At 35.0% G+C, this 72,089-nt stretch overlaps 1 protein-coding gene across 1 annotated transcript; it reads right to left on the bottom strand.

The window, feature by feature from the left end:
• Positions 1-40,732: 40,732 nt before the first annotated feature.
• Positions 40,733-61,585, bottom strand: LOC148945527 (uncharacterized). The gene is made up of 4 exons (XM_089099109.1): positions 61,442-61,585; positions 56,138-58,063; positions 47,083-47,278; positions 40,733-41,111 (listed from the first exon to the last, which is right to left on the bottom strand). Exons 1-4 carry the CDS (start codon positions 61,476-61,478, stop codon positions 40,940-40,942), a joined length of 2,331 nt encoding a protein of 776 aa, XP_088955235.1. The 5' UTR covers positions 61,479-61,585; the 3' UTR covers positions 40,733-40,939.
• Positions 61,586-72,089: the final 10,504 nt, after the last annotated feature.

Genomic DNA, 72,089 nt, shown 5'->3' with positions numbered 1-72,089 from the left:
GCATTAAAGTCACCACCAACAACATGATTACTATGCTTGCTTAACCCATCGGGCACAGCTAATACATCAGATACTGACTGAATTGACGGGGCACAATATATTGGCTAAACAACAACTTTATGACTTGGCAAATAAATAGACAGATTTACACATTCATTAGATGAATCATCAACACTAATATCTGCAGGAAAATATTTTAACTAAAACAGCTGCAAAAAAAACCTCTTATCGTAATCAATTTTTGAAAAACAACCATAGTCTCTTGGAATGCACAAAAGTTTTCCCAACTTTTTAACATAGGGTTCATGCAACAGAACAACATCTGGCTTTCTTTTTGTAAGGGTTTGTTGTAATTGCACCGCTGCATGGAAAGAATGCTGCAAGTTAATCTGGATGAAAGACAATGATTTATTCACATCGATTTACACTGCCTGATTGCAACATTGTTCTTCATAAAGAATTCAGTCTTTCAGTTTTGCTATAATCTTTTGTGCAGCTGGGCACTTTTTAATTTCGTATAACGCATGCAGGCTTCCATTGGTCTTCCATGGTGCTTCCGGGCTTCCATGGTGACAGGCATTGCACGATGGCGGACCAGAAAACGATGTATGGCTATCATCAAATGAATGGTTATGCATACAAAAAGAGCAATTCTGCATACCTCTGTACTCAGCTTTTCGGTGGTCATAATGGCAGCATTTAACCACACTTTATGACGAACACATAGTCATCACAGCGCTTCATCAAGAAACCGAGCTTTTGATGACCGTATAGCAGGATGGACTTTCGGAGTTTTGGGGTAACTTCAAGTACGACGTTAAAAATGTTTCTATCTTCCCTCAATATTGTGACAACTTTCAGTAGCTCACCTTAATCAACCATGTCTTTAACATAATCTTTACTTCGCAAGAACTCTGTGCCGAACGAATCGGCATCTTCACACTCTGTGATGTCATACATGATTGTTCCCGGCATCTTTTTCTTCACTTGCACAGCTTTATACTTTGTCACGTCTACTTTCTTGTTAAATGCAGAAAGTGCCTCTTCTATATCTGACTCTGAACCCAGTTAAAGCATAATTTTTCCCTTCTTCGCTGGTACTGTCTTTTTCACAGCAAAGTTTTCGCTGTCTTCATCAACAGTCCGAAAAAAACTTTTGCTCAGCTTTCCTAAATCATTCCGATCCAGGTGTTTATCACTATTTTTGTTAGATTCCACGGGTTCCAGAATGACCGAATAAACACTTGGGCCACGTACTGCCGATGCAAACGAACGGGGCGAGACCGCAGTTGACTGTGCAACCCCAAACACAGAAATCGACGTTTTGTTCAGGTCACCAATGCGTTCTTGCACTTTTGAAATTGTTTGCAGATGGCGATTCTCGTGACGAAGTAGTTCTGAGTTCTCTTCAATAAAATTCTGATTTAGGACGAAAATCCAGTCGCATGTTTCTTTGACATTGTCTTTCCCGCCAGGGACTTTTTTACATGTCCGAAAACTTCTTTCAGAAGTCCTTATAACACAGCGACACATTTTTGTTGTTCGACAAGACATAGAGTTTCGTCATCATTTTGACTAGGCGCATCAATGCGAGTTACCTATTGTTACTTTGATGTTTTCATTTACTGATTTACGGGGCAACTTTGATTTACAGGGCAAAGGCTGTAAGTTATGCAAGTTACCTATTGTTGCTTTGTTTACTTTGATACTGTGTTTACTTTGATACTTTGTTTACTTTGATACTGTGTTTACTTGTTACTGTGTTTACTTTGTACTGTATTAACTTTGATATTGTATTTACTTTGATACTGTGTTTACTTTGATAGTCTGAATAGTCCACTTATGCACAATTAGAGAAGAACTCCTAGAGTTCAGTTTTACTAAGTAACGCCGTAAGTTTTTGCTCTCCTTCCCTTGATTTCTTAGTAATCACCTTATTGTCTCTGGTGTCCATCGGGGTCCTGCCCCTCCCCTGTGAGAGTCCATGGAACTTACTCGGAAATAGAAAACACAAAAGACAAGCATACACTTATCTTTGATACAATCTTCCAAGCGTTGGAAATAAGGAAGGACTAAAGTCTTAATAAATGTTCCAGGAGCACAATGTAGTCTCTGGATATGTTCCTGAAAGTTTCATTCAACTAATTAGCGACTCTTTAAAATAGTGAAAAGCCCATGATCTGGATACATAACGAAAGTCTTACACATGACTCACTCAGCTAATTATTAAGATAATACACCTAGAATTTAACTGGTCGTAATTCAGAAGTTACATGCAGTGGGCCATGGCAATTACTGAAAAATTTCTCTTTCCCCGTTTTCACAAAATCTTACCTCGTTTGGCTTCAGTACAGTGATGACGAGGCAACGATTGGAGCCATAGCAACCAAAGTAACTGTTAGAGATTAGGATCAAGCCATCACCCTTAGAAGCCAATTAAGACAGTTACAAATCCCGAAAATCCAAATTACAAACTGATTAAACTTAAAACGAAGAAAATGAAACTTGCGCTATGGGATAGGTTAGGAAAATTTGAAGAAAAACCAGAAAATACTTCTTTAAAAATATATTAGAAAACCCAAATAATTTGCACGTTTGCTCATTTTCTAAGCGTACTAATAATTGGTGGTACTAAATCTAAGGCTACTTATATTCCAAATGCTGCTTCATTTGGGGGTGATTTTGGTGCAAAAAAAAAATATTCGGTTAAAGGAGAACTTTATCTTGAATTGAAGGGGGATAAACAGTGGTTTGACATTGGTTAATTAGGGTCTTCGCATTGCTTAAATGTAAAGATGGCCGGCTGATGTGAAAGAAACATTATAAAACAAAAAGAGTAGTACTTATTTCTTATTTTATGTTTTTTGAATATAATGGCTGTTAATATAACAAGGCAACCCCCCTAGTGGACCGATATATGGTCCTAATAATAATGTGTATCTTCGTTGTATTGATCCTTTGGTATGTAATCTTCCTTGTTAATACCGGTTTGCTACGTTCTTGACTCGTTGAAATGTAGTATCATTTGAATGATTCATTCCGGTATTAGACAAAAAATTATTTGAACTGATTAAAAAATATAAATAACAATGGAAGCAAATATTATAATCTGACTAATAGAAATAAGTTGCATATCATAAAATGAGAATATTTTTGTTTAAGTTTTCTATTATTTTTATAAATATCTAAAGGCTAAATCTAAGACCATCAGAGAAGGGTGTGGGGTGTATCGTCAAAAAATGACCATAGAATTTGGAAAGCGGATGCTCCTTCATTATTCAGAACACACTCCAGCAGTGGAAGTTCGATTATTCCTAATGAAACATAGCAAAATATTATGAAAATATAATACTTTAGCTTTAGAAAATTTATTAGAAAATAAATTTAATACTTTAGAAAATATAATTTTATATAAATAATAATATAATTTTGGCTATATATTTGCGCATAAGGGAGGTGTGGGGTTAAAGTAACCTAACTTAACCTAACCTTACCCCCACCCCTCCTAATGTGCCAATATTTAGCCCAAATTGTACAAGTCCAATGCATTCTGTCACCTTGTCTGTCATTTTTTATTCTGTCCCGTACAGGAGTGCCGGAAAGAGCATAAAATTTGGGCCCTAATGATAGCAGGCCTACTTTTTTGCTGTATGCTTTCTTTAGAGGAGCCATCCAGCTGCTCATTCATTTCTTATTGGTTTACATAAGGTCAATGAATTTTAAACGTGCTTGTGATTGGTGCACTATCTTGAAGCTGACCACCCATAGACTATTTCACATTTTTACGCTGAAAAAAAACTTACGTTATGGAATGACAATGTGAAGGCACTCAAATCTTGGTCAATAGGTCAGATAATTACACCGGATGTAATGTCAAAAACCTACCTCAGCCTGTAACTTCCTATTTTCAAAATTAGCCAATGGCAGATTAAAAGGGCTGTTTTTAAAAGATTCTAATTCCATTTTTCAAAAAATACTATCCAGCTTTGTTGAGTTTACACGAAACTGTTGAAACGTTACCTTGACGACCATTAGTTATGATGAAGCGAGTCCCCGACGACCAAACAAAATACAAGATAAGATTTATTCTTCGTTAGATACACATACAATATTACTAGCTATCTTTATGATGCAGCCGTCTTCTCAAAGTTTTAAATTAAAAAAAAAGTAAGGAGCAACATTGAAACTTGAAACAAACAGAAATTATTACGTATATGAGGGGGTACGCCCCATCGTCAATACCTCGCTCTTTACGCTAAAACTTGAATTTCGTTCCAATTCTATAAAAATGACCCCTGAATAACAAAAAAAAGTAAAGGTAAAGACTACGGCATTGGACTTTACATTCCCAACCGGTGGTGCTGATATCCGTTTCTTGGCCCTTCAGCCAGGAAGTGCAATGGGGGTTGGGGGGCCAACCATCCTATGCTTGCGTACACCCTTCCTGTTTACCTTCCCCAGATTTCTCCAGGTACCTATTTAGAGCTGGGTCGACTCAGGCTGAGCTTACAGATTCACGCCACTGATCCCCGTCCCAAGCCAAATAATTGGGTACACTAGGATTCGAACCCTCTCCCTCTCGGACAAAGGGTCCTAAATCCAGTTCACCAATCCACTCCTGAATAACAAAGGCCGTTTAATTAGAATAAATAGCTCTTTAAAAAGCGCTAAGAAAACTTTAGCACAAAGATAAAGGTATTGACGATGGGGCGGATCCGCACATATATGTAACAATTTCTGCTCGTTTTAAGTTTTAATGTTGCTCCTTACTTTCAGCTGAAAAAACTTGTTTTTTTATTTAATTTCTGATTGTCTTTTAAAATAATACTTGGAATCCAGCACCCCCTTCATGAACACTTATCTTCCCCCATGACAAATTTCTCCATGGAAAGATCCTCCCACGTAACACCCTCCCCACGACCCCCTACCACCAGAAACAATCCCCCTAAAAACGTCTATATTTCCCAATAACCAATACTATATGCAGACAATGGGCAAAGTTCATAACTTGCAGCCCTTTCCCGGGGACTGTGGGGTATTAAGTCATCCTCAAAGGCATAGTTGATAGATTTTTCGACTGTGCTGAACAAAATATCTATATAAAATTTTGATCGGATGACTTTGGGGAAAACACGAGCGTGGGAGGGGGCCTTGTTACCCTCCAATTTTTTTGGACACTTAAAAAGGGCTCTAAATCTTTCAATTTCCATTTGAATGAGCCCTCTTGCAATATTTTAGAACCACTAGGTCGATGCAATCACCCCTGAAAAAAAACCCGCATCCGTGATGTTTCTTCAGGCAAAAAAATACAAAATTCTACACTTTTGCAGACAGAAGTTTGACACCTCTACTGTAGGGTTTTCTCATAAGCTGAATCTGATAATGTGATTTTCGTTAATATTATATGATTTATAGGGTGCGTTTCCCCCTTTTTTCAAAAATAAGGCAAATTTTCTCAGGCTCGTAACTTTTTATAGGTAAGACTAAACCTGATGAAATTGTATATTGGATATCATCATAAAACTTTCATTCTTTTGATGTATCTATTTGTATCAAAATCCCGTTTTTTTTTTAGAGTTTCAGTTCCTATTGAGCCGGGTTGCTCCTTACTTACAGTTCGGTACCACGGACAGTTTGAAAAGCTTGTCCATGAATAAAACAAAATTTTAGTGTAAACAGCGAGGCGTTGAGGAGGTGACAGCCCCTTTCATATACGGAATAATTTCTGTTCGTTTTAACTTTTAATGTCGTTCCTTACTTTAAGTTAAAAAAAAACTTATTTTTAAAAATTTAATTTCTGAACGTGTTTGAATTAATGCAGGTTTGGTTTTGGCTCACCGTACATGAATAATTAAAACGAAATTTGTATATTAATTTCACTTTTTTTTGGCTAAATGGGTTTCTCGAAATTTTGTTCTGACGTAACTTACAAATTAACTTACGTAACGAACTTCTATATTCGTATGTTTTTATTACGTATATTAGGGAGTTTGTCCCCTTGTCAATACCTCGCTCTTTACGCCAAAGTTCAAATTTTGTTCGAATCACAAACCCCTGAACCACAAGGGCCGGTTAATTAGAATAGATAGCTCTTTTGATAGTACTAAAAAAAAACTTTAGCGTAAAGGGTGAAGTATTGACTAGAGGGCGATCCCCCTCATATACGTAATAATTTCTGTTGGTTTCATGGTTTAATGTTGCTCCTTACTTTCAGTCGAAAAAACTTGTTTTTTTATTTAATTTCCGATCGTTTTTCAAATAATGTTGGGAAATCTGGCGCCCCCTTCATAGAATGATATCTTCCCCCAAGGAAACTTCCTTCATGGAAAGATCCTACATCGTAACCCTCTCCTCTGACCCCCCCCCCCCCCCGCCTGCCAGAAAAAATCCCTCCTGAAACGTCTTTTCATTTACCATTAGCCAATACTATATGTAAACAATGGGCAAAGTTCATAACTTGCAGCCTTTCCCCCGGGAAATGTGGGGGATTATGTCATCCTCAAAGACATATTTATTAAACTTTCGACTATGCTGAACAAAATGGATATCTAAAAGTTTTAATTGGGTAACCTTTTGAAAAAATGAGCGTGGGAGGGGGCCAAGTTGCCCTCCAATTTTTTGACCACTTAAAAAGGGCACTAAAAATTTTCGTTTCCGTTCACGATATTCTAGGACTACTGGATCAATACGATCACCCCTGGGAAAAAAAAAACAAAAACAAACAAATAAACACGCATCCGTGATCTTTAATCTGGCAAAAAATACAAAAATACACATTTTTGCAGATAGGAGCTTGAAATTCTATACACGGGTTTTATGATACGCTGAATCTAATTGAGTGATTTTCATTAAAGTTCAATGACTTTTAGGGGTTGTTTCACCCTTTTTTCGAAAATACGCCAAATTTTCTGAGGCGCGTAACTTTTGATGGGTATAACTAAACTTAATGAAACTTATATATTTGAAAGCAGCATAACAATCTGATGCTATTGATGTATCTATGGGTATCAAAATTCAAGGTTTTAGAGTTTCGGTTACTATTAAGCCGGGTCGCTCCTTACTAGTAGGGGAGAGATACGGGAAAAAATGGTCGAACCAGGAAAAAATTGGTACAAAAATTATTTTTGCACCACTGTGTTCAGAAAAGAGAGCTCTACAACATATCAAAAATCTAAATCTCCATCCCGTTGCGAAATTCCCTTTTTTCACGTTTTTTGCGCCTATTTTACAGATATTTCCAGAATCCGAGAATGAGGAACCGTGAAAAGAAAAGTAGTTTATTGATGGTTTCCCTTTTAAGAAACGATTGTTTTTGTGCTCTTTTATTAGACATAAACATCACTTTTAATAATTTAAGTATTTTTTATTTTTATTTTTTTTTTTGTATGAAGTAAAAAAAAAAAAAAAATCAAGCGAGACACGATCACGGGGTATTTTTCGAAGAGGAGCACGAATTTTCGGTTCATTTTTCCCCATCTGAACAAATAGCCTACCGGCGTTCCGAATCCATTTCTTTTCCTACCGAGGTTTATTGGTGACGACATTTTCAACCAGCTGGAAAGTCCCTTCTGATATTCCCTTTCTGTTACACCATGCCTTGATCTTACACTCTTTTCGAAGTTGCTTCAGTCTGCTGAGCCTTGTAGAGCCACCTATCTGCAAAAAAACTCCTCAGATGGAAATTATTTTGGAGTCCGAGCAGAGATTTAACATAGGTGCGTTTTTGTTTGTTTGTCTTGCCGATGCTTTTGTAACGTAACTACCAGGAAGCGGAAAGGAATCGGAGGAAGGAAATATAGAAAGGAAAGAAGACTCTACGCTTGTCCTACCTCTCTTTTCTGACACATATTTTATCAGCGCCATCTGTCTGAAGAAAACTTAAGTACAGCAAACAAGTCACTAGAGTGCAGCACGGTCGACGCCGCTAGGTGGAACGAAAAAGCTATTTCTCTAGTGGAAGCGAGAGTACTACCGGCTATCGCCGGTCCCTTTCGCGGATGTGACTGTCAGATTTCCCTGGTCAAGAATCCTTAAAGCACCCATGATACTCGACGCCGGCCCTCAATAAGACTGACAGTTCATTTATTTTAGAAACCTATCTGAACTGGGGAGGGTTTAGCTACAGATTTTTCGGTTCAGAATCAGGGTTTTCGTAGTAACATTCACCGACAGCTCACTTATTCCCAGTTCTCTTTTTTAGATGGCTGAGACCGCAGTTTTATGTCCCCTTTGTGAACGTTCAATAGACACCTCAGAATCGTCGGTACTGGCAGAAAAAGGAGCTACGGCGATCAATGAAGCTAGCAAAACGAGAGGTACCAGCATCTCTGTCGAGGCAGGGAACCAAGTCCATGTTGCTTGCAGAAAGACGTTCACAAACAAAATATACCTGTCGAAAATTGAGAATGAGAGACGACGAACCTTGCAAGAAAAGACGGAAGCAGAAAAAGTGGTACTCCGATCACGGACTCTAAGTTTCAACTTCCAAGAGTGTTGCTTTTTACAAGGTTCGGACTAAAGACCTTGAAGAGAGCATAAAAGCAGTGTGCAAAAGCTGTGATGATGATTTGTCAAATAACGTTTTTTGACAAATATGTGCAGTGTCAGACCTGCACGCCGTTGATGCTATTTATCAAGCAACCTGTTCTTCTCTGCTGTAGTTAAATAAGAGCCTTCCAGCCACATTTTTGACGCAAGAACTTTTTGGAATACTCGATGATACTGAGCCAGATTAAAAACGTCCAAAAAGGGGGAGGCCAGGTCACGATGAAAGATATCAGGCGTTTTTGAAGCTGGCTACTTTTTTCGAAGAAAATGACGAAGAACAGTATACAGTCAGTGAACTTGTTGTTAAAATGGGAGAGCTTTTGAATGGGACAGAACTTAAACCCTACTCTAACAAGTACTTGAAGAGCAAGCTTCTGGAATATTTCAGTGACCAGCTAGTATTTGCAGACGGTAAGGCTGACGTGGTGACATTCAAAGAAAAAGCATCAGCGATACTCCAGAATTTTTATTACTTGGACAAAACCGATAACGAAGAGAGTGAGAAAATCAAGCTTATTAGAGCAGCAGCAAAGATTATCAAAAGTAATATCAAAGAACTGCCGGCACAGAAGGAATCATATATGACCGCAAAGCAGATTTCTTCTGGAGAACAGCTGGAAGGCTCTCTACCTGAGAGCCTAATGGTGTTCTTAGATGACATATTCGTTGGAACCGATATTTCCTTCAAAGTGCTTGCCATTGGCAAGTCCATCGTTCAAGCAGCTCACCCGCGTGTCCTCATTTGTCCACTGCAACTAGGCTTAGCAGTGCAACTGGATCACCCTTTCAAGTCCAGATTTCTTATTGACACTTTACACTGCCATGGATTCTGCTCCTCCTATGCTGAAGTCCAGAAATTTAAACGCTGTGCATCAGTCCATGATGAATCTAGCCTTGCAGGAGTTAACTCCACACATGCTGTGCAGCATGTAGCTGATAATGCAGATCACGATGTTTGCACGATGGACGGAAGAAACACTTTCCATGGGATGGCTCTGCTAGCAACAGTCACGCTCCTCTCATTAACAGCCGATCGCCCATTCCGAGAGTTGAAGTTTCAATAGATGAAGTGGCCCAAAAAGGAAAAATTCCAATCTACCCTTACCGCTTAAGTGAGACAGTGCTTTCAAATTATCAAATGCTCATGTCGTATTGACGGCTGTGATAGTGAAAAGTGTACCTGTAAGAAAAATGGACTTGAGTGTACTATAGCCTGCCGTACCTGTAAGGGAAGCTCGTGCAACAATTCGAAGTTTCAAGAAGAAGAACTTAGTGAAGAAGAATAACAGTTAACTGTGATGATGAAAAATCTAGTTCCTACATTTTTATGATGTGCAATTTTTATATATTTGAAAAATAAGATAAAAGCTTTTCTCTGAACACATTAAGTTAGAACCTACCTTGTCTCATGGTGTTTGGCGCTGAGGTGTTTCGTCATTCCTGTTTATTGTTGTTTAGTCTTTTTTTTTCTAAGCCTTTTGTTTACATAGCCAAATAGACTACAAGAACGACAAACTTATTCCGTAGTAGACCTTGATAAACGCTGGTAAGAGTTTTTTTCCCCAAAGACACAGTTTTTTTCCCCATTTTTTTTTTTTTGCTGATAAATATTTTTCTTTTGGTCGGGTAACGAAATGAGTATCAGAAATGAATTCAGAGCCAAAAGCTGATCTAAAAATATGTGTAAAACATTATAGTTTACGTTTTTAATTTTTTCCCGGTTTTTGAGAAAATAAATAAAAAAAAACATTAAAAAAAAATTTCGCATCGAGCTAGAGATTTAGATTTTTGATATGTTGTTAAGCATTTTTTTTCCGGTTCGGATGGTGAAGAAACCATTTCTGTACCAATTTTTTCCTGGTCAAAACTTATTTTTCTCCTACTATACTTACAGTTACCACGATTACCACGAACTGTTTGATAGCAACCGCACTATTGTTCTCAATCTGCTGTAAAATTCGGTTTCTCTGTGTACACTTGGAGATAATTAGCTAAGCCTGTGTAAGATAAACTACTATGCAGGAGTATTTTAATTAAATATTTAATAAATAGAGCTGGTTAGGTTAAGCTAGGTATTTAATATAATACATTCTGGACAGCCTGCTTTCCATAATTCTCTGTTGTAGTTTCATAATATTTAGGTATTTTTCATTATGATTAACCTAACTTCACTTCTTGAGTGTGGTAGCTATATTACGCAAGTGCCGAAAACTTATTATGGTAGTACCATATTTTACAGATGAAGGACGGCGTATTTTCAAATTTTCACTTATTGGCCATCTTTATAATGTTAAGTGGAAATCAGGTCGTCCCCAAATAAAGTAGAAAAAAGTCACAACGAAGAGTTTAAAGGAATTCCTAACTTTAAAGGCGGGTACAAAAAGCGTACAGCGTTGAACTTGGGGGAACGTGTGCAGCTGTGTTGGCCTCAGACAGCTTCGTACTGCAGAGGAGGATCTATAGCGAAATCGTGGGGGGCATAATGTGACGACGGCGCCAATAATTGACCAAATTGACAAATTCGTTTAAAAAAAATAGTGAAAAAAGAAAAAAAAGCTACAAGGAATTAGGGCCAGAAAAAATCTTAAGGGGCAGGGGTCTCCCCAAGCCCCCTAGATCTACCAATGTTGTAGTGCAATGAGTCGTTCGTACCAACAGAAGCTGCAGTAGAAGCAGTAGTAGTAAGTATATATGGAATTTGCTTGAAGCTATAGGAATCTCCATGTTATTTGCTTGAAGCTATAGGAATCTCCATGTTATTTGCCGAGACAATGGATTTGCTTGCCTTATGTTTTTTGGGGTCTTTCCAAGATATGTGCTATTTGCTTATGTCCCGTTGGTACCATTCCAAACGAGCGGGGATTCTTAACCTGTTCCTAAACATTTCAAAAAAGATAGCAGTATGAACGGGGATTCCCCACACAAGTTTGTTTCAACTCCAAGTTTTTCAACCAGACTGGTTTTTTCGAGCTGACACCTGTTTTTTAGGATTTGCGAGTAATTCGATGTGTTGTCAATTTAAAATAGTTAAGAAATAAAAAATTTAACAAGAAATGGCTGAAAAGTGTTTTGGGGGGAGATGGGTTGATTGTGTACCGTATAATACACAATTGATGTTTGAACAAGGTTGTCAGTTTGAAATAGAGTGTAACAAGGGTTTGTTAACTCAGGCAATTTGTTATAAATTTGGGACAACATAAATCTATGAAAATCGTTAATGATGATAGAATGATGTTGTGAGGTGACCTAGCTTTACCTCTCCGATGTGTTCTGTATAATACAAAAATGGTTTCAAACTTTTACCTTGAGCATCGATGCTGTTAGCAGAATTTCAAAAAGGATCGTTTATGATTGCTAGCGTATCTGATGAAATAATTTAGGTCGTATGATCAATTTAATTTTTTTTTAATTCAGTAGTTTTTCAGCAAGGACACTCGATATCCTAAAAGTGTTTGATTCAAACTTTTATCTTGAGAATCGATGTTGTTAGCAGAATTTCAAAAAAGGATCGTTTATGAGTGCTGGCGTATCTGATGAAATAATTTAGGTCGTATGATAAATTTAATTTTTTTTTTTTCAGTAGTTTTTCAGTAAGGACACTCGATATCCTAAAAGTGTCTGATTAAAACTTTTACCTTGAGAATCGATGTTGTTAGCAGAATTTCAAAAAGGATCGTTTATGAGTGCTGGCGGTTGCACGAGGGTTCAGTAGCACGGGGGTTCAGTTGTATGGAGTTTCGGTTATACAAGAGTTCAGTTACATGGGGAGTTCAGTTGCACGGGGGTTTAGTTAAATGAGGTTGAGTTGCACGGGGGTTGAGTTGCACGAGGGGTTCAGTTGCACGGGGGTTCCGTTACATGCGGGTTCAGTTACAAAGGGTTTAGTTAAATGTGGTTGAGTTGCACGGGGGGTTGGGCTGCACGAGGGTTCAGTTAAAGGGGGTTCAGTTGCACGGGGGTTTGAGTCATTTTTACGGGGTTTGAGAGACTCTGTTGTTTTATTGTGTATGATTTTTCTTTACTTGGTGGCCATTCAAAAAGCGAGAATTTCTGTTAAATAAATAATTCTTACACATTTTAAAATAGCTTTACAGGGTTTGAGAGACTCTGTTGTTTTATTCTTTGTGATTTTTTCTTTACTTGATGGCCATTAAAAAAGCGAGGATTTCTGTTAAATAAATAATTCTTATACATTTTAAAACAGCTTTACATGGTTTGAGAGACTCTGTTGTTTTATTCTGTGTGATTTTTTCTTTACTTGGTGGTCATTAAAAAAGTGACGATTTCTGTTAAATAAATAATGCTTATACATTCTAAAATAGCTTTACTGGGTTTGAGAGACTCTGTTGTTGTATTCTTTTTAATTTTTTATTTATTTGGATTCCACTAAAAAATCGAAGATCTATTTTAAATAAATTATTTCTTATAAATTTTAATTGAGATTTACGGGGTTTGAGAGACTCTTTTGTTTTATTCTGTGTGATTTTTTCTTTACTTGGTGGTCATTCAAAAAGCGAGGATTTCTGTTAAATAAATAATTCTTATACCTTTTAAAATAGCTTTACGGCGTTTGAGAGTCTCTGTTGTTTTATTCAGTGTGATTTTTTCTTTACTTAGTGGCCATTCAAAAAGCGAGGACTTCTGTTAAATAAATAATTCTTATACATTTTCAAATAGCTTTACGGGGTTTGAGAGACTCTGTTGTTTTATTCTGTGTGATTTTTTCTTTACTTGGTGACCATTCAAAAAGCAAGGATTTATGTTAAATAAATAATTCATATACATTTTAAAATAGCTTTACTGGGTTTGAGAGACTCTGTTGTTTTATTATGTGTGATTTTTTCTTTACTTGGAGGCCATTCAAAAAGCGAGGACTTCTGTTAAATAAATAATTCTTATACATTTTAAAATAGCTTTAAGGGGTTTTAGAGACTGTTGTCTTATTCCGTGTGATTTTTTCTTTACTTGGTGGCCATTCAAAAAGCTATTATTTGTGTTAAATTAATAAATGATATACCTTTTAAAATATCGGTACTGGGCTTGAGAGACTCTGACGATTTATTATTTGTGAGTTTTTCTTTACTTGGTGGTCATTCAAAAAACTAATATTGTTGTTCTATGAATAATTCTTGTACATTTTAAAATAGCTTTTTATGTCTTTCTGAACTTTCTGTGAGAGGCGGGGATAAGTATTTAGTTTAAATAATTCTAGGAGGAATTGAGTTTTGTACCATTAGTAAGATGTGATGTATTTGAAATACCAAAATAAAGTTCCTTTCTAAAGATAATTCCGATTCCTTATAATTAAGCTAAATCTAGTCGCAAAAATGAAAAGTCCTTAATCAGCATAAAAGAGAAATTGCATTTCTAGCTTCAGTCAGACAACGGCGCTAGTCGTTCGAATTTCGCTAAAATTATTTTAGAAGAAAAAAATGCAATGTATAAAATTTACAAGGAAGATTAAAAGGCGAAAATCTGTGTGAACTCCTGAATCATCTGAAAAATCTTTAAGAGAGTATTGGAAAAGGAGTCGCATCTTGGGGGCACGTGAGCCCATGGCAGGCAGTCCCTAGAGCGCAGGACGAAAGAACTGCGTTTGGGAGTGGGGTAATTGTGTTTTTTAATTTTAATATGAAGTCAGACTTAAGACGATTAGTACCGCAAATAATCTCGGTCACCATTTATTGTCATTGAAGTGACCCGTTGCTGTACAACTAAGCATGTAAGTTCAATAAATCTATTGTCTTTTTATATGTGTTTGTTTCTCTTGTATGTCTGAGTCTAGTCCGATAATAGGTAATTAGTTCGCCAGTCTCCAAGGTAAATGCTCCCAAAGGAATCTGATCTCCAGATAGCTCAAGAAAGAAGAAGCCACATTTGTATGTCTACATATTCAATTTTCTCTCATTAATTGAGAGCGGCGCCAGCCTAGTTGACACAATCTCCAGCGCTATAAGTGGCGCTATAGGAGAAATTTCTATCACCACAGTAGCGAATCTTCCCATTACCACGATATAAATTCTTTTATCGCTACAGTAAGATGTACCATGAGTAAGATGTGACGTATTTGAAATACCAAAATAAAGTTCCTTTCTAAAGATAATTCCAATTCCTTATAATTAAGCTAAATCTAGTCGCAAAAATGAAAAGTCCTTAATCAGAAAAAAGAGAAATTGCATTTCTAGCTTCAGTCAGACAACGGCGCTAGTCGTTCGAATTTCGCTAAGATAATTGTAGCAAAAAAAATGCAATGCATAAAATTTCCAAGGAAGTTTAAAAGGCAAAAAACTGTGTGAACTCCTGAATCATCTGAAAAATCTTTAAGAGATTATTGGACGAGGATTCGCGTCCTGGGGGCACGTGAGCCAATGGCAGGCAGTCCCTAGAGCGCAGGACGAAAGAACTGCGTTTGGGAGTGGGGTAAATGTGTTTTTTAATTTTAATATGAAGTCAGACTTAAGACGATTAGTACCGCAAATAATCTCGGTCACCATTTATTTGTCTTTGAAGTGACCCATTGCTGTACAACTAAGCATGTAAGTTCAATAAATCTATTGTCTTTTTATATGTGTTTGTTTCCCTTATATGTCTGAGTCTAGTCCGATAATAGGTAATTAGTTCGCCAGTCTCCAAGGTAAATGCTCACAAAGGAATCTGATCTCCAGATAGCTCAAGAAAGAAGAAGCCACATTTGTATGTCTACATATTCAATTTTCTCTCATTAATTGAGAGCGGCGCCAGCCTAGTTGACACAATCTCCAGCGCTATAAGTGGCGCTATAGGAGAAATCTCTATCACCACAGTAGCGAATCTTCCCATTACCACGATATAAATTCTTTTATCGCTACAAATGGCGTGTGTCGGAAATTGGAGGAAAACTGCGAACTAGTTAGGCTATTTAAACTTTGTAATTCAAATTTAATTTTTGGAAAGATACAGACATATAAGAAAATTGATTAGGCCTATAACCACTAGCCTACGATAGGAAACCCCTTATATCTCATAGGAGATAATAGCCTACCCCAAAAATAGGTTAAGTAAAATTTTAAGTTGATATAAACGCAAAAAAAATCATGGACGATCTAAATGAATTACTAATAGTGCAAAAGTTAGTCACAAAAATATAGAGATTGCAAAATCTATCCCGGAATACACTGGTCAATCAGATATTGACAAATTTAATATCCAATTGACCCAGTTTGTACAATTAACAAAAACAGACGTTGGAGCGTTAAAAGACATGCTCCTACTACGATTAAGAGGCCAGGCCTTAACCTTTCTAAAAACAGGTCGAGCATACCATAGGAAATAACGCCAACTTGCCAATAAATACGGTTGATGGCTTATTAAAAGCATTCAGAGAGATTTATAGAAACCAGTTCAATAAATAAATTAAAACATGGAGTAGTGAACTTTGATTTTTCACAAAATATAAGGGAATATCTGGATAATATACTCATGTCTGTAGAAGCAAAAGACGGAAGTGGTTCGAGTAAACTGTACTAATAAATAATAAAAACTCAATGTTTGCAATGAATACCCAAGAAACCAGAGCCATCACTAAGATAACCAACTCTTCAGACATTGAATCTTGATGTCCAAAAGGCCTAGATATACCTTGAAGTTGAGCCTATGTTTGATAATCAGAGTCCTACACAAATAAGCAACCTAGGCGACTCACACGCGAACCTACTCTTAAAGGGCGATCAGACATCCCCCAATTTCATTCCAAGGGATAACTCCCCAGTAGCACAAAGAAACAAAACGCCAGAACCCGCTAGTCAGAAAACAGTACGTTTTCAGCCCATTAACCCTACAATAATAAGGTGCTATAACTGCAATCGTGTCGGCCACATAGCAAGAGAGTGCCACTACGTCACCAATCCCATACCAAGAAATGCTGTCGATAATACGCAAAATTACGGTAACCATTTGTTCAGAAGAACAAATTTTAGCACCGGTCGTGCAATAGGCTATAGACAAAGGGGAGTGTGCTAATCAGTACATTATAATGCGTACCAACCAAATCTGTATAACCCTTTCCCCAACAGGCACATCAATTACCGGTCTGAAAACCCAAATACTCGCTAAGGCCAATATAATGCGAGACTGCAATATAAAATCATGAAAATTTGCCGATGAGAAATAAAAATTTTACAAGCCAACAGCACTGGCAAACAACGCCAGCAAACGGCACTGACACGAGACATCCACGTTACCATAATAATACATGGCGAAGACAGGCAGACATAAATCATTTGAATATGCTTACGGAACCTAGTATGTCTGAATATCTATTACAGGAACCGACAAATGAAATAAATCCTCAGGGAAACGCTTCAGGCCCCTCAGAAACATAATTTGGACCCCGAGGGTGCCAGGGATATTTAATAGGTCCAAAACAATACTAGTGCCTTCTTGTAGTGATATTATTAACAAGTTACCTATATTTAATGATTTTTATGTAGAAAACGTTTACTTTACGGCCTTAGTTGACAGTGGTGCTACTGTAAATATCATAAACTCTTGCGTATTTAATACGTTGCCTCTGCACATTAGGCGACAAAAGAACCCTAATAATCCCAATTTAACAAGTATTACAGGCCATAAATTAAATGCAAAAGGGTCAATTTGCCTAAACGTAAAAAGAGACAGCAAAACCTTCACGACAAATTTTAATTATATGTGTTAATCACCCATATGAGGCTCTTATAGGGGCAAATTTTCTAAGGTCCAATAGAATACTATTAGACGTAGCCAACGAGAAGTTATTAAACCCAGCCAAGGTAGGGGAAGAAATTTCTACCTTAAGAAATCGTAACAGAGGTTACGAAGACGACATAACAGTAAACAAAATTTCTAATGGTATAATGTCGAAGTATTTTGAACCTCATGTCTCGCAAAGACAGGGCATAATTGGAAATTTGTTCAATTATCCCGAGAGATATCGCAGAAATGAAGTAAATTTAAATAATGACAATATTGAATCTGCGAAAATAAAAATAGGAGATATGCTACAGTATAGATCAAATGAAATTAAGAAAATAGTGGAATTGTGGAAAAACATAGTAAAACCCAACGTGACGCCACAAGACGCCGCAATGGCGCAGCATAGCGCCAGCATGAATCTAATAAACAATGAAAATGAAGAAAAATAGTACGGATTTACGATAAGGAAAACAAAGTCCCTCCCAAAACAATGCACATAATCCAAATATCACAAATGATCGAGCCAGTAATTAGCAAATCAGAAATATGGTTTACGACACCGTCTGAAATACCTGAAAATCTGTTATGCGAGGAACAGATTATATATTATGACAAAGGGGAAGGTTTTATTTTGGTAACCAATAACCATGAAAACGATACAATTACAATTAAAAAAGGGACGTGTTTAGTCAAAATCGAGGTTTTAACGGAAAATCATTTAAATACATTGGAAAACTCTAAAAGAAACATAGTTAACTGTATTAAAACTTCAAATAACGAATATCCTTTGACTAAATCGAAATTTTTAAACAAATTTAAAATGGATCATATTACGCATATGTAACTTAAGAAAAAATTATGCTATTTATTATGTATTTTTATGGATGTATTTTCTGCATCTTAATATTATATCGGGCTTATTCCATTTTATAATCTTTATATTTTAACGACTGGTAATCCTATATCAAAACAGCCATATCGTGTACCATATAAGCACAAAGAGTGGTAAAAAAATAAAATCCATGAATTAGAAAGAAATAAAAGTATACGCCCAAGTATGAGCCCGTATAGTGCACCAGTGATCTTATTACCAAAAAAGAATTAAGATCTTAGACTCGTTGTAGATTATAGGGCTCTCAACAAACAAGTAGTTAGCAATAAATTTCCTCTACGAAGAATAGACGAAATTCTTAACTCAATTTCAAGCAAAAACAAAATTTTTACTTCTTTGGACCTTATCCAAGGCTACCACCAAGTGAAAATAGCCGGAAAAGATGTCCATAAAACAGCATTTTCAGCATCCGAATATGGATCTTATGAATACTTAAGGGTACCATTTGGTCTTAAAACAAGTTCAAGCGCGCTATGTAGACCCCTATTGCACCTGTTGAGAGGATTAAGGAATATAATTCATTTTGTTGATGATATTATATGCGTGGGGGAAAACACTGAGCAACACTTGGCAACTTTAGCTAAGGTGTTCGAGAAGTTCAGGCAAGGCAATTTAAAATGCCGATCTGAGAAAGTAAATTTATTTCAATCCAAAATTAAATTTTTAGGGATAGTAGTAACCCAGGGAAAGATATCCCCAGACCCTGATAAAATAAAATGTGTTGAAAACCTCAAGCCCCCCAGAACTATGAAAAAATTAAGGGGAATTTTAGGACTTACTGGCTACTTTAGAAAATTTGTACGCAATTATTCCCAAATTGCGAAACCCCTCACGGAATTAACCAAAGGAAACTCACATAATGTTACCTGGTCCCAGGAAGCTCAAACTTCCCTAGACCAACTCAAAAAGGCGCTCACTTCTGATCCAATTTTATCACTCCCTGATTTCGAAAACGGAAAATTCATCGTTACCACTGATGCTCGTTTAAAAGGCATAGGCGCAGTTCTTTCCCAAACAATCCCAGGAGAAAACCCTATCCATCTACAGGGAACACCTAAACAAATAGAAAAAGTTATATTCTATTCAAGTAAAACTTTATCGAAAGGCGAAAACAGCTATTCCACCACAAACTTAGAATTACTATCTATTATCTACCACCTGGACAAATTTAGACATTATTTAATTGGTAGAAAATTTATATTACGATCAGACAATAAAATCTTGCATTACCTGCGCAAATTAAAAAACCCAACGGGCATTCTAGCTAAATGTATTATGAAAATCCAAGACCTAGTTTATGAATTTGAAAATTTAAAGGGAAAACAAAACGCAGCTTGTGACTTTTTGAGTATATATCCAGAAAATGATCCGTCGGAAACTGAAGAAAATGAAGTTAATGCTATAAATGCTAAAAGCAAACAAGGATGCAAGCAAAACGAAGTAAAAGACGCAGTAAAAGAAAATAAGATCAACTATTATCCCTTATCGTTTGAAAATATAAAAAGAAAGCAAAAAAAGGACGAAATGTGTGTAGCACTAATTGATTATTTTGTGAATGATGAGGCGTTACCGGATAAATTCAAAACTCTTAGAAAAGAGATAGATAATTTTTACTACGACCTTGATGAAGAAATACTGTGTAGAATTGTGACTACTGAGACAAATAGAAACAAAACCTCGATAAGGCCTGTATTAACACAAAACTTGATAGGGCCTGCATTTGAATATTTTCATTCGGACACAGGTGGACATTTAGGAGTTATGAAAACGTTCCACAAGTTAAAACAATACTTTTACGTACACTCATCACTGACAAAGCTTAAAGAATTTGTAAGTACATGCGACGCATGTAATTTGAGAAAAATCGCCCCAGCTTATCCAAAGCCCCCAATGGGAAGGGTCCCAGTCGCAAAGTACCCCTTCGATATTATCTCATTTGACCTATACGGGACAAATGGAGGCTTACCTGTTTCTAGCAGAGGCCATACGTGTATTCTTTCGGTTGTAGATCATTTGTCCGGATTTACTCTTGAAAAAGCTATGCAAAATCAAGGTGAATAAGCCAAAAGTAAGGAATTAGCGAAATTATTTTTAAAATTTGGCATTACCAATAAAATCTTTAGCGACAACGGGAGCAATTTTGTTGCAAAAGTAACAAAAGATTTAATGATTTTCCTTAATATAGAGAAAATGATGACAGCGCCTTACCATCCAAAAGATAATGGAAAAATATAAAAAAGAAATAAAATATTTTCGAACGTTATAAGTATTTATACTAAAGACAATAGGAGCGACTGGGATAAATTCTTACCTTATTTAACCAACGTAAACAACACTGCTTATTCCTAAACAACCAGAAACAATCAATTTTATTTAATTTTTGGTCGATATTTTATAATCCCTTTTTATTATATTATTTAATCTCGTAAATATTATCACGACTCAGAAGATTATAAACAAGAATTCATAAATAGGATGAGGAAAACTTATAAAATAGTTAGGCAAGAATTGGAAAAATGTAAAATAAACCAAGAGCTAAGAAACCAACCCAAAGTTAAGGGGAATATAGATTTCAAAGTAGGAGACTTCGTTTACCTAAAGAACGAGGCGAAAACGGAAAGAAAAAAAATTTCAAACAAATATTCTGGACCGTACAGAATAGTCAAAAAGTACGATAATGAATATACCTTTAAAATGGAGAACCCCGATAGTGGAAAAACTTACAAGGCGCATGTTAGCCGAATAAAAAGAGCAAAATTTCCAGAGAGATGGATGTCACATCCCTCTTCTACTGAGTCGTCAGAATCGGAAAATGAACAACCTCTCTAAATACTGTCAAATATAACACAAAATAATTTTAAACAAGATTATTTTGAATATGAAAGTGATGAACACAACTTTTAAGAATTTTTAGCAATGGAAAATCTATCTGTCCCTGAGAAACAATTCCTCACACCCGTATTATTTCCTGACATTAAAACGCCAAAAAGTCCAAAAAGTTATTCATCGGCGAGCGCGGGAGATTTAGATTATACAATATCTCCAAAAACCCAATTTTTCCCCGATAGAATCTCGACCCCATGTCCCCCCAAAAGATTTCCAGACGATATGGTTTCCCCTACAACACCAATAGAAAGGCCCCTGTCCTTACAGGAAGAATTAAACAGAGCTGTAGAAACCCCCGGTATTACTGTAAAGAAAACACTCAAAGAGTTAATTAAAACAAACCTGCGAGAAGCTATGGATTTAATTAATTACCCATAAAAAAGAGTCAAAGTACATCGCCCGAGAATAAAACTCCCAAGGATGACCAGCAAGGTCAACATCATGGTATAACTGTGTCCAAAGTCAAACCTAAAAAGTGGACTTCATGGAGGGAAACCTTTGTGCAAAGAATGCCCCATCCCACTGAAGACTTGGCCTTCAAACAATGGAGGAACCCCACAAAAACTATTGATTCCTCACAAAGCTCTCAAGAATCTTTGAAATCCCCCGAGTTGAGAACTGAAGGCGAGGACTTAGAGAATAAACCTTCTACTTCCAGAGGAGTAGAAATTTACGAAGAAAGGGCAGGTGACACCTCAAAAAGTGCCACCTCTAAAAGTCCTAATCCGGATTCGTTGCAAACCAGTTCAGAAGAGTCTGATGGTGAATCGAAACCAAATAGTAGCAAAAGAAATAGGGAAATCAAGGCTGACCTCAGCAGCCGCGCACGGTAAAAACACGATATTAAAAGGGCAAGAGTTTTTTAAAAAAAAAAAAAAAAAATTTTACATTTTTTCTATACGCAACCCGAAACAGAAAAAACCATAAGAACCCCCGGAGAAAATCACAACACAGTCAGGTAGAACGGTTAAAAAACCTGACAGATGGAAATATCCCTAATTAACGTAAAGACAAATTTCAAAGATAATAAATTTAACACCATAATAAATTTAACAGTGTGCATTTAGAGTTAACCAAGTAAGGATTTGATTAAGTTTTGGATGTTTTATTTTTGTTAGTGTTATTTCTATGCCCTCTCAAAGGATAATAGAAAGGTTGGAACAGAAAATAACCAAAGGTAGGAAGCTAGTGGTCTACTGAGAACGACAAGTGGTGTTGGACCACGTCTTGTGGGACACCCGGGGAGGAACTCAAGGCCCATGATTGTTTTGTAATTTTTTTGTGTGTAAATGAACGTAGGAAGTGATATTTATCAGTCCTTCAAGTTTAAAAAATCCGTATTTTTATGCCAACCAGGGCCATTCAATACAATACTTAAAGATTGAATAGAAACTTCTGTGAGCTAGTTAAGTTTTCGTTTTTTGAATCAGAATGCTTTGAAAGAGAAACAGAGAGTTTACTTTCTTATAGCTCCAAAGAAAAAAAAAAAAAAGAGAGAAAAGCTTTTTAATTTAATTATGTTATTTCAATGATGTATTCTGTCCTACAGCTCTGTGTTAAACATTACTTCCAAAGAGAAACAGAGATATTAATGTCTTAAGCTCCTTGGCGAAAAATTTAATTTCATTAGTTTATGCCTATGGCGTATACAATAACAAAGAGATCACCCTTCTATAGTTCTATGACAAAAAAGTTCTTTAATTTCATTGGTTTATCCATGACATATCTTGTGCTCTAATTTCTGTCACATATTTTCACAAATCAGTCCCGTTATATCTTACTTACAATAACTCAGGTTCCTCTCGTATTTTATATGAAAAATTCACCCATGTCCTAACCAAGATGGATATTATCAAAAAAAAAAAAAGAAATTATTAGTACAGAAGCGTCTAATTATATGAAATATTTTATCTTAGTGCAGATTATAATTATTTTAGGCCTACCAGTGTAATTAAGTCCCGGAAGTTTGCTGATTCATGTGTTTCTTACTCAAGGAACATTATATTTCTTACTCGAGTAATACATGTATAAATAGCCAACTATTGGTAACTATAACTAAACAACCTATTGGTACGTTTATATGAAGAATTACACAGCGGATGTGAAATTATATCCCAATAATAATTCGTAAAATTTTAAAACCATTTAATCAGTTAAGATGTATGGATTGAAACCCTGTGTATGGCAAATGGCGACTACGTAAAATCCACAAGGAATTCCCTATGAATTTGAAGGTGTTTCTCGCTTAATGGATTCTAATAAGACTTTAATGTAATATTTATTTATTTAGTTCTGAAGTATTTGCTGAAACAATAGCCTTCTAAAAAGATATTGATGTCAGTTCTTCATTATGCTTACATTCTTTGCCAAGCATTAACTGGAATCTACGGAGGCAAGCATGAAAATCCTGCATCTAATGACCTTATTCGAAAAGCGAATATGAGGAACCAATGTTGACTTGCAATTACGGAAAAATCCTGAGACTAAGAACCTCTGCATTTCAGCCGTTAAACCCGGAGCCACATGAGAACGTCTAAGCCAAGAAATAGGGAAGACATCAGAAAACTAGTGGGTATAGAAGTCTCCACTAGTCCTTGTTATGTCTTATTCCGTCATTGTAGTATCGTTTGCGTAAAACCGTGTGGTTATGACGCTGCAACATGCATTTCTTATATAGCACGGACTTGCGTAAACAATGCAGGCATGAAAGATATTGTAAAAGTAGACCTCAAACTTAATAATGTAGGGTAAATTATGTTTATCTAATATCGATATTTTCGTTATCAAAACAAATTTGAAGAAATTTCTGTTTTAGATTTCCATTGTGAGTTCTAATATTAATGTATTTTTTTAATTCTGTCTCATAACTAAGAAATTATAACCCAATTAATGCGTGAATTATTGTATGTGTACTTAATTCAAAGAACATGTGATTCTGCCGCGTGGTTTTTATTACAGGAAAGTAAATGGACACTTTGGTCATTGAGTATTACAATAAGCTGCCCAGTACAGATACGACCCAGTAACATCTATTTTCATCATATCTCAACCAACGAAGAGTACTCACCATGACTCCAGGTAACTTCATCCCAGCTTCGTCTACGAAAACAACAGTTACCTTCGATCGTCGTTTCTTCGACTATGAACCATATTATGTATCAGGTAACACTATATTTGAACCTCAGTATCAAGTGGTTTAACGAACTATATAATCGCATAAACGCTGAGAAACCCATCGGCCAGTACAAGATATAAATACGTAGATATCGCTGTTGATACTCACTATGGAACCCATAATAATTTGACAGTATAGTGATGATATTTGAAGCTAAACTATATTAAACAATATTTAAAGTTAAATGATACTTAAAGACATTTGAATATATTTGAAGACGAAATTAAAGACAATTTTTTTTTTAATTCAGATTACTAAATATATCATAAACTGATAAACTATAATCGAATTTGAATTATATTTAAAGACATTCGAATATATTTGAAGAAGAATTTAAAGACAATTTGAAGCTTAATTCTGAGAACTCCATCGATCAGCACATGGTAAACAATATTTGAAGTTAAATGACACTTAAAGACATTTGAAGATATTTGAAGCAGAAATTAAAGACAATTTGAACTTTAACTCTGAGAACACCATCGAGCAGTACAAGATAAACGATATTTAACGATATTTGAAGTTAGATGATAGTTGAAGATATTTGAAGTTGAATTTAAAGACAATATATTAAGAGAGTCACTATAATATGACGACAACCCGTTTCAAAAGGCACAAATAAACAGTTTTACGCGATAATACATTCTCTATGTGCCTCAAAAATCCTAAAAATGATATGCTGAGAAGAAAAAAACGCCAGCCCAGAGAGTGGGAAGACATATTTTTCAGTCGATCATCTGAGCGAAATTTAACGGTCACTCTCAAGTTGACTATTAAGAAAAACTAACCGTGTGAAGATAGTTAAACTCGAACCGTTCAATGAAGAAAATATAACTCAATCGCTTCGAAATTTTTGCCACGACAAAAGGAGTGAAGGACAGTAATTTACAACAGAAGGGTGTAGTACACTAAGGACACGAAAGGTGATGAATAGATGTGAAGATAAATTTGTTACTTCCCAACAGCTTTGACAATGAAAAAATCTCAATAGTGAAAGTGTTTTAATGTCATCAGTGAATATGTTGAACCAAATATTGTATGTTATAAATCATTTATGTATGTACCACAAGTATAATTAGTTGTAATATTATTATGTTATTAATTTAACGTTGTTTAGATATTATTTATTAAGTAATATAGACAGCAAAAAAAAAACTAATTAAAAATTAGAATAGGCCCAACTGTATTTGTAATGTAAAATTAATCAGTTTCAGATATAGAAAAAGAAAAAAATTTTTTTTTAATATAGTATCTACACTAGAAACGAAAATAATCTGAGTCTGGGAGATGAATTTTGGATAGGGATGTAGAATAAAACAAGAAAAATAATTGAAAAATTTAATAACTCATAATGGGCAATAACTAATGACGGGGCGTCATTATTTCATGGGAAGGGTGATATGTACCGTGAGTAAGATGTGACGTATTTGAAATACCAAAATAAAGTTCCTTTCTAAAGATAATTCCGATTCCTTATAATTAAGCTAAATCTAGTCGCAAAAATGAAAAGTCCTTAATCAGAAAAAAGAGAAATTGCATTTCTATCTTCAGTCAGACAACGGCGCTAGTCGTTCGAATTTCGCTAAGATAATTGTAGCAAAAAAAAAATGCAATGCATAAAAATTCCAAGGAAGTTTAAAAGTCAAAAAACTTTGTGAACACCTTAATCATATGAAAAATATTTAATAGATTATTTGGCGAGGATTAGCATCCTGGGGGCACGTGAGCCAATGGCAGGCAGTCCCTAGAGCGCAGGACGAAAGAACTGCGTTTGGGAGTGGGGTAAATGTGGTTTTTTTATTTTAATATGATGTCAGACTTAAAGCGGTGAGTACCGCAAATAATTTCGGTCATCATTATTGTCATTGAAGTGACCCGTTGCTCTACAACTAAGCATGTAAGTTCAATAAATCTATTGTCTTTTTATATGTGTTTGTTTCTGTTATATGTCTGAGTCTAGTCCGATAATAGGTAATTAGTTCGCCAGTCTCCAAGGTAAATGCTCCCAAAGGAATCTGATCTCCAGATAGCTCAAGAAAGAAGAAGCCACATTGGTATGTCTACATATTCAATTTTCTCTCATTAATTGAGAGCGGCGCTAGCCTAGTTGACACAATCTCCAGCACTAAAAGTGGCGCTATAGAAGAAGTTTTTATCACCACGGTAGCGAATCTTCCCATTACTACACTACAAGTTCTTTTATCGCTACAGTTTTGTGGCTGGTGTGGAAAAATGGTACATGTTGAATATTCGGGTAAACATACGACTAAGAAACGCTTCACTATAAATAAGGCTATTGTGTTTTTCTGAACTTTCTAGGGCGGGAGTAACTATTTAGTTTAAATAATTCTAGGAGGAATTGAGTTTTATGGATGGTATGGAAAAAATGGTATGTGTTAAATATTCGGGTAAACATTCGAGTATAAATAAGGCTATTGTGTCTTTCTGAACTTTCTGTGAGAGGCGAGGGTAAGTATTTAGTTTAAATAAGTCTAGGAGGAATTGAGTTTTGTGGTTGGTGCGGAAAAATGGTACGGGTAAATTAAAGTTTGAGGGGGGGAAAAATGGTAGCTATTTAGTACCCAGTAAACAGGTGACTTGAAATGCTTCATTAGAAATAGTTTATTGCTAATGATACCTCCTCGACAGATATTTGTTTTATTGTATTTTATAGCTATTAGCCAAACGTTGCTATGTGTTTGTCAAACCAACTAGTAAATATTTATCGGGGTTTTATTCTTTCTGTTCAATTATTTTCAGTGTAAGCCAATATAATTAAATCATTATTTTATTATAAATTAAATTGTAGGAATAGGACTTCTAGAATAAGGATTCATTCCCTCGACTAAATCTGTTTATTCATGTATAATGGTGAACAAAAGACTTAATATTCCGTATTCTTCTTCTTCTTATCCAGCTAAACGTTGCGCTGTGTTAGTCACACCAACTAGTAAATATTTATCGGGCTTTTATTTTTTTCGTTCAATTATTTTCAGTGTAAGCCAATATAATGCTAGGGGGGAGTAAAAATGGTAGTTATTTAGTACCCGGTAAACAGGTGACTTGATATGCTTCATTAGAAGTAGGTTATTGCTAATGATACCTCCTCGACAGATATTTTTATGGTTCTAACAATTATGCTTTATGATTGGTCAGAGACACGATGTGGCTTTCCCACTGGGGGTTTTATGACTCCTCCCACAATGAATTCAGATGGTTTTAGGACTCATCTCCCTAGCCATAACTCCATTCAACCTTGAGCGAAGGTATAAAAGTTTGATGAAGTATTTCTTTACTTAACAACTACATTAATAGGTTCCAAGATGATAGGACTGTATGACACAGAATTTATCGGATTGAAAAAATCATCTTGTGGTGTTATATTTGAATTTGCTTTTTTATTATTGTCTATGGATCTGCAAGAAATTGACTGTTATCATGAGATAGTGAACTATAATCTGTTTGAGTATGACAAAAGCTTGTGGAGTACTACATTACGTCATATAAACAGACTGGGATTCTATGATAGAGTGATTACACCCCTTAATAATACTGGTCAGGAACTGAGAAATGTTCAGGAGGAAGTCAGTGAAATTTGCAGCTTTTTCGGGGTTGAAGCACTCTACGTAAAGGGTAATGTACCTACAGATAAAGTTTTAATTCAAAAGTGTGACCCTAGGATCCCACTTTTCGATCTAGAAGAGTTTAAGTGTCCTAAATTTGAAGGGGGTTATCACCGTCCTGAAGACGAGGTTAGGTTCTTCGCGCAGTGGATACCTAAGGACACACCTGATCGTGATAAATCCATAAGACATGGTAAAAACTATTCTATATCATGGGACCATTGTTTCTGGATGTTTAAGTTTGAACTCTAAGTATTATTTTTATGTAAATATGTGTTGTTGTTGTTTTTTTCTAAAAAAATCTGTTAATACGTTTAAGCAATAAATATCTTTAAGCTTAACCCGTCTTTATTCTTTAGAATAGTTCTATTCATTTCATTAAATTATGAAGAAATTGTAAGTAAGTAACAATCGCTTTCTTGAATTCACTTCCTGGACACAATACAGATATTTAATTCAAGAAATAATAATAAAATCGCAAGAAAGTAATAAACTCTTTATTGTTTTCACCTATTGGATACGCAATACTGAAATTTCATTCAAAAAATTATGAAGGAATTGTAAATAGGTAGCACACTCATTCTTGAAGTCACCTCTTGTATACACAATGCAGAAATTTCATTCACGAAATTATGAAAAAATTGTAACACACACACACAGAGACGACACACACACAGAGACGACACACTCAAAGTGTTGACTTACACATAGAGACAACAAGCACACAGAGACGACAAACACACAGAGATGACACACATAGAGAGACAACACACACAGAGAGAGAGACGACAAACAAACAGAGTCGACTCACACACAGAGAGGACAAACACAAAGAGACGACTCACACACATAGAGTAAAAACACACAGAAACGACACACACACACACACACACAGAGAAGACACACACACAGAGACAACACATACGCAGAGACGACAGACACACAAAATACGAAACACACAGAGACGAGACATACACATAGAATACACACACATAGATGACAAACACATAGACGACACACAAATAGACGACACACACACATAGGAAAAGCACAGACACAGAAACGACAGACACACAAAGACGAAACACACACAGAGACGAGACATACACAGAGGTGACACACACACGCACACAGAGACGAGACATACACAGAGACCACGCACACAGAGACGACATAAAAGAGAGACGACACACACAGAGACGACACACACAGAGACGACACACACAGAGACGACACACACAGAGACACTGTGTGTGTGTGTGTGTGTGTGTGTGTGTGTGTTTGTGTGTGTGTGTTTGTGTGTGTGTGGGTGGGTGTGTGTGTGTGTGTGTATGTGTGTCTGTGTATCTGTGTGTGTGTGTGTGTGTGTGTTTGTGTGTGTGTGTGTGTATGTGTGTGTGTGTGTGTGTGTGTGTGTGTGTGTGTGTGTGTGTGTGTGTGTGTGTGTGTGTGTGTGTGTGTGTGTGTGTGTGTGTGTGTGTGTGTGTGTGTGTGTGTGTGTGTGTGTGTGTGTGTGTGTGTGTGTGTGTGTGTGTGTGTGTGTGTGTGTGTGTGTGTGTGTGTGTGTGTGTGTGTGTGTGTGTGTGTGTGTGTGTGTGTGTGTGTGTGTGTGTGTGTGTGTGTGTGTGTGTGTGTGTGTGTGTGTGTGTGTGTGTGTGTGTGTGTGTGTGTGTGTGTGTGTGTGTGTGTGTGTGTGTGTGTGTGTGTGTGTGTGTGTGTGTGTGTGTGTGTGTGTGTGTGTGTGTGTGTGTGTGTGTGTGTGTGTGTGTGTGTGTGTGTGTGTGTGTGTGTGTGTGTGTGTGTGTGTGTGTGTGTGTGTGTGTGTGTGTGTTTGTGTGTGTGTCACCTCTGTGTTTGTCTAGTCTCTGTGTGTGTTTCGTCTTTGTGTGTCTGTCGTCTCTATGTCTGTGTTGTCTCTATGTGTGTCTCGTCTATGTGTGTGTCGTCTATGTGTTTGTCGTATATGTGTGTGTCGTCTATGTGTGTGTCGTCTATGTGTGTGTCGTCTATGTGTGTGTCGTCTATGTGTGTGTCGTCTCTGTGTGTGTCGTCTCTGTGTGTTTCGTCTCTGTGTGTGTCGTGTATGTGAGTGTCATCTATTTGTGTATCGTCTCTGTGAGTGTCGTCTCCGTGTAGGTCTCGTCTCTGTTTGTGTGTGTGTGTCAACTCTGTGTCTGTATCGTGTCTGTGTGTATTTCGTCTTTGTGTGTCTGTCGTCTCTGTGTCTGTGTTGTCTCTATGTGTGTGTCGTGTATGTGTGTGTCGTCTATGTGTGTGTTGCCTCTGTGTATGTCTCGTCTCTGAGTGTTTCGTCTTTTGTGTGTGGGTGGTCTCTGTGTCTGTATTGTCTCTATGTGTGTGTCGTCTCTGTGTGTGTGTGTGTGTGTGTGTGTCTTTGTGTGTGTGTGTGTGTTTCTGTGTGTTTGTCCTCTCTGTGTGTGAGTCGTCTCTTTGTGTCTGTTGTGTCTTTGTGTTTGTCCTCTCTGTGCGTGAGTCGACTCTGTGTGTTTGTCGTCTCTCTCTGTGTGTGTGTTGTCTCTCTATGTGTGTCATCTCTGTGTGTTTGTCGTCTCTGTATGTTTGTCGTCTCTATGTGTAAGTCGACACTTTGTGTGTGTCGTCTCTGTGTGTGTGTCGTCTCTGTGTGTGTGTGTTACAATTTTTTCATAATTTCTTAAATGAAATTTCTGCATTGTGTATACAAGAAGTAACTTCAAGAATGAGCTCGTTACCTATTTAAAATTACTTCCTAATTTATTGAATTAAATTTCAACATTTCGCATCAACAAGGTGAAAACAATAAAGACTTCATTACTAAATTGCGATTTTGTTATTATCTCTTGAATTAAATATTTGTATTGTGTCAAGGAAGAGAATTCAATAAAGCTATTGTTACTTACTTACAATTTCTTCATAATTTAATGAAATGAATAGAACTATTCTAAAGAATAAAGACGGGTTAAGCTTAAAGATATTTATTGCTTAAACGTATTAACAGATTGTTTTTTGAGAAAAAAAACAACAACACATATTTACATAAAAATAGTACTTAGAGTTCAAACTTAAACATCCAGAAACAATGGTCCCATGATATAGAATAGTTTTTACCATGTATTATGGATTTATCACGATCAGGTGTGTCCTTAGGTATCCACTGCGCGAAGAACCTAACCTCGTCTTCAAGACTATGATATCCCCCTTCAAATTTAAGACACTTAAATTCTTCTAGATTGAAAAGCAGAATCCTAGGGTCAAACTTTTGAATTAAAACTTTATCTCTAGGCACATTAACATTTACGTAGAGTGCTTCAACCCCAAAAAAGCTGCAAATTTCACTGACTTTTTCCTGAACCTTTATCAATTCCTGACCAGTATTATTAAGTGGTGTAATCACTCTATCATAGAATCCCAGTCTGTTTATATGACGTAATGTAGTACTCCACAAGCTTTTATCATACTCAAACAGATTATAGTTCGCTACCCAATGATAACAGACAATTTCTTCGAGATCCATAGACAATAATAAAAAAGCACATTCAAATATAACACCACAAGATGATTTTTTCAATCCGATAAATTCTGTGTCATACAGTCCTATCATCTTGGAGGCTATTAATGTAGTTGTTAAGTAGAGAAATACTTCATCAAACTTTTATACCCTCGCTCTAGGTTGAATGGAGTTATGGCTAGGGAGATGAGTCCTAAAACCATCTGAAGTCATTGCGGGGAGGAGTCATAAAACCCCCAGTGGGAAAGCCACATCGTGTCTCTGACCAATCATAGAGCACAATTGTTAGAACCATAAAAATATCTGTCGAGGAGGTATCATTAGCAATAACCTACTTCTAATGAAGCATATCAAGTCACCTGTTTACGGGGTACAAAATAACTACCATTTTTACTCCCCCTAGCATTATATTGGCTTACACTGAAAATAGTTGAACAGAAAAAATAAAACCCCGATAAATATTTACTAGTTGGTGTGACAAACACAGAGCAACGTTTGGCTATTATCTATAAAATACAATAAAACAAATATCTGTCGAGGAGGTATCGTTAGCAATAAACTATTTCTAATGAAGCATTTCAAGTCACCCGTTTACTGGGTACTAAATAACTACCATTTTTACCCCCCTCAAAACTTAATTTACCCCACACGTACCAAGAATACGGAGAATTAATAGTCTTTTGTTCACCATTATACATGAATAAACTGATTTAGTCGAGGGAATGAATCCTTATTCTAGAAGTCCTATTCCTACAAGTTAAGTTAGAATAAAAGAATGAGGTATTTATATTGGCTTACACTGAAAATAATTGAACAGAAAAAATAAAACCCCGATAAATATTTACTAGTTGGTGTGACAAACACAGAGCAACGTTTGGCTAATAGCTACAAAATACAATAAAACAAATATCTGTCGAGGAGGTATCATTAGCAATAAACTATTTCTAATGAAGCATTTCAAGTCACCTGTTTACTGGGTCCTAAATAACTACCCTTTTTACCCCCCTTAAAACTTAATTCTCCCCACACGAACCATTTTCTCACACCTGCCACAAAACTAAATTCCTGCTTGAATTATTTAAACTAAATACTTACCCTCGTCTCTCACAGAAAGTCCAGACAGTCTCAATAGCCTTATTTATAGTCGAATGTTTCCTCGAATATTTAACACATACCATTTTTTCATACCATCCATAAAACTCAATTCATCCTAGAATTATTTAAACTAAATACTTACCCTCGCCTCTCACAGAAAGTTCAGAAAGACACAATAGCCTTATTTATACTCGAATGTTTACCCGAATATTTAACACATACCATTTTTTCCATACCATCCATAAAACTCAATTCCTCCTAGAATTATTTAAACTAAATAGTTACTCCCGCCCTAAAAAGTTCAGTAAAACACAATAGCCTTATTTATAGTGAAGCGTTTCTTAGTCGTATGTTTACCCGAATATTCAACATGTACCATTTTTCCACACCAGCCATAAAACTCAATTCCTCCTAGAATTATTTAAACTAAATACTTAACCCTGCCTCTCACAGAAAGTTCAGAAAGACACAAAATGCTATTTTAAAAGGTATAAGAATTATTTATTTAACAGAACTCCTCGCTTTTTGAATGGCCACCAAGTAAAGAAAAAATCACACAGAATAAAACAACAGAGTCTCTCAAACCCCGTAAAGCTATTTTAAAATGTATAAGAATTATTTATTTAACAGAAATCCTCGCTTTTTGAATGGCCATCAAGTAAAGAAAAATCACACAGAATAAAACAACAGAGTCTCTCAAACCTTATAAAGCTATTTTAAAAGGTATAAGAATTATTGATTTAAGAGAAATCCTCGCTTTTTGAATGGCCACCAAGTAAAGAAAAAAATCACACAGAATAAAACAACAGAGTCTCTCAAACCCCTTAAAGCTATTTTAAAATGTACAAGAATTATTTATCTAAAAGAAATCATCTCTTTTTTAATGACCAGCAAGTAAAGAAAAAAACATAAGCAATCTAACAACAGAGTCTCGCAAACCCCGTAAAAAATGACTCAATCCTACGTGCAACTGAACCCCCTTTCACTGACCCCTCGTGCAACTCAACCTCCCGTGGAAGTCAACCACATTTAACTAAACCCCTTGTAACTGAACCCGCCTGTAACTGAACCCCCATGCAACTGAACCCCTCGTGCAACTCAACCCCCGTGGAACTTGACCTCAGTTAACTAAACCCCCGTGCAACTGAACTACCCATGTAACTGAATCCTTGTATAACCGAAACTCCGTACAACTGAACCCCAGTGCTACTGAACCCCCGTGCTACTGAACCCTCGTGCAACCACCAGCACTCATAAACGATCCTTTTTAAAATTCTGCTAACAACATCGATTCTCAAGGTAAAAGTTTTAATCAGACGCTTTTAGGATATCGAGTGTCCTTACTGAAAAACTACTGAATAAAAAAACAAATTAAATTTATCATACGACCTAAGTTATTTCATCAGATACGCCAGCACTCATAAACGATCCTTTTTTGAAATTCTGCTAACAACATCGATGCTCAAGATGAAAGTTTGAATCAAACACTTTTAGGGTATCGATTGTCCTTGCTGAAAAACTACTGAATTAAAAAATAAATTAAATTGATCATACGACCTAAATTATTTCATCAGATACGCCAGCACTTATAAACGATCCTTTTTGAAATTCTGCTAACAGCATAAATGCTCAAGGTAAAAGTTTGAAACCACTTGTGTATTATACAGAACACATCGGAGAGGTAGAGCTAGGTCAACTCACAACGTCATTCTATCATCATTAACGATTTTCATAGATTTATGTTGTCCCAAATTTATAACAAATTGCCTGAGTTAACAAACCCTCGTTACACTCTATTTCAAACTGACAACCTTGTTCAAACATCACTTGTGTATTATACGGTACACAATCAACCCATCTCCCCCCAAAACACTTTTCAGCCATTTCTTGTTAAATTTTTTATTTCTTAACTAATTTAAATTGACAACACATCGAATTACTCGCAAATCCTAAAAAACAGGTGTCAGCTCGAAAAAACCAGTCTGGTTGAAAAACTTGGAGTTGAAACAAACTTGTGTGGGGAATCCCCGTTCATACTGCTATCTTTTTTGCAATGTTTAGGAACAGGTGGGGATTCCGCGCTCGTTTGGAATGGTACCAACGGGACATAAGCAAATACCACGTAATCTGGAAAGACACCAAGGAACATAAGGCAAGCAAATCCATTGTCTCGACAAATAACATGGAGATTCTTATAGCTTCAAGCAAATAACATGGAGATTCCTATAGCTTCAAGCAAATTCCATATATACTTACTACTAGCAGTATTTTATTTATTCTGTAGGGTTTGAGTGATTTCAAGGAGGCACACTTATGCCTCTTTAAAGAGGTGACGCACCACAATGTTAAGCGATTTCCGGTCCTAGAGGTCGCAGAGAGAGACGGCCGTGATCGCATTTTGTAGCCTAAGCTCAAACTAAGAAACATGCGTAATTTCACCCCCCCCCTCCCACCCACCCACCCCCCTCTCCGACTTTATCTTCATGGGGGAAAGTGAGCCGGAAGTTTCGACCCTCCCACCACAGCCCCCCTTTAACTTTGTCTGATCGGGCTGAAATTTAGAGGATAAGCTTTCCTAGGGCCTGGGAGCTTATCTTAAAAATTTAAGCTCAATCCGATCACTCCTTCCCTGTTTTCAAAAAACCAAATATAGCCGCTTAATGTTCATCAAGTTATTTTTTTATATCTGACACGCCTCCAGGCCACAGTTGGCAACGGATCCGGGTGAATGAGGACTCATTCGAAGCGGAATTTACCTGTTAGGGCCTCTTGATATTTTCAGACCGAAAAAATTATCCCCCGAATTTCCATTTACGAAAAACCTCGTTTTTCCCCATAAGAACCCATGTTAGACGAATTCCCCCAAGAGCTTGCATCGGCATTCGTCTCGGAACTACGTCATTCACTGAAGAATGTCAAGAGATTTTAATTACGTAAGTCGATAAAACCTTACGTCTGATGAAAATTAAAAAAGGTTTTAATAGTATAAAAATAAAGCATTTTAGGATTGTTGCTTATTTTTTTTCGGTTTACAGGTAAGTCTCCACTGCTTTGATAACATGCCGTATACCCACATGCTCGAAGAAAAGTTGAAAAAAGAAAATCTTACTGTGCATTTGATTTGAGTATTCAGGAATTCCTCCTATTCAGGAAAACTCCTGACATGATCAGCTAACTGTTAGTCAAGTAATAATAAGTAATAAACTGTACAAAAACGTGCAGAAACTATTTGAAAAAAACTACGTTTTCTAAAGAGTTAAAGAGGCTGAGTCACAATTTCGAACCTTAAAACGTACAGACATTAGGAGGTACAGTTGGGGGAGGGGGGGGTGTCACCCCCAAACCCCCCGCTTTTGCAGCCTCTTTTGTTAAGGTTTTTTAAGTCCTGTAGCCTGCAATCAGTTGGTCGTACCAAGTTCATTACATTATAGCTTGTTATCGGTTAGAGAAAAATCTCCTGTAAAAAATCCAGCAAACAGGCTTAGTACTGTTTCTAATCAAAGAGATGCAATAGGATGTTCTTACGGTAAAAAATTCATGCAGATTTCGTTCGTGTTGGAAAGCATTTCTTTGCAAGTGAAAAAGCGGGGGTTGAGGGGGGCGGTAGACAGAGAAGAAGTGGCAATTATTCATATCCACTACCATGCAAAACTAACTAAAAGTATTCAAACCTGATTATGCATATACCATAACTATTGAGATATTAAACACACCTCAGCAACTTGGACAATAAAGAGCACAGTTTAAAGAATTATCCAGTAAGTTTATCGCAGATAATTTCTGGTCTTCATTCTCGGTACGAACAAAAAGTTCCTCCCACTTTTTTCCACATTAGCGGGTTAGTCTGTTTCCGTCAATCAATGAGAAATGGTTACAAAGTGCATTATTCGTAATAGCGGGTTTCCACTTGTTTCGTTTCCAAGAGAAATCTGACTTGTCTACCCGTGAAAAGATCTAATGCCGCTTATGTTTATATCTGCAAAAACGTTTTCTGGACTACTCGCACCTTGGTCCGGGTTTTTATAATGGGTGAGCTAGGGTATGATCATACTGCTAATTCTATAAACTGTGATAAAGAGTTTAAATGCTTCGAAACGACTCGACTTGACTAGCTGAAGTGGGCAGATCAAAGCCTGACTGAATTCATTGGTGAATAGATAAAATTAATTAGGTATACAAACTCTAAGCGTAAGAATCTAGAAGGAGTTCCAATATAAAGATCGCAAACCGTTATTAGAAGTGAGACATTTGCCAGGTATCATGTGAAGCAATCATATTTTTCGGTAATTTATCGATGCCCGAACTACCTTTTGTTGACCAGCTCTACCCATCAGAAATATTTATTATCAAACTGATAATCTGCACGTACTAATGACTTCCACTTGATAAATCTACAACCCTGGGAACCCGATGTTCCCGGCAAGCATAAGAAAGCGATATTTTTGAATTACAAAATTTTCGCAAATAAGCTTTGTTTTTCTTTACCTATATATTTGTGTATGAAGGCATGCGAGCGCTTCGGTTTTGTGTCATTTTTACCCCAAAAAAAGTATTTAATGTACTTTGTTTATCATTTTGAGATTGCACGTTTCCAAGCAGTGGTAGTTCTAGACCTGGATAGATGGGAAGCTGTCCCCCTCCCCCAGTTTTCTGAAGTATGATATCAAGTTTCTTTTATTTTATATGTTTATACTCCCATTACTTGCCTCCCATCCCACCCCACTCCCATTACGAGGCTTAAAACCTCCACATTTTCAAATAGTAATTTTTAGCAATATTAAGCTGTTATTTAAGTAGATTATGCAGAAAATATTGCCTTATTTATTCAGATAACGTAGACGTTGTAAGTGATTAATTAAAAAAAATACTTTCCGAAAAATAAGTTTTTCAAAGAAAAGTAAAGCCCATTTTAAACTTAAGCTCAGGAGATACAAATACCTGTTAAAATTCAAACCCAAACGACCAGAAATTACTATTAAAGAATAATGAAACTCAAAACGAACAAAAATTAATAAACAATCATAGGAATAAAACATACAACAAGTAATAATATAAATGAATAAATAAATCTTAAAGCGAGTATTGTTTAAATTGAATATGCAAATCAAGCTTAAAACGAAAACAAATATTTTGCTATTAAAGTATAAATGAAACTTAAAACGAACAGAAATTAAATAAACAATCAATGCGAACAAATATACAATATATATTAATGTAAATGAATAAATAAATCTTAAAACGAGTGAAACTTAAATTGAATATACAAATCAAGTTTGAATCGAATAAAAATAGCTACAAACAAGAGTTTGGGTATCGCCTCACTGCAGAAGCCTAAAACCTACTGCGTCAATGGCGCTTTACTGAAAACGAATTATATTACAAATGTTTTCTTTTGTACTTAATATTGAAAATAAATATTAAAATTACAGTAAAAATTGGAACTGCTTTTAGCAATTAATATCATTATGCATCAAATATTCAGTTTAACTTATTAGTTCTTTTCAAGATTAGTCAAGACAAATATAGTTTCACTACAAACAAAATTTGGATACTGCCCCCTTCTTTAACTGTAAAAACCTAAAGCCTTCTGCGTCATTGGTGCTTCACTGAAAACGAATTACTCGTATATTACAAATTTATTATTTTCCAGTTCTTAGTTTTCCAGATCTATTTATTCATTTATATTATTGCTTGTTGTATGTTTGTTGCTATGATTGTTTATTTAATTTCTGTTCGTTTTGGGTTTCATTTATTCTTTAACAGTAATTTCTGGTCGTTTTGAGTTTGAATCTTAAAAGGTGTTTGTATCTCCAGAGCTTAAGTTTAAAATTAACTTTACTTTTAATTTAAAAACTTATTTTTAAGAAATTTTTTTAAAATTAATTTTTGTTCGTTTTTGATCGCAAAAAGTTTCAAGTTTTATGGCATAGGAGGGGGGGGTGCTTACTGGCCGATTATGCTTGACTTTAAAAAACGGATCTAGAACTTACAGTTTAAATCGAATGAGGCTGTTTTCAAAGTCTATACGATTACCTATTTGATAAAAACCTTATATATGAACAATAGACAGCTTGCATAACTTGTGGACAGCGATTGACAACAATGAATGAATTGAAAAAATAGCTCCAATAAGGGGGTTTAGACCATTTCACTTGCTGACACAAAGGGATCACGACTGTCTGGAATTGACCTTGATAGGATTTTGTGTGCCAAAGCAATTTTACATCTATCTCAGAGTATGTATTTTAACCTAATAATTGGATAATTATAATAGATTTCCTATGTGTTCTTCCCATACAAAACCCCTTCCCATAAGTTAAAAACCCCCTGTAATAAGTTATGCCTCAGGGCATAACTTACAATGCATACCCCCGGGCACTGGGGGGCTGTGTCGACACCGGAGTTTTTTGTTATAAGAAATTTGAATTATTTTAAAAAAATTTCTATCTAAAATTTTTTGTCTGATGCATTTAGGGCGTGGAGGAGGAGGGTGGGGGGGGCTAGTCACCCTCCAATCTCTTTTGACTCTTAAAAAGTGAACAAGAACTTTCAATTTTCAGTCAAATGAGACCTCTCCAAAGTTTATACAAGCGTCCCTTCCATAAGAAATAATGGGAAGGAATTGGAGAATCCTTAAATTACAACTCTTGCCTTTAGGGCTGTGTATGAGTGCTTATCCTGCAAGACCTAATTTCCAAACCTTAAAACTACGCTAAATAAAATAGCTGTCGTAAACTTTTGAGTGGATGTGGTGTGGCGAAAGGTGGGCGTGAGAGGGGGGGGAGTTGGCCTCAAATCACTTTTGACTTTTAAAAAGGGCACTAGCCCTTTGAATTTCCATTCGAATGAGCCTTTTTTGAAGTTTCTACGACAACGTCTTCTATAAAAACCTTATATACCCCCAGGTCATATCTTCAAACCCTTGCCCTGAAGGTTGTGGGGGAGTGTCCTCCTCAAAAACATATTTTCTATCTGGAAATCAACTACGCTGAACAAAATGGCAATCTCAAAATTTTAATTTGATGGGATTGGGGGAATGATGGTCGTGGGGGGGGGGGCTAGTTAACCTCCAATCACTTTCGACAATTAAAAAGGGCACTATCCCTTTGAATTTCCAATCGAATGAGCCTTTTTTGAAGTTTCTACGACAACGCCTTCTATAAAAATCTTATATGTCCCAAGGTCATATCTTAAAACCCTTGCCCTGAAGGTTGTGGGGGAGTGTCCTCCTCAAAAAAATATTTTCTATCTGGAAATCAACTACGCTGAACAAAATGGCTATCTCAAAATTTTGATTGGATGTGTTTGGGGAGATGATGGGCGTAGGGGGGGGGGGGTGGGGCTAGTTACACTCCAATCACTTTCGACTATTAAAAAGGGCACTAGCCCTTTAATTTCCAATCGAATGACCCTGTTTCGAAGTTTCTACGACAACGCTTTCTATAAAAACCTTATATGCCGCCAGGGCATAACTTAAAACCCTTGCTCTGAAGGTTGTGGGGGAGTGTCTTCCTCAAAAATATATTTTCTATCTGAAAATCAACTACGCTGAACAAAATGGCTATCTCAAAATTTTGAGTGGATGAGTTTGGGGAAATGATGGGCGTGGGGGGAGGGGGCTACTTACACTCTAATCACTTTCGATTATTAAAAAGGGCACTAGCCCTTTAACTTCCAATCGAATGAGCCTGTTTTGAAGTTTCTACGACAACGCCTTCTATAAAAACCTTCTATGCCCTCAGGGCATAATTTAAAACCCTTGCCCTGAGGGTTGTGGGGGAGTGTCCTCCTCAAATATATATTTTCTATCTGGAAATCAACTACGCTGAACAAAATGGCTATCTCAAAATGGTGATTAGATGTGTTTGGGGGAATTGTGGGCGTGGGGGGGGGGCTAGTTGCCCTCCAATCATTTTCGACTATTAAAAAGGGCACTAGAACTCTCGATTTCCAATAGAATGATCCCCCTTTGAAGTTTCTACGACAACCCCTTCCATATGAAGTGCCTCTGGGAAAAAAATAATAAATAATAAATAATAAAACATTGGAGCCGTATGGCCTTTACTATAGGCAACGCTACAGCGTTGCCTCTGATTAGCAGGGTCTTTAACAAATTTGCTGGTTAGCGACAGTAATCAAGGTACCGAGGCGTTCGTCGGTAGATCTTGAAATACAAAGTTTTAATATTTAAAAAAAATCGTGAATTCACGAAATGAGCATGAAAAGAAGCACTGCATTTGATATGCACTGCATATGAAGCACTGCATGGGCAGCCTAGATTTCAAAATTGGCGAAAAATCTTGTGAAATATATTCCATTTTATTCTCATTTCTTAATACAAAATAAAAACCAAGTAATAGAGGCTTAACTGACAAATTAAAAGACGATACGACTAAAAAAAAAGGCTATTACCTTTTTATGAACGATAAGACAAAAGTATATAAATAGTAAAACTTGGTTGAAAACTATTATTTCCAGGTTGATTTTCTAAAGTTTTATGTTGTATTTCAAGACAATTGGGGGACCTGGAACGGGGGTCTGGCATAGGGTGGTCTGAAGAGCTGCTTTGGCTTTTCAAATTTTGACGTAAAACCTGGCTCACTGGTCGATGGTCTTTCTGTGCTTTCAAATTTCTGTTTTCTATTTTCATCTTGGGTTTCACCTTTTTCTTCATTTGGGCTGAAACAAATGTATTGAATAGTACATAATTAAAATAAGATGATTTTTATAAGTAATGAGGAAGATCGTGATATGTTTAAAGGGCCTTTGTTCTGCTTTTGTATGGTTAAAGGGCATTGAAATTGTTGACAAAAACCTTTTATGACTATTAACGGCTGAATTTATGACTATTATGGCTTTTGTATGCTTAAAGGGCTATTGGAATTGTTACCAAAAACCCTTTATGACTATTAAGGGCTGACTATTTATGACTTTTAAGGCTTTTGTATGCTTAAATGGCTATTGGAATTGTTAACAAAAACACTTTATGACTATTATGGGCTGACTATTTATGTCTATTAAGGCTTTTGTATGCTTAAAGAGCTATTGAAATTGTTACCAAAATCCCTTTATGACTATTAAGGGCTGAGTATTTATGTCTATTAAGGCTTTTGTATGCTTAAATAGCTATTGAAATTGTTACCAAAATCCCTTTATGACTATTAAGGGCTGATTATTTATGTCTATTAAGGCTTTTGTATGCTTAAAAGGCTATTGATATTGTTAACAAAAAACTTTTATGACTATTTAGGGCTGACAATTTATGACTTTTAAGGCTTTTGTATGCTTACAGTTCTATTGGAATTGTTATAAAAAACCCTTTATGACTCTTAAGGGCTGAATTTATGACTATAAAGGCTTTTGTATGCTTAAAGGGCTCTTGAAATTGTTACCAAATTCCCTTTCTTACTCTTAAGGGCGGAATGTATGACTACTCAGGCTTTTGTATGCTTAAAGGGCTATTGGTATTTTGATCACAATCACTTTATTTCTATTTAGGGCTGACTATTTAGGAATATTAAGTCTTGTGTATGATTAAAATGATATTTAAATTGTTAAAAGAACCAATTTATGACTCTGAAGGGCTGAAAATTCATGACTTTTAAGGCTTTTGTATGCTTAAAGGGCTATTGGAATTGTTACCAAAAACCATTTATGACTATTAAGGGCTGAATTTATGACTATTAAGACTTTTGTATGCTTAAAGGGCTATTGAAATTGTTACCAAAATCCCTTTATGACTATTAAGGGCTGATTATTTATGTCTATTAAGGCTTTTGTATGCTTAAAGTGCTATTGAAATTGTTACCAAAAACCCTTTATGACTATTAAGGGCTGATTATTTATGACTATTAAGGCTTTTGTATGCTTAAAGGGCTATTGAAATTGTTAACAAAAACCTTTTATGACTATTTAGGGCTGACTATTCATGACTTTTAAGGCTTTTGTATGCTTAAAGGGCTATTGGAATTGTTACAAAAAACCCTTTATGACTATTAGGGGCTGAATTTATGACTATTAAGACTGTTGTATGCTTAAAGTGCTATTGAAATTGTTACCAAAAACCCTTTATTACTATTATGGGCTGATTATATATGTTTATTAAGGCTGTTGTATGCTTAAATGGCTATTGATATTGTTAACAAAAACCTTTTATGACTATTTAGGGCTGACTATTTATGACTTTTATGGCTTTTGTATGCTTAAAGGGCTATTGTAATTGTTACCAAAAACCCTTTATGACTATTAAGGGCTGACTATTTATGTTTATTAAGGCTTTTGTATGCTTAAAAGGTTATTGAAATTTTTACCAAAATCCCGTTATGACTATTAAGGGCTGATTATTTATGTCTATTAATGCTTTTGTATGCTTAAAGAGCTATTGAAATTGTTACCAAAAACCCTTTATGACTATTAAGGGCTGATTATTTATGTCTATTAAGGCTTTTGTATGCTTAAAAGGCTATTGATATTGTTACCAGAAACCTTTTATGACTATTTAGGGCTGACTATTTATGACTATTATGGCTTTTGTATGCTTAAAGGGCTATTGGAATTGTTACCAAAAACCCTTTATGACTATTAAGGGCTGATTATTTATGTCTATTAAGGCTTTTGTATGCTTAAAGGGCTATTGAAATTGTTACCAAAATCCCTTTATGACTATTAAGGGCTGATTATTTATGTCTATTAAGGCTTTTGTATGCTTAAAGAGCTATTGAAATTGTTACCAAAAACCCTTTATGACTATTAAGGGCTGATTATTTATGTCTATTAAGGCTTTTGTATGCTTAAAAGGCTATTGATATTGTTAACAGAAACCTTTTATGACTATTTAGGGCTGACTATTTATGACTTTTATGGCTTTTGTATGCTTAAAGGGCTATTGGAATTGTTACCAAAAACCCTTTATGACTATTAAGGGCTGATTATTTATGTCTATTAAGGCTTTTGTATGCTTAAATTGCTATTGATATTGTTAACAAAAACCTTTTATGACTATTTAGGGCTGACTATTTATGACTTTTAAGGCTTTTGTATGCTTAAAGGGCTATTGAAATTGTTACCAAAAACCCTTTATGACTATTAAGGGCTGATTATTTATGTCTATTAAGGCTTTTGTATGCTTAAAGGGCTATTGAAATTGTTACCAAAATCCCTTTATGACTATTAAGGGCTGATTATTTATGTCTATTAAGGCTTTTGTATGCTTAAAGAGCTATTGAAATTGTTACCAAAAACCCTTTATGACTATTTAGGGCTGAGTATTTATGTCTATTAAGGCTTTTGTATGCTTAAAAGGCTATTGATATTGTTACCAAAAACAATTTATGACTATTTAGGGATGACTATTTATGACTATTAAGGCTTTTTTATTCTTAAAGGGCTATTGAAATTGTTATAAAAAACCCTTTATGACTATTAGGGGCTGAATTTATGACTATTAAGACTTTTGTATGCTTAAAGGGCTATTGAAATTGTTACCAAAAACCCTTTGTGACTATTAAGGGCTGAATTTATGACTACTAAGGCTTTTGTATGCTTAAAGGGCTATTGAAATTGTTACCAAAAACCCTCTATGACTATTAAGGGCTGAATTTATGACTATTAAGGCTTTTGTATGCTTAAAGGGCTATTGAAATTGTTACCAAAAACCCTTTATTGCTATTAAGGGCTGACTATTTATGTTTATTAAGGCTTTTGTATTCTTAAAGGGTTATTGAAATTTTTACCAAAAACCCGTTATGACTATTAAGGGCTGACTATTTATGACTATTAAGGCTTTTTTATGCTTAAAGGGCTATTGAAATTGTTATCAAAAACCTTCTATGACTATTAAGGTCTGAATTTATGACTACTAAGGCTTTTGTATGCTTAAAGGGCTATTGAAATTGTTACCAAATACACTCTATGACTATTAAGGGCTGAATTTATGACTACTAAGGCTTTTGTATGCTTAAAGGGCTATGGAAATTGTTACCAAATACCCTCTATGACTATTAAGGGCTGAATTTATTTCTATTAATGCTTTTGTATGCTTAAAGGGCTATTGATATTGTTACCAAAAACCCTTTATGGCTATTAAGGGCTGACTATTTATGTTTATTAAGGCTTTTGTATGCTTAAAGGGTTATTGAAATTTTTACCAAAAATCCGGTATGACTATTAAGGGCTGACTATGTATGACTATTAAGGCTTTTGTATGCTTAAAAGGCTATTGAAATTGTTACCAAAAACCATTTATGACTATTTACGGCTGACTATTTATGACTATTAAGGCTTTTTTATGCTCAAAGGGCTATTGAAATTGTTATCAAAAACCCTATATGACTATTAAGGGCCGACTATTTATGACTATTAAGGCTTTTGTATGCTCAAAGGGCTATTGAAATTGTTATCAAAAACCCTTTATGACTATTAAGGGCCGACTATTTATGACTATTAAGGCTTTTGTATGCTTAAAGGGCTATTGAAATTGTTATCAAAAACCCTTTATGACTATTTAGGGCTGACAATTTATGACTATTATGTCTTGTTTATGCTTAAAGGGCTATTGAAATTGTTACCAAATACCCTTTATGACTATTAAGGGCTGTATTTATGACTATTAAGGCTTTTGTATGCCTTAAAGGGCTATTGAAATTGTTACCAAATACCCTTTATGACTATTAAGGGCTGAATTTATGACTATTAAGGCTTTTGTATGCTTAAAGGGCTATTGAAATTGTTACCAAAAACCCTTTATGACTATTAAGGGCTGACTATTTATGTTTATTAAGGCTTTTGTATGCTTAAAGGGCTTTTGAAATTTTTACCAAAAACCCTTTATGACTATTAAGGGCTGACTATTTATGACTATTAAGGCTTTTGTATGCTTAAAGGGCTATTTAAATTGTTACCAAAAACCGTTTATGACTATTAAGGGCTGACAATTCATGACTATTAAGGCTTTTGTATGCTTAAAGGGCTATTGAAATTGTTATCAAATACACTTTATGACTATTAAGGGCTGACTATTTATGACTATTAAGGCTTTTGTATGCTTAAAGGGCTATTGACATTGTTAACAAATACCATTTATGACTTTTAAAAGACGGAATAAATGTTGGCACAAAAAAACATATAAATAAATAATAATATACATTTATAAGGTCAATACTAAGTTTATCAACACTATATCGATGACACTGGTATAAATAATTTGGGTTCGACTGTGAGAATTTTGAAGCATCAGTTGCTCTCTTTGCGCAATTAAGTTAAAAAAACAAGTTTTCTCAACTGAAAGTAGGGAGCAACATTTAAATTTAAAACGAGCAGAAATTATTCCCTGTACGAGGTTACCTGTTCCCCTCAACACCCCTGTCTTCAAGCCAAAGTTTTTTAAGAACTTTAAAAAAAGGTTTTAATTCTAATTGCACGGGCTTTTTATCTTAGGTTCTTATAGAATTAAGACAAAACGTCAAACTTTAGCGTAAAGAGCATGGTATTGAGGAGGAGCCAGTCTACCTCATATAGGAAACATTTTCTGTTCGTTTTAAGTTGTAATGTTGTTCCTTACTTTCAATAGAACAAACTTTTTCTTTTTTAATTTAATTTCTGATCGTTTTTCGAACAAACCAAAGAAATCTACCCTTTTCGTGGAAAATCTCCACTTCCGACAAAAAATTTCTCCATAGAAAGTTCCCCCCATGTAAATTTCTTCTGTCTGGAAATTACCCCGGGAAAATTCCATCTTCGCTACGAATTCCCCCCCAGGAAATTTCTTTCTTACGACTCAACCTGCAAAATACTCAATTAATTTGTTTTGGTAATTTATTTTCACGGTTCAACGTAACAACAGTGATAAAAAGACTGTAGCGAGATTGATCAAATCAAGAGTCAGAAATTGATCATAATAAAACCGAAGAAAAGTCGCAAAAATTTGAATTGCTTAGTTTGGAAAAGTTTTGAAATAACTATTTTAGTAAGAGAAAGGGCTTTGAAATAACCACAATACAGAAAGCTTTCAGGATGCATTTGTTGAGTCAGTAAGCGATAACCTATGTAACTATTATTTTATGAACGATTATTTATTGCTATTATTATTTATTATTTTTTTATCTATTAAAAAATTATGCTATTATTATTATTTATTATTTTTTATTAATTATTGTTATTTATTAATCAAATAAAAAAAGAAAAGTCCACTTAAAAGTCAAATAAAAGAAATCAACAATTAACCTTTGTATTTTCTCAGAGCTTGGCAGGTTACGTCTCTTTCTGATTAGTTAGGCTACCTCACTACCCATAGTTACTAACTTATAAATAGAGGTCACAAGTCTCAACCCAGACATCCAGGTTTCCACCAGGTGGAAATAGTTACATTTATTTTACACTACCTGGTCCAATAATCCCTTTTACTTTACTGCATCACCACCCCAAAAACTGCATTGTTTTAAAATAATTAAAAGAAAGACTATAAAAATTTCTATTTTAGTTAGGAATGGCCCTAATCTGGGTCAAGAGGACCAAATCCGAATTCTTGCTTAATGGCCTTACGATTTGTAGATGACTGAGGAAAAACCAACTGGCAAAAAAGATCCCAACCTCATATTTAGATACACAACATAAATGCCACTTTTCAAAATTTTATAAATTGGAATTAACTTACAAGTTGTACCCTGTACTGGTCTTGCCACCACTAAATCTTTGGCAGGAAACATCTGACCACCACTGACACACATTTAATGGCTCATTGAACAAAGTGCCATTTCCACACAAGAAGGATTGTTTCATATTTTTGCCATCTGAATCAGGGATGCAAATGTGGAATACTTGACATCTTGTTTCAACGTCAGCATAATAACCTAAAATAATATATAATCAAGGGGCTACAAAATGTACCACTATGCATACACCCAGAAAATTAGTATATTGTAGACTGTATATGTTCACTGAAGGGATTTTGGGACTCATAACTATCTTATTGCTATTATTAAAAGTTCACTGCAGCACCTAGCCACCTAAGACGAACGCGGCTACGCACAGTCCTCACCAACCACATTCATTAAAAGCTTCACTCCTTAGCATCTCCCTAGAAGTTTCATCTTTTTTTTAAATCCTTCCTTACAATTTTATTTCATACCATGCTAGACCTACTTTTCTTTTGGCCTTAAACGGACGACCAAATAGCACATTTTTTGATAGTCTGTATACCTTCAACCGTAATATATTGCCAAGCCATCTTAGTCTTTATTCATTATAACCTTACACAGTGCGGTTTTTGTTTACGACTTAGGTTACGAGACTACTAGACTACTGTTTTTTTTGTGCTTCAGTACAGCAGACGAACAAATAGGACTATCCTTATGCGATTCCTCTGGAGAACATTTGACAGAACTTCCTCAACATTTCAAAGCTCTCCTGTCTTAGATCCATGTTTCGTAAGGTACTATATGATATTAAATATATGCTTATGTCTTTTAAGGTTTGACAACTCACAAATAGTGAAGCTTTACGGTTTTGGTCAGAAATTACCATCTCCATCAACAGCAGATTGCGGTTCTGGCGGCACTTGCCCCCTTGTAGAAGATTTACCGATTACACAGGTAGAGGTGAGAAAAATAGCCATAATGGAACTCAAGTTTTGTTGATGCCACCCATTAAACTTTAATTCTGCATCTGATTCTGATCAGCACCCCATTTATATTCACACCCCCCCCCCCATATAATTCGAGAAGACCGTAAGTTTTCATTTTTGTCAATGATTGGGGGCTCACCAATTTAATTCAATAAGATCCCAGTGCACAAGGAATAAAGTTTAGGAACTTATGTATTATCCCAAACACACTCAAGAGGTTTGCTTTGTTTAGTCTGAGTAAAACTGTTTTTTTTCTAATATTCGGTTATAATTAGCTTGTTCTTTCGCGAAATGAACTGTGATGCAGGTTAATGTTAATGTTTTTTGTTTCATTGTGATATTCACGTTCTTTATTGTTGTCTTTTTGTTTATTATATTTTCTCTTTTTTCTGGTATGAATCATTCCTACTGTCTCTCAGAAGATGTGGACTTGATTTTCTGGGCCTTTCTCAAATACTGCTGAATAAGAGAAGCGAATAGAGAATAATAGATGTGGCTAGGTTAGGTATTTAATATAATGCGTTCTGGACATCCTGTTTTCCATAACTACTTGTTGTAGTTTCCATAATTTGTCACTAAAGTATTATATTTTCATCACATTTTGGTATATTTCATTATGATTAACCTAACTTCTCTGATATTACACAAGTACCGAAATTTATTTAAAGTATAATTTAATCGGAGTTTATTATATTTCTATTTTTATTATAAAATAAAATAAATTACACTTCTGATATAATTAAGTTAAATATAGTAAATTTTAGTAGATGTAACATAAGTTAAATATAAGAAAAATAAAATAATTTAATACAAGTTAATAAGATAAGTTAACACATGAATTAAATTAATAAAATTTAAAATAAGGTAATATAATTTAAATGTAAATAAGTTAATAAAATATAAGATAAGTATAAGTTATACTTTATTATATTTAACTTATATTTATAGAGTGTAATAAATATATACTATAATTTTAGTTTTATTATACGTTAAATATAGTAAATTAAATATGAATTTTACTTCTATTTATTAAGAAAACTGTATTAGTTATAGTTTATTCCTACCTTTCTTTGATAGGGGACTTCTTAGATTCGTGTTGCATAAATTCTTATAGTGCAAATTTAAATAGCTCAACAAACTTATGAATACAAATTTTACTTAAAAGGCATGATAGCTTGCTAACTAGTTTAAAAACGCTTCTAATTATCAAGAATTTAAAATAATTCTTAACGACCCTTTATTTATTTTTGTAATACCAACTTCGTCTTAACAGATGCCAAGTACCCCAATTTATTTAACTAGATTTGCTGTTTTTACTGCAATCAGCTATTTGATTTGCGGCAGACTGGAGCCAAAGCAGGGTTGCCAACGTTTTTGTATGATCCGTCAAATTTCTTCCGTTTTTTGCTGCAAGTATATGCGTCCACAACGGTTCAACGGTTCAATAATGTTTATGCGAAGTTTCATATCTGACCAGCAATACTTAGCCTTCACAAATTTGCCCTTTGAATATTGTTCTTGGCTTCTAGAACTTGATTTAGCCTATTCCTGTGCATATACTTTTTAAATATCTCATAACATTATTTACGGTTGACATAACATTATTGAACCGTAAATAATGTTATGAGATATTTAAAAAGTATATGCACAGGAATAGGCTAAATCAAGTTCTAGAAGCCAAGAACAATATTCAAAGGGCAAATTTGTGAAGGCTAAGTATTGCTGGTCAGATATGAAACTTCGCATAAACATTATTGAACCGTTGAACCGTTGTGGACGCATATACTTGCAGCAAAAAACGGAAGAAATTTGACGGATCATACAAAAACGTTGGCAACCCTGCTTTGGCTCCAGTCTGCCGCAAATCAAATAGCTGATTGCAGTAAAAACAGCAAATCTAGTTAAATAAATTGGGGTACTTGGCATCTGTTAAGACGAAGTTGGTATTACAAAAATAAATAAAGGGTCGTTAAGAATTATTTTAAATTCTTGATAATTAGAAGTGTTTGTAAACTAGTTAGCAAACTATCATGCCTTTTAAGGAAAATTTGTATTCATAAGTTTGTTGAGCTATTTAAATTTGCACTATAAGAATTTATGCAACACGAATCTAAGAAGTCCCCTATCAAAGAAAGGTAGGAATAAACTATAACTAATACAGTTTTCTTAATAAATAGAAGTAAAATTCATATTTAATTTACTATATTTAACGTATAATAAAACTAAAATTATAGTATATATTTATTACACTCTATAAATATAAGTTAAATATAATAAAGTATAACTTATACTTATCTTATATTTTATTAACTTATATTAACTTATTTATATTTAAATTATATTACCTTATTTTAAATTTTATGAATTTAATTCATGTGTTAACTTATCTTATTAACTTGTATTAAATTATTTTATTTTTTTTATATTTAACTTATGTTACATCTACTAAAATTTACTATATTTAACTTAATTATATCAGAAGTGTAATTTATTTTATTTTATAATAAAACTAGAAATATAATAAACTCCGATTAAATTATACTTTAAATAAATTTCGGTACTTGTGTATTATCAGAGAAGTTAGGTTAATTATAATGAAATATACCAAAATGAGATGAAAACATAATACTTTAGTGACAAATTATGGAAACTACAACAAGTAGTTATGGAAAACAGGATGTCCAGAACGCATTATATTAAATACCTAACCTAGCCACATCTATTATTCTCTATTCGCTTCTCTTATTCAGCAGTATTTGAGAAAGGCCCAGAAAATCAAGTCCACATCTTCTGAGAGACAGTAGGAATGATTCATACCAGAAAAAAGAGAAAATATAATAAACAAAAAGACAACAATAAAGAACGTGAATATCACAATGAAACAAAAAACATTAACCTGCATCACAGTTCATTTCGCGAAAGAACAAGCTAATTATAACCGAATATTAGAAAAAAAACAGTTTTACTCAGACTAAACAAAGCAAACCTCTTGAGTGTGTTTGGGATAATACATAAGTTCCTAAACTTTATTCCTTGTGCACTGGGATCTTATTGAATTAAATTGGTGAGCCCCCAATCATTGACAAAAATGAAAACTTAGTCCAAGGTGAAATTTGCAACAGTTTTAAATTTCCTTAAAATCTATTTAAAGTTTTGCTTCAAACACTTTTACTTTACTTTTACTTAACTGCTTTTCTTGTTTTGTTCTCACTTCATCTCAGAGATAGACCTACTCAGAAATAGTATGGTAAAAACTTGTACTTGAAATTAAACTAAAAAGACAGTTTTTTTTTTCAGCTGAAAGTAAGGAACAACATTAAAGCTTAAATCAGATATTTTGAGAAGACAAGTGTTTTTCTTCTTCAGCAATATTTGAGAAAGTGCCAGAAAATCAAGTACACATTTTCTGAGGGAAAATGGGACGATTCAGACCAGAAACAAGGGAAAATAAAATAAATAAAAAGACAAAAATAAAAAACATGAACATCAAAATGAAACAAAAACCCAAATTATAAAAATTAAAAAGCTATAAATGCAGAGTAAAATAACAGGTGAAAAAAAGTTACAAAACAATAAACCCGAATCAAAAAAGGTCAGCCACTCAGCCAAAGTCTAACGACTAACGATTTTCTCATTTAGAAGCGAGACAAGTGACTAAGATTCTTTCAAAGTATAATCATCTACTGAACAAGTACTGACAAAACTCTCCAAAAGTGACCCTGCGTACCTCAGCGCCTCTAGGCGCAAGTACTACTTAATCGCTCCGAGCCAAAGTACTTTGCTCCCAGCCAATCGCTCCAGCCAATAGAGCGTGATTCAGGTGACGAGTTACCCAGAAATTTGTATTGAATTGTGTAACTGAGGGTCTTAAAAATGACCTAAGGGTCTGTGTAAATTGTGTAACAAAGGGTCACTTTTTTTGGGTAGAGAGGATATGTTTTGTCAGTACTTGTTCAGTAGATGATTATACTTTGAATTCTTTCAAGTGAAACAAAATAACAAAGCAGAGAAATATGTCGCTTTTGTCCAATTTTAAATAAAGCTTGTTTAGCTCAGTATCTTTTAGATCTTTTAGCCCTCGCTGAGAATGTTCATGACCACCCACACCAGAATAATTTATTTGACCAGGCTAGCCTAACTTCTCATGACAAGGGTTTAGTCTATGGGCACCCATATGGGGGGGGGGGTAGAGGGGGCTCCAGCCTCCCCTGGCTTAATGATGCTGCCTTATATTTTTTTTGTTTTGTTTTGAGATTTCTATTATACAGCTTTGGAAGTTCCAATTAGACCAGGTAAGTCCCCCCCTAAGACTCAGCTTATGGGCGCTTATGGTTTAGCCCAGCAACACAGAGGCGCTTGAAATACATAAATATCAAAATTTAGGTTTGGCTCTTAAGAGGGATGTGGGGGATTCTAAAATAATGGACTCTTATTTTGGTTTTCTCAGACGAAAATCTAATAATTTATTCATTCTTAAGATAAATTCTATACTTCTTCCACATTCGCAACATGATACGAATTCTTGACCCCTCAGACTTAGAGAATCCTGTTCTAAAAAAGCTTTATTTAAAATTTGACAAGTGTGGCGTGGTTCTCTGCTTTATTATTTTATTTCGCTTGAAATAATCTTAGTCGCTTGTCTAGATTAAATAAAAAACAAGTTTTTTCAACTGAAATTAAGGAGCAACATCAAATCTTAAAATGAACAGAAATCATTACTTATACGAGGGGGGATGCCCTGTCCTTAGTATCTTGCTCTTTACGCTAAAGTTTTCTTTAGGGCATTTAAAAAAGGCTTATTACTCTAATTATACAACTCGTGTGTTTCAGGAGTCGTTGTTAAGGAATAGGAATTGGGACACAAAATCAGACTTTAGTGTAAAGAGCGAGGTATAGAGAAGAGGGCAGCCCCATCATATAAGTAATAATTTCTATTCATTTTAAGTTTTGATGTTGCTCCTTACTTTTAGTTGAAAAAAACTTGTTTTTTCTTTAATTTCTGATCGTTTTTTAATATTGCCGGAAATCCAGGCACTCTTCCATGTAAAATTCCCTCTCCCCGCGGAAATTCCCTGCATGGAAAGTTATTCCCACGTAAAATAACCCCCCCCCCCCCACCACGCCAGGAAAATTCCTCTCAGACGATTCTATTCTAGCTGAAAATCTCCCGGAAAAGTTTATTGCAGACGGTTCCAGGTGAATTTTTTTTCTTAGCGCACTTCCGGTTGAAAAAGACTTTCATTTTAAAATATTTTTTTTTCAAATCATTCCTGAAGTCCCCTCCCGTGAAAAACTCCCCCATGGTATATTTCTCCCGTGAAAAATCCTTCCTCCTACGGAAAGATACTCTAGACAACTTCAACCTGGTAAAAATTTATCCCGGGCAATTCCTCTTAACATCTTCGCACGTAAAATTGACTCGGAAAAGAGAAAGTAAGACAAATAAAAACAATTTCGTATATGAATTCTGGCAAATTTTCCCAGTGTAAAATTTCCCTTGAAAAGTTAATCCGCCGGAAATTTCCCTCCTCAAGGAAAATTCTCCCCGTGGAAAACCCCCCAGCAGAAAATTCACCACCAGTCCCCTCCTTGCCCGAAAAATGTATCGATACTTCCCAATAACAAATACTACACGCAAACAATGGGCAAATTATATAACTTAAAGACCTTCCCCAGGGGCTGTGGGGTGTCATGTTATCTCCAAAAGCATAGTTATCGGGCCTTTCAATCATAATGAACAAAATTGCTATCTCAAAATTTTGATCGGGCAACTTCGAGGAAAAAGGGGAGTCGGGAGGGCTAGTTGCCCTCAAATTTTTTGGTCACTTAAAAAGGGCACTAGAAATTTTAATTTCCGTTCAAATGGGTTCTTTTCCGATGACTATTGGTTTGAGGTGATCACTACCGGAGAAAAAAAACAAAAAAACAAACAAATAAATAAACACGGATCCGTGATTTTTCTTTTGGCAAAAAATATAAAGTTCCACATTGTTGCAGATGGGAGCTTGAAACTTTTACAATAGAGTTCTCGGATACGTTGAATTTGATTGTGTGATTTTCATTAAAATCCCTTGACTTTTAAGGGGTGTTTACCCCATTTTCAAAAATCAGGCAAATGTTCTCAGGCGTTTAGCTTTTGATGGATAACACTAAGCTTAATGAAGCTTATATATTTGGAATCAGCATAAAAAGCGAATTTCTTTGATACATCTATTACTATCAAAATTCTTTTTTTTTATTGTTTCGGTTACTATTGAGCCGTATCGCTCCTTACTTACTGTTCGTTACCACAAACTGTTTGATTCTAAATAAGAACATCGTTAATAGATAAATTTTGGGTGAGTTGTAGACCTTTTTTGATTTGTTTTTTTTTCTTCATCTGAATTTTTATTTATTTTTTACCTGTTATTTTATTCCGCGTTGATAGCTTTTTATTTCTTCTAATTTGGGTTTTTGTTTCATTTTGATATCTGTGTGGCTTGATTTTGTCTTTTTATTTATTTATACTTTTTTTTTCTGGTCTAAGTTGTTCACATTTTTGCTCAGAAAATATGAACTTGATTTTCTGGGACTTCTCTTTAAGAATGATTTCCTAAACACAAGGGCCGTGCAATTAGAATCAGAACCTTTTCTAAAAGTTATTTAAAAAGAACTTAAGCGTGAAAAGAAGGGTATTGAGGAGGAAGTAGGCCACCTCATATACGGAATAATTTCTGTTGGTTTTGAGTTTTAATGTTTATTCTTACTTTCAGTTGAAAAAACTTTTTTTTTTGTTTAATTAAGCGTAAATAAAGCATTTTTGAAGTCTCTTCGCTGATAAATGACAAACAAATTATGCATTAAAATGTTATTACTCTTAGCTGAAGATAAAAAAAAAAATTAAAGATCAGGAAAAGATTTAATCTGATAACGGAAAAAACTTAAAAATGTCTACTTATTTTGTTTCTAAGTGTAATCCATAACTTTTTCATTGCATATTGATTATCATATTTGTTTCGGTTTTTTTTTTTCATTTTCTTTTGCTTGTTGCTTTTGTACATTTAATTTTGGGTGGACAAAACATGTTTAGAAGGGGCTTTTCAGACTAAAATTGTACTTCATGGATGGAGAGCAGAATTTTCACACCTTCTTCAAGAATTCACGCTCTTTTTAGCCTACAAAATGATGAATAGGACTGTTTCTTTCCATACTCTTCACTATCCCAAGAAATTCTGGTATTAGTCTTTTAAATTCACCCAGCCCGGTAAATAGCGAAATATGAACTTGCAGCTTCATTTACTTTTAGGAAAATCATTTTTATTACTTTTTTTTAAATCACCAGATATGGTTGAATGGCATTAATCTAGGCGTAAGTGAATTAATTTTTGGTTTTTATTGTTGTTTTTCAGAAGGGGGTGCCTAAAATTGGTCAAATGGCTAAGTAATAATATTTTACAGAGATAGTGGGGCCTTTTGACTTCCCATGATATGCTTTATCTAAAAATCATTTCAATTATAAAAACAAAAGATTATTGTTTGTCTTGGTCTTAATTGGTCTTGATTTGTCAATATCCTAATTTATTTGTTTGTAATTCGTCAGTGTCTTCTTTTAATGTTTCAGTGCAATACTCTTTTACCTCCTCTGTATTTCAAAATATGTACCATTTTTTCCAAGTTTAATTATGCATCTACTAGGGCTCCCAGTATCCTGAATTTTTCAGGGTTTCCTCAAATTTCCCTCAAAATAGATTAAATTCTCTGTAATTTTTGGTAACGTTAATTTTTGGGGAAATTTGGAGAGCCGAATTTTCTTTTGGGATTGAAATGTCAGTATACTCAAATCACTGGTCTATACTCTCCTAAGTACCTAGTTCGCTAATGATTACGCAAATAGTAAAATAAAAAATCTTAAACCCCTTCAAACCTTGGGCGATTTCTCCTACTCTTATGGATTTTGACTGAAGCCATGCCTCTATATGGGTGAATACTTTATTAAATACTTTTTTTTACAAAAAGACTAATTTGAATCTATCAGTTACGAAACACGGGGTTTGTTATTCACTACCTCCAAGATGATTCGGGATGTCTAGCTTTCGAGCACACATACCTGGGGTTTTTCCATCACAACTGAAGGATGTCTCTGGCACTTGACCATACACAGGGTAATCAACTCCAGGTGTTCCAGGAACCAAATCTCTTAGATCGTTCACTTTGTTTGGCAGACTAGTTGTTGAGCCTTGAGACGGGGCAGGAACCTGAAGATGGGGATAGTTTCCTGCAAACAAGGGTCGACCGAATATATCTAGCTGCTGCAGCTGACTGAAGTCACCTGGAAAGGATGGATATAATCCCCCACCAGCATTTGTCCAAGGAACTTGTCCTCGGCTATCTTGCAATAAATTTTGTTGAGGAGAAAAGTTCTGAAATCCTCGCATCTTTCGTTGATCCTTTTCCTTGTTGTCCTTCTTCTCATCGTGTTTGTGAATGTCGTTATCATTGGGGTGAACTTTGGCAGCAAACTGTGGGGGGTTATCTATTTTCCCAAATGGATTGAATAAAAAAGGAGGTCTGTTTAAAAGCTCTACTTCAGGTAAGTACCCTGTTTTAAGTGGATTGAAAGAGCTATTTCTCAGCGATTCTGGAACTCCACCATAAGGATGGTAAGGATTGTAATTAGGTGGAAACATTGGCTCACCAAAATTATTTAGGAATAAATTTTGGGGTCCCTGATCAGCAAGAAAGGGATTTATTGGAAACGCCTGCAGAGGACTAGACAGACCACTGACCGGTGAGTTTTGCCCTAAATTGTTTGGAAATTCTTGCTCTCTCAGAGGACTTCTAGAACCAAATGGATTTTGCCCCTGCCGATTAGGGAACTGGTTTTGATTGAAGGGGTTATTTGATCCTGGATATTGTCCATTCTGATTAAAAGGATTTTGGTTGAAGGGAGTTTGACTCGGAAATCGTCCATTGTAGGAGTTTGCTGGAAATTGATTATTATTATTAAAAGAATTTCCGGCAGGATTTCTATTGGTAAAACCATTTTGTCCTTGAAATTGATTAAAAGGGTTTCGACTGAATGAATTTTGGTTGAAAGGATTGTAGTTCTGATTTGAAGGATTGTAAGGATTAAATGAGGGGTTGGACTGACCCATAAAACTATTTGTGTTATTGAAAGTATTAAATGCTGGCTGTTGGCCTGGATATCTGTTATTGAATGGATTGAATGCTGGCCGATTTATAGTTGAGTTTGAGGGGAATCGACCATTAAAAGGAGGGAAGTTTTGGCCGGGATAAAATGGACCTTGGCCAGGGTAGTTTTGGGAAGGAAATCCTTGTCCAAATGGACCCATCGGGGTTTGCCCAAATTGTCCGGGATATCCTTGATTACTCGGTTGACCCTGGCTAAATTGACCAGGAAATGTTTGTCCTTGTCCAAATTGACTGGGTCCAAACTGGCCTTGACCGAATTGACCTTGACCAAACTGACCATTTTGACCCTGCCAAGGTCCAAAGCCTCCTCCTTGGTTGGATTGAAATGGATAGCCGTTATTGCCACTATTTTGACCTGGGTTTGAAAAAGGATTTTGGCCATTGGAATTTTGCCCAAATTGACCATTTTGATTATTAAACGGTCTATTTACAGAATTCCCTGAAAACCCTCCCGAAGCACCTGAATTAGGAAAGTTCCCATTTTGTCCATACTGAAAGTTTTGAGGTGCAATTGACTGGGCAGCATTCCAAATATTTGGAAAGTTGTTGACACCATTGTTTGGTAGGTTTGGCTGTGCTAGTTGCCCAAACTCTTGCTGGTTAGGGGGTTCAAAGCCTTGATTTCCAATTGACGAAAAAAGAGGATTAAAATTTGGGAAGTTCTCTGGTATAGGCTCTGGGGATGTCCATGGGTTGGGCAAATTCCAAGGAAATTGGTGCGGTTGCCTTTGAGAATGTTGCGGGCTCCTCGGGTGATTCGTCGAAGTTGATTGTTGCTGTCTGGAATTCGTATTGCTTGCATGGAGCAAATTCGTCAGACCTAAAAATAAAATGAAATCATAAACAGGGGCTGTTCAAACCTCTATTTGACAATTTACCACACAGAAATTGTTTGACAAGGCTCGGAAAATCCAGAGGGTCCTGAAACATTATTAGAGTAGTAGGTAGCGTAATTAGGTTGATCGTTTGAAGTTTGAGCTTACTCCAAGGAAGGCTAGCATGCAAAAGTTCATTTTTGGGAATAGGTGTTTTTATTAGAAGGGGAAATTAAAAATTGAAAAAATCGTAAAAATGATGTGAACATTATGAAAAATTCTTGAAATTAGTTTGAATACTATGACTTCAGTGAGAAAAGGCTAAAGTGGCTATTGTGTCCAAGCCTGAGTTATGGTTGGGAAAGATTAGGACTATGTGGCAGTATCAGCATTGCTTATCATCAAGGCGGTACCCAGAGGGGGGGGGGGTTGAACCCCACACCCTGAAATGTTTGATTGACTTGTAAATGGTAACAAAAATGGATATAAACAATTTTGTATCTGTTTTTTGATGTTTTGTTTGCGTGTAACCCCCCCCCCACAATAAAAACAATATTTGAGTAAAACTTCCTCCTTAAAAAAATCCTGCGTACGGCCTTGCTTATCATATACATAAAAATATTTGAGTGAACAAAATCATCTGGCAAATTAGAAAGGATAAGGCAAAAAAATGAAATACTTATCCCCTTCTAATCTTCTGCCGCGAAGTAGATATGGTTGGAGCTTATTTGATGAATTAATGGGAAAGGTCCGTATTAACTTCGATAACGTCTAGACACAAATAATTTTTTTACTGATGCTTTGGCAAGAACATAATTTTTAAGATGCAAAGATCAAGCACTGCTAACTGCTGACTGTTTTGATTTTAAACTAATTATAATCTAAACTTATGTAGAATCTAATCAATTTAGATTATTAGCTTAAGATCATTAAAGTAATTTAATTTATTTTAGTTTATTTCAACCTAAATAGTTTCTTTTAGTTCAGTTAATTTAATTTTAACTTTAATTTTTTAGTTTAGAACTATTGATATAAGTTTAAGACGCAGAATTAATTTTTACCAATTTTACTGTTTTATCTCCATACCTTTGCGGATTTAAAAAATTAAGATTATGTTTAATTAATCGCTCTAGGTCTGTTGCAGTATCCACCAAAATTGCTGTTGCTGCAACTTCATAAATAACTAAATAAAAATTCTGTTTGTAGCTTTGGTGATTTAGCCAATAGGAAAGAGTAAAGGTAACTCATAGTTATGTAACTTATTTATGGGAGGCTTAAGAGTATAGTTTGTGGGTTACCCATACTTTTCGGCCTATAAGCCAATTGAAATTATAAAAAAAATAACTTGGTTCATTTTAGTAAGGTACCCTCTAATTAAAGATTGAGAAAATCTTTAAACAAAACAATTATCGACTGTTTTATTTTTGAACTGGCTGTTCTAGAATAATTGAGGGATGTAAAGTCTAAATTCTTTTTTACTACGCTGATAGAAATTGTAATTTTATTTATAAATAAACTGCATACTGTAAGATCTAATTTAAAAGAGAACACTAGGAGCACTTTCATAGAGAATATAAAATTAACTATTGAAACACTTTGCTTAATTTATATTAATTTAAAGTCTTACGTTTTTGTAAGCTTTTAAATATTATCTGTAATTTTGCTGTTGAAGTCCAATATTTTGGTTGTTCTAGGCGAATACCCCCCCCCCCGGAAAATACTCCCCCCAGTAAATACCCCTCTCCGCGGAGAATACCCCCCGCGGAAAATGCCCCCCGGAAAAAATACCCCCCAGGAAAATTCACCCCCCCCCGCGAATATACCTCTCCCCCGCCGAAAATAACCACCCCCCGGAAAATATCCACCGGGACCCCCCCCCCCCCCGGAAAATACCCTCCAGTATCATTTCGGTGTCTGAGTTTTCAGACCAGATAGAAATATTCTCGTGCTCCTAGCATGCAACGTCAACACAGAAAAATGTTCTGCTCCCGATATAAATTTTGCTGAATAATATAAAAGCGAAGAGTTCTTATGAAAATTTACGGACTAACATTTAATGTAAAAGAAATTACCTAAACCCCCTTTTTTCTACAAGAATGTTTTCCAGAAAAAAAATAGTATGCAGTTGCCCCTGTAACTCAGTAACTGAAACAATTTATTTTGATTCTGATGAAAAATAGCCCAGAATTTTGTAATTGCGAAAACTTGACTTTAGGAAGGCGTGCTATTTAAACACTAATGTATACTGCTGACATAGCGTTACTAAATTGCTATTCAATTATGCGCGTTCACACTATTTATTGACAGGAAATTCGTTATCTGGAGCTGCTGGGAATATTTCACGCCATTGTACACCCCTTCAAATAAAATCCCCCTCACTATAAAGGGGAGCAATAAATTCCGTCTCAGGAACTTGGGTACTTATGCACTATATCTTACACACGAACGAAGTCAAGTTTTGTTAATTCTAATGAAATGAAATAAAACAGGATGAAAATATAATAGTTTAGAAACAAATTTGGGCTATATATTTGTCCATTTTGGGGGGAGGGAGGTTTAGGGTCAAGCTTAGCATATATTAAATACGCAGCCTAACCTACCTAACCAAAATACAAATGAATGTGCTTTGTCAGTTTAATATACATTTAATGATATTTAGTATTCAAAATCTTAATATTATTTGATTCATTAAAGTTATAAAAGTAAAAACATTAATATTTTTTCAGTTAAGTCAAATAGTGTTCTGGCCTTAGGAAGGAATAGGGTCTTAAGCCCTACTCATGTTAATTTCTGCTTGTTTTGAGTTAGACTCAGTTATTTATTTCTGTTCGTTTTGGGTTTCATCTATTTGTCGATGCTGATTTGTGGTAGTTTCACGTTTGGTAGATCATTTGATTTGATTTTTGCTCACTTTTGGTCTAATGGGGTTCTTTACTTTTCTTTTTAAATTAATTTCCGGTAAGGAGCAAACGTAAAGCAAAGATTCAGTACATAAAAGATACATTATATATATATATATATATATATATATATATATATATATATATATATATATATATATATATATATATATATATATATATATATATATATCAAATCAATTAAATACGGAGCCTGATTCATTTTTGAAGCTTTTACATTTAGATTATTTGTGGTTTAGGCCTTTCTTTGCAGCCTTTTTAGCCAAGTAAGTTACATACTGAAATGTCCGTACTGATAAAAATACTCTCCTTTGAGCTGAGGCCCTAAATAATTATCTTACAATTAAATCATTATTAGTTTTCGTCAATTAGGTTGTAAAAATATATAAAATATTAATTACATTATAATTTTTACATGAAAGTTGTATTTAACATATTAACCTTAAATTCAAAATAACATACCCAGAAGAAGAAGGCTTATCCTGAAAAGCTTTCCCATCTTTGGTCGAGACAGTATAACCTCCACGCTTGTATGTCAACTGATTTATTTTTCTTAATGCAAATTGTATCAATGACTCGTTTCTATCTGAACTTGGCTTAAGCTGATCATTCATTGTTCATCACGAAGATCAGAACCTTTCCTTTGAATAAAGGAAAAATAATTTCTTAAAAAACCTTGACACTTACTTCCTTCTCGTGAGCTGAAATTGTCTCCATTCTTCTTTTCCCTGTTCCTTATCCGATTTGTCAAAAACGAAAAAGACAAACTAGATGGTAAGGGTGACAGGAATAACTAATCAGTATTATAAAAAATTGCAATTATTTTTAGTTTCCTTAATGAGTACTTGTGTTAATTTTCTTCAAATTGGAGCAAAATACAGTAGAGGGTGCCGGGTCTATACTCATCTCTCGTTAGCGTTAGGATTTCTTTTATGAAATCCTTATCTTCAGCATTAAAACTTGTAATAATTAGCCAAGCTAAATAAATAGCTAGTGGAAATAGAAGTAGCTGTAACTCAAAAAGTTTTGCGTAAAATATACTGTCCAACTGATATTTCTGTTTTCGTTCATTTGATATAATATATTCCAGCCAAGATTACATCTTTCCTGTATTCAAATTACTTCATTTTTTCCCGACGTATTTCGTTTCCCCTTTTTTACTCCTAGACATAGTCATTAAATGAATTTTATTAATATATAATTTAATTTATCTGTCATCTACCTTATTTAGACTATAGTCATTGTCAGAAGTAGTGGCACATACTAGCTTTGCTCCGCCTTCGAATCATTGGTTAACGCTAAGTTAACCAAAAAAAGGCAAAGGAAAATCTGACTGCCTTTTGGCAATCAGTCCTCGCAACCAAAGCATACTTCTCTTTTAGCTTCAGTTCCGGTATTAGATGAATGAGTAATACGATCATGGTGGCAGCGGTAGCTACAACCTAGTAAAGAGCGAGCTACATCCCATAGTAACCAAAAGTTAAAAAGCGCCTGAAAAAAAACCTGCATAGTACAGAAAAATTGCTTTCTGACACAAAGCCAAGAATGGTGACTATTATTTCGTTTCATCTTAAAAGTAAAAGTTTATTGCAAAAAAAAATTACTGTTATTTAGAAAACCCTCAAACTCCTCGAAAATGATGTCAGATCGAAATGAAAAGTGTACCATTGGAAGCAGCATAGTCAAAAACCTACTCTAGGGGAATTATAGCCCCCCTCCTTGAAAACAAGGAAAATCACTTTTTTGCATGGGTAGCACAGATCTGTCTCCCTTTTTTTCTTTTTTTTTCAACAGGCCTATTGGGCTACCAGAACACCATAGAGAGATACTTAATGGCTCATTCAAAGCTATGTCTCGTATCTACGTGGTTTTTATAGATTCTGCCATCTGTAAGAACCATATAGCGCTAAAATGGCACTTTTTGTGCCATTTAAAAAGGGGTGGCACTAGCTTGCTACCAAAAGATCGTAGACAGATCACTTATAGCTCATATAAAAGATATTGCTCATATCTACGTCCTTTATATAAATTCAACCGCCAGTAAGTTCCAAATGGCACTAAAGACGGCACTTTTGGTGCCGTGTCTCATGTGGAAAAGCTGGGGCTGTTAGGCTAGCAGAACTTATAAGAATGATGTTTAATTGCTCATTAAAAAGTTATTGCTTGTATATACGTATTTTTTTTTCAATTTTACCATTCTTAAGTGCGATATAGCCCTGAAAACAACACTTTTAGTGCCACTTCTTAAGTGGAAAAGCCCTGAAGTACAAAACAGTAATAGTTATTATCCAGAACCCTTAACTAGAGGTTTCGAAGAGCCCCTCTCATACAATCCCTCCTTCAGCCCCCTTAGTAAGTTTCACAAGTCATCTGCTCATCAGTAAGCTACTGAATCATTAGCAGGCTACCACACCATCTTAGATAGATGTTTAATGGCTCAATTAAAAGCTATTGCTTATAATTACTAGGTTGTTTTAAAATTCTACCATCTATTAGATTTCAAAGATTTCAATAATAACTATTTTTTGGGGGAATTTACAATGAGCTCTTTCTCATGGTTGAACCATTAGCTGCAACCTAGTGAAGAGGGAACCACAGCTTGTAGTAACTAAAAGTTAAGAAATGTTAAAACGTTTTTTTTCTTCTTCTTTTTTTCCAGGCCGAGCAGGTTACTAGAAGATCATAGAGACATGCTTAAGAGCTCATTCAAAAGCTAATTCCATATGTACATTGTTTATATAAATTCCGCCAACTGCAAGTGTCATATAGAAAGAAAAAAAAGGCACTTTTTATATCGTTTCTTGAGGGTTGGGGCTAGCGGGCTACCAGAACATCTTAGATAGATTTTTGATAGCTCATATAAAACATTTTGCTCATGCCTACTTTTTTCCTATAAATTCCACCATCTTCAAGTTTCAAATGGCACTTAAAAAGGTACTTTTGATGCCGTGAGTAGTGATGCATCAATGAAACGAAGAGGAGTGGTAGTAAATTACTGTATCAATGAAAGGAAGCGGTCAGGTGGGACTTTACTGTGTCAATGAAAGAGAGCAGGCAGGTGGTACATTACTCTATCAATTAAAGAGACAAGACAGGTATATGGATGTTTTATGTTTATGGATTTTTATTGCTGTATTTGTTTTATATTTGATGTTTCATTGTATGGGAGTCTGATTGTTATTGCAGAAATGGTTTTTGATATATGGTTGAATATGTGTGTTACTTTATGATTGATTATACGGACTGTTATATGGTTGATTTTTTATTCAATGTTTTTTTTGTATGGATGTTTTATTGTATGGATATATGGTTTTTAATAGTTTTTCAGGCTGTTATTGTTGTTTTATGTTTATGGATGTTTTATTTTGTATTGGTGTTATATTTGATGTTTCATTGTATGGGAGTCTGATTGTTATTACAGAGCTTGTTTTTGATATATGGTTGAATATGTGTGTTACTTTATGATTGATTATACGTATTGTTATATGGTTGGTGTTTTATTTAATGTTTTTTTGTATGGATGTAATATTGCATGGTTATATGGTGTTTAACAGTATTTTATTGTTTTCATTTTATTGTACTCTAATGATGATATTTTTCTTTTCCAATGATACGATTTCTTACATTCAGGGTATCTTCCCATTGATTTTTATGAAATTTGCGTTTGATGTAGGAATCAAACGTTCGACCCGTGATTTCCTATGGTAATAGAAAGACGCTTTAATCGATGGAACCAACAAGCCATTGAACATATTATGATCTCAGAGATACATCCAATATATTGTTTCTGGGACTTTGCCCAACTGATGTTAAGCGTCACAATATCGTAACAAGTTCATTCCATTGATTTATCAATTGGATTATCAATTGGATTTGTTACGGGGCAAATTTATGGCATCACCGTGAGAATATGCATACCACGATGACTTGAAATGCATACTAGACAGACAATTTCTTCTGATGCTTGGGCCCCAAATCCTACCCCTATCCCTACACCCCTCCCTCCCTCAACCCCTCCCACCCCATACCAACCCCCCCCCCAACCCCCACTTTTTTCTTTCCATCCCCCTTCCTCTATCCCTCCAACCCCCTCCCCCATCCCCCAATTTATTTATTTTTTTGGGGGGGGGGCTTCAAAACTATTCAACTTTTTTTTCTTTTTCTTTTTTTTTTAACATGTTATTTTTTTACTTATTTCAAATCTCTTATAATGACAAGAAACATACTTAAAACATACGAAATTCATATTTAATTGGAATAAGCAAACACCCGCCCAGACACACAGGCAAAAAGAATCAGAGTGACAAAAACGCATTTTCCTCTAATAAATTAACTGAGGTAAACAAAGCTTTAAAGTAAATGCCTATATTAAACATTTATCGGAATGAATTAGGTACGTCTTTAACAAAAAACGGATCATTGCGTGGCATTGCTGCTTCTGAAACTGCAAAGCCAAGAATATAATTTTTTGATAATTTGAAATCGATTGTTAATCTCAAAATTTTCACTTTATTTGACTTTTTCGGCATTGTTTGGCCCAAATTGTTCATTTATAGTACAAAACGGTAAGACACGCCACTCTAATGTGGCAAAATCTATTAATATATCTAAAAAGAGCACGATAAATCTCAATTTCTCTTATAATGAGTCTTTGTCCGACTTTCTAGGGCCATGATTTTAATATACCCATTCCTAGGAAAAAATACCAACAGCAAAAAACAAGCAGATTGAATACCTGTTTTTTTTCAGAAAAACTACAATTATTAAAACAAATTCTTAAAAAGTTACCTAGAACTGTTTGATAATGGCTAATAATTTATAAATGATTGGTACACCAACATTTTTCTATACTTATAAAGCTAGTAGCAAGTAGACAAAAATGTAGTATAATGCACATATAATTTAAATATACAATAAATAATTATAAAGTCATAAGAGAATTAGCCTTAGAAATCGTAAAATGTTCAATAAATATGCCTAATAAGCAAACTCCCCCCCCCACAAAAAACTGAAAGAAGCTTTATGATGAATATCCATTTTTATGTTTCGATTCAGTGCCAGGGCAACGATCAGTAGCATGTAAAGCTGTTGTTTCTCGTTATTGTTTGGTTTTCCCCTAGCTACATCAATTAAGGAGTTAGCCCCCGAAACCACATGCAAAATAAAGCTTTATACCACAAGAAGATTAAATTTAAAACGACAAATTTTCTGCCTATTATTCCCCTATTTTTTATGGTTAAGTGAATGAATGAATCTGTTTTATTGGAGAAATTTCGATCTAAAAAGGAGGTTACGCCCTATGCTGGCCTCTGTACAGATGACTATATGAATCAAACACTTACTTCAATCGTAAAAGCATTTTCTGGAACAGCTACTCTTAACACTAAATATAAATTAATTTTTTGAATAAAGAGACATTAAAATCGACCCTACCACCCAGGCTGATTTTAAGAAGTTTCTTTGAGATTTTTGAAAATTTGGGTATAAAACAGTCATTTTTTGAAAGGAAATTCAAGGCTGTGTTTTTCTTAAGTAACTAAAGGAGTTGTATCGAAGAATGATGCAACGTATTTCATATTTTACTGGAAATCAAAACTTTAGTCCTGACTAGGACCAAAACACTATCAAATAAAAACTATAAATAAAGAAAAAATTTAAAAAATCATATAGAAAAGATTGCATTCAAGTAATAAAAGGGATACTCCTTCTACTGTTTCAGATTATTAAACAGTGAAATATTTTTTTCAGCTTAATAGAAGTGTCACATCACCATAAGAAAAATAATAATAGAATAAAAAATTACATAATTTCTCTTTCATATACCTTGTTACACTTGAAGCATCATATTAAACACACACACACACAAACACACACACACACAAAGAATAGAAGTGTCACATGACCATAAAAAAATAATAATAGAATAAGAAATGACATAATTTCTCTTTCATATAAAATTTTACACTTGAAGCATCATATTAAACACAAAAAAAAAATCAATAAACAAAACAAAAACAAAAAATAACACACACAAACACACACACACACAAACACACACACACACAAACACACACACACACACACACACACAAACAAATACACACACAAACAAAAACACTGTTTCAACTGAAAGTAGTCACCATACCTCTTGCATTTGTGGTCTCCAATCACTTTCGGCTTATAAAAAAAGAGACTAGAAATACCTGGGGACTATTTTTCTGTATTTCAACTGAAAGTAGTCCCCATAGCGTAAAGAGCTAGGTGTCAGGGAGGGGGCAGCCCCCATTTTTATCACAATTTTGAATTGTGAAAAAATTTTGAATTGTAAAAAAAAATGAAAAATAAGTGAGAGAGATATGCAAAAATCTGAGTTAATCTAGGTTCACTTAGTGTGGCGTGCCACTCTAAGTGAACCTAGATTAACCCAGCTTTTACATATCTCTCTCACTTATTTTCTGGGGGGTTCTCAGAAAATAGCTGTTCCCTTCACCCTGTCACTTACTACATGTCTAAGCATTTACCCCATCCCCACCCACGGAAACAGTCACTTTCTATAGGTTTAGACGTTTACCCCATCCCCCATCCACGGAAACCCCATCACCTGGAAACCACACCCCCTCGCTGAAATTATGGTTTTCAAAATTTATAAATCTTCTTCGAATCCTGTTAGTTTTTAGTTTAATTCAGAAGTTCTAAGGGCAGTGGAAAATAGGAGTTTTTGTGTAATTTTTGTCCCCCCTCTCTTCCGTGCAAATACTTTCTTCTCATGAAAGGTCCTCTAGGAAACCCCCAAACAATGGAGGTAGAAATTATTTGATAATCCCTAGGTATTTTTAGTCTTTTTTTTATAAGCTGATAGTGATTAGAGAATACCCAAATGCAAAAGGTATTTTTTTTTGGGGGGGGGTCTCCTTTCCCATTGTGATAAGTGCTTATGTTCTTTTGATGAGAAGAATTGGTGTAGATTTAATGTGTTAATTTTTTATGATGATATTATGCGATGCAAGTCAAAACGATATCCGTTTCATATATGATACAATAGGCGAAACTTTTTTTAATCGTTTTACACCTGATTTGCTTTAAACCATGGAAAATCCTAGCTAATTGGTAAAAATGATCAAAATAGGTTGTTGGTCTTTCACATCTTTTAGCTATAAACCTTGACATGTCTTTTAGAATTAAAACAATTTGTATAAAGGTATAATCTGAATATCTTAATTATATTAGTCTCAATATGGACTCTGAAACAAGTAATGTTCCAATTGTAAGAAACACAGCCTTGAATTTCCTTTCAAAAAATGACTGTTTTATGCCCAAATTTTCAAGAATTTCAAAGAAGTTTCTTAAAATCAGCCTTGGTGGTAGGGTCGATTTTAATGTCACTTTATTCAATCAATTAATTTAGTTTGAGTGTTAAGAGTAGCTGTTACAGAAAATGCTTATACAATTGAAGTAAGTGTTCGATTCATATAGTCATCTGTACAGAGGCCAGCATAAGGCGTAACCTCCTTTTTAGATCGAAATTCGTCCAACAAAACAGATTCATTCATTCATTTAACCATAAAAAAATAGGGGAATAATAGGCAGAAAATGTGTTCTTTTAAATTTAATCTTTTTGTGGTATAAAGCTTTATTTTGCATGTGGCTTCGGAGGCTAACTCCTTAATTGATGCAGCTCAGGGAAAACCAAACAATAACAAGAAACAACAGCTTTACATGCTACTGACCGTTGCCTTCGCACTGAATCGAAACATAAAAATGGTTATTCATCATAAAGCTTTTTCCAGTTTTTTTTTGTGGAGGGGGGGGGGGAGAGGATGGAGTTTACTTATTAGGCATATTTATCTAACATTTTGCTTTCTAAACCTATTTCTTTTATGACTTTATAATTATTTATTGTATATTTAAATTATGAGTGCATTATACTACATTTTTGTCTACTTGCGCCTAGCTTTATAAGTATAGAATTATGATGGTGTGCCAATCATTTATAAATTTTTAGCCATTATCAAACAGTTCTTAGTAACTTTTTAAGATTTTTTTTAATAATTGTAGTTTTTCTGAAAAAAATTTCACTGTTTAATAACCTAAAACTGTAGAATGAGTATCCCTTTTATTACTCGAATGTAATCTACAATTAGTTGTATTTTGACATCGATTCAAAGGGGGACTATGTATCAATTTAAAACTCCATTTAGATCGTTTCTTTGCGGATCATCAATGTCCGGCAAAACGACACTTTTAACAAAAATAATTCAAAATTGTGATAAAAACGGGGGCTGCCCCCTCCCCGACACCTAGCTTTTTACGCTATGGGGACTACTTTCAGTTGAAATAAAGAAAATAATCACCAGATATTTCTAGTCTCTTTTTTTTATAAGCTTAAAGTGATTGGAGGCCCCCAATGCAAGAGGTAAGGTGACTACTTTCAGTTAAAATAGTGTTTGTGTGTGTATGTGTGTTTGTGTGTGTGTGTGTATGTGTGTGTATGTGTGTGTGTGTGTGAGTGTGTGTGTGTGTGTGTGTTTGTGTGTGTTTGTGTGTGTATTTCTGTGTGTGTTTGTGTGTGTGTTTATGAGTGTGTGTGTTTGTGTGTGTCTTTGTGTGTGTGTGTGCGTTTGTGTGTGTGTGTTTAATATGATGCTTCAAGTGGAAACTGTGTGTGTTCGTCTGTGTGTGTTTGTGTGTTTATGTGTTTGTGTGTGTTTGTGTGTGTGTGTGTTTGTGTGTGTGTGCGTGTTTGTGTGTGTTTGTTTGTGTGTTTGTGTTTATGCGTGTATGTCTCTTTGCGAGTGTGTGTGTGTGTGTATTTGTGTGTGTGTGTATTTCTGTTTGTGAGTGTTTGTGTGTGTGTTTTTATTTGTTTGTGTGTGTCTTTTTGTGTGTGTCTGTGTTTGGGTGTGTGTGTTTAATATGATGCTTCAAGTGTAACCTGGTACATGAAAGAGAAATTATGTCATTTTTTTATTTTATTATTATTTTTTATGGTGATGTGACACTTCTATTCTTTGTGTGTGTGTATGTGTTTGTGTGTGTTTTTGCGTGTGTTTGTGTGTTTAATATGATGCTCCAAGTGTATAATGGTATATGAAAGAGAAATATGTCACGTTTTATTCTGTTATTATTTTTTTAATGGTGATGTGACACTTCTATTAAGCTGAAAAAAAATATTTTCACTGTTTAATAATTCAAAAAGTGTAGAAGGAGTATCCCTTTTATTGCTTGAATGCAATTTTTTTAGATGATTTTCTCATTTTTTCTTTATTTATAGTTTTTATTTGATATTGTTTTGGTCCTAGTCAGTTCTAAAGATTTGCTTTCCAGCAAAATAGGAAAAACATTGCATCATTCTTTGACACCATTCCTTTTGTTACTTGAGAAAAACACAGCCTTGAAATTCCTTTCATAAAATGACTGTTTTATGCCCAAATTTTCAAGAATTTCAAAAAAGTTTCTTAAAATCAGCTTGGGTGGTAGGGTCGATTTTAATGTCTCTTTATTCAATCAATTAATTTAAGTTGAGTGTTAAGAGTAGCTGTTCCAGAAAATGCTTTTACGATTGAAGTAAGTGTTCGATTCATATAGTCATCTGTACAGAGGCCAGCATAGGGCGTAACCTCCTTTTTAGATCGAAATTCGTCCAATAAAATAGATTCATTCATTTATTTAACCATAAAAAATAGGGGAATAATAGGCAGAAAATTGTTCTTTTAAATTTAGTCTTCTTGTGGTATAAAGCTTTATTTTGAATGTGGTTTCGGGGGCTAACTCTTGGAAGGAGGAAGGAGGGGGGTTGGAGGGAAAAAGTGGGGGTAGTTAGGAAGGGGGCTGGGGGCGGTTGAGGTCGGGAGGGGTGTAGGGATAGGGCTAGGATTTGGGGCCAAAACATCAGAAGAAATTGTCTGTCTAGTATGCATTTCAAATCATCGTGGTATGCATATTCTCTCGAAGATGCCATAAAATTTCCCCGAAACAAATCCAATTGATAATCCAATTGATAATTCGAATGTGCTTGAACTTGTTCCAGTTCAATGGAATGAACTTGTTACGATATTGTGACGCTTAAGATCAGTTGGGCAAAGTTCCAGAAACAATACATTGGATGTATTTCTGAAATCATAATATGTTCAATGGCTTGTTGGTTCAGTCGATTATCGTGTCGTTCTTTTGCCATAGGAAATCACGGGTCTCACGCTCGATTACTACATTAAACACAAATTTCATAAAAATCAATGGGAAGATACTTATAATGTAAAAAATCGTATCATTGGAAAAAAAATATCATCATTAGAGTACAATAAAATGAAAACAATAAAAAACTATTAAAAACTATATAACCATACAATAATACATCCATACAAAAAAACATTGAATAAAACATCAACCATATAACAATACGTATAATCAATCCTAAAGTAGCACACATATTCAACCATATATCAAGAATCATATCTGTAATAACAATCAGACTCCCATACAATGAAACATCAAATATAAAACCAATATAAAAATAAAAATGCATAAACATAAAACATCCATATACCTGTCTTGTCTCTTTAATTGATACAGTAATGTACCACCTGCACGCTCTCTTTCATTGACACAGTAATGTCCCACCTGACCGCTACCTTTCATTGGTACTTTAATTTGCTACCACCCCTCTTCCTTTCATTGTTGCATCACTACTGCTGTGTTTCAAGTGTAACAGCTAGGGCTAGTTGCGACCGGAACTTTCTATGGTGATGCTTTCTAATTAAGTCAAATTTATGATTTTAATAGAAACATTAAGACGCAATACAAAGTTTCGAAATACCACTTTTTATTAAGATAAGGAACACAACCTGGTATGTGTATGCTTAATAGGAAATTGAGAAATCACCACTTCCTAGCTATATGCGTCAGTGGTTCCCAATAAGGTGTGGTTGATGAAACGTATAAAAGATACATTTTATGGCAAGGGGGTGTGATATACTAAGTTTATTTCGGACTAACGTCTGGTCTGTTCATGTTAGAAATACCTTGGATTATATGTCAAATATCGTAAGTGTTCAAGTGTCTTATTATATTATATCTTACCATAGTCGTACAATTGTTGACTCCCTGGGGCAAC

This window comes from Artemia sp. Qi Xiang Cuo, chromosome 13 (assembly GCF_049724085.1).
Source record: "Artemia sp. Qi Xiang Cuo chromosome 13, ASM4972408v1, whole genome shotgun sequence".
Lineage (NCBI taxonomy): Eukaryota > Metazoa > Arthropoda > Branchiopoda > Anostraca > Artemiidae > Artemia > Artemia sp. Qi Xiang Cuo.
Note: the sequence above shows the minus strand (reverse complement) of the source record. Positions and strands in the feature narration are given on the sequence as shown.

Bases quoted from the DNA above. Each gene is read 5' to 3' on its own strand.
- LOC148945527 (XM_089099109.1), bottom strand. From the start codon at position 61,478: ATGGGAAAGCTTTTCAGGATAAGCCTTCTTCTTCTGG. The intron at 47,279-56,137 runs GTATGTGTGCTC...ATATTATTTTAG, and splicing joins TTGTGATGGAAAAACCCCAG to GTTATTATGCTGACGTTGAA. The intron at 41,112-47,082 runs GTAAGTTAATTC...CATTTGTTTCAG, and splicing joins ACCAGTACAGGGTACAACTT to CCCAAATGAAGAAAAAGGTG.